This window comes from Tinamus guttatus, unplaced genomic scaffold (assembly GCF_059628265.1).
Source record: "Tinamus guttatus ecotype Peru unplaced genomic scaffold, ASM5962826v1 Tinamus_guttatus_pri_ptg000753l, whole genome shotgun sequence".
NCBI classification, from domain to species: Eukaryota; Metazoa; Chordata; class Aves; order Tinamiformes; family Tinamidae; genus Tinamus; species Tinamus guttatus.
In genome coordinates this window covers 29,746-101,834 of record NW_028289287.1, presented here as the reverse complement: position 1 = coordinate 101,834, position 72,089 = coordinate 29,746, and positions in this window count along the sequence as shown.

Genomic DNA, 72,089 nt, shown 5'->3' with positions numbered 1-72,089 from the left:
TGCTGAGATAGATAAATACATTTTGAAGCAGTGTAGGTGAACCAGATAATTTTTCTTACCATTTCCAGCATGTTATCACACCAAATAACATTTTGTAAAGATTTTAACAGTCTTCACATTCCAATCTCGTTTACTTAATATGAAAATGGCAGTACATAGGTCATTTTGTGGCAGGTAGTACATGTATATATATATAATACATGAAGTATTGAAGAAATAAAATGATTGGTCCTTCCCTGTATATGCCTCTCCCATGAAGATCTCCAGGAACTGTATAGGACAAAATGTAATGTTAAAAGCTTATCTACACACTTAAATAGATTAAAAAAGGCTTGAGATGAAGAGCCATTAGAATTTTATTTAGAATTTTATTCAGCAACTGAAATCAGAGCCAAACTTTGTTTTGTAGTTAAAACAAACAAATAAAAAAACTATGGAAGCCTCAGTTTGAACACGATAGTGAAAAACTGCAAGTCTTACTCTTTCAAAAGCTGGCTTATTAGTCATACCATTCTTTTGCAGACAAGTTACAACATATATGTTAGAATCTATGTATTTAAGTGTAGAGCAACAAAGATGATTAAAGGACAGGAACATCTATCTTATAAGGAAAGACTAAGTAAGTGAGCTGGGTCTGTTTAGTCTGGAGAAGAGAAGAGGAGGAGATTTGGTCAACATGTACAAGTACCTGAGGGGTAAATGTAGGGAGGATGGGGCCAGGCTCTTCTCTGTGGTGGCCAGTGACAGGACAAGGGGTAACAAGTGCAAGTTGAAACACAGGAAATTTAGTCTCTATATGAGGAAAAACTTCTTTACTGTGAAGGTGGCAGAGCCCTGGAACAGGCTGCCCAGAGAGGTCGTGGAGTCTCCTTCTTTGGAGATCTACAAAACCCATCTGGATGCCACCCTGTGCCTCATGCTCTAGGTGTCCCTGCTTATGCAGGGGGGTTGGACTAGATGATCTCTAGAGGTCCCTTCCAACCTTAACCATTCTGTGATTCTGTGATTCTGTGTAAGCATATTACTACCGTCATATGGTTCTTTGTTAGAATGGTAGAATGAGAACAGTTCTCTATTTTAAAAGAGGCATTGTTATGTAAGAAAATATTAAGTTCACAATAAAGAAGTAATGAGTGATAAGGATTCTGATCCTATTTCATGTTCAAACTGAACCAACTGACTGTCTAACTACAAAATACTTTCTCTAAATTCTAAATGATGTGCAATCCATATAAAACAACATAAAGATAATATATTTAAGCATTAATCAGAAGAAACACCATGGGAGAAAATTCATTGGGAATTTTACCTAAGGAAGAAATGAATATAAACCAACAAAAGCTATCAGAACATATCCCAGCTAGTTATAGAAGTAATTATATTACTTCATGACAGTATGCATAGCCAAACTCAGTTTTTCTCCTTTTCTCTCTGATTTTCTAGTTTTTGAGCTTCTCATGCAACCTTTATCAGTTAATATTCTGGCCTTCCTTAACTGATTTTTAAAGTAAGCGTAAATTGCCTTTTCAATATCAGACCTATATGTGTGCTGGGAGGAATAAGTCATGTTGAAGTAAATGCTCTAGATCACAAACCTAGGCAATCTTACCAACACACAGTCACAATTTGGCCAGGAAGAAAAATAAATAAATAAATAATAGGATAAGAAATGAGAACACACCCAAGTGTTATTATTTAAAAGCTTTCACTGATACAAAAAACATAGTTCTAAATTGGATGTATTTCTGAATATTTTATGAACCATCAGTATGCAACCATCAGAATAATGAGAACTCTGATTATTTGAAGACAAGATGTTCTTTTTTTCTTAACTTTCAGTTGCATAAAAGCTCACATGATGAGACCTGTTTAGTTTACCTCACATAATCCAGAGTGCATTAATTTCTACAACGTACTATTTACTTTGAAATAATTCTACAGGAAATGACAAATCTGTGCTTACATCTTTGCACCAGGTTAACCTAGGGTTAGAAGAACTGATTCATAGTTATATGAAGCATAGCTTCAGAGAGATTATTCAGACACAAAAAATAATAGAAAGAGAGGACAATTTTAACACTTCAGTCACTGAGCTCATTTTACCAAATTCAGAAGATGTTTATCTTCCTCAGCTATAAAATAGGGAAGAACATTCCTAGGTAAGCTTCATTACAGTAGTCCACAGTTTGAGAGCATAGCATCAAAAATATGTATTCAGTAAGGATTTTCATCCTACACTGTCAGACTGAACTAAACAAGAAGGATAAATCTAGTTGTCGTATATATTGGAAACAGGCATTGAAGGGATGTAAGAATGTTTTATAACCATGAGTTTGGAATTGCTACATTGCTCATAAGCAATGAAATCACAAGTGCAAGTTCTCATAGCTGTGCAGGGCTTTTATGGATCCGAAGGAAGCAATGACAGAATAAAAAATCTTCTACAGAGATGTTTTCTCCCTATTGAAGGATTCCTTTCACTGTTTTTTTTTGTTTTGTTTTGTTTTGTTTTTGTAAGGTAACAATGTGAAACAGCTTTTGCATCTTCTGTTGCTCTGGCATGCTCATGTAATGGCATGTCAGAAGCCTTTTCTTTCTTTCTTTCTTCTTTTTTTTTTTTTAATTCATTTGTGTTTAGTAAGCAGAAAGAGAAAAAAAATCTCTGGGATGTTCCAGTCATATACTATACCAGCAGAGGAATGAAAGTCAAGTCTCAAATCTCCCTCAATTCGCAGCCTTGGCAGCCAGCTGCATAATACTCAGGGCATACAATGAAGGTCACTAAAAGAGGAAAATAAAGTTATTCCTAAACTAAAGAATCCTTACAGCTTACAGAAGATATTCTGTGGTTAGCCTTTTGTATTTTCAGTCAAGAAGGGCTTAATGTGAGGATTTTCACTAACACTGTCTTTGGTGTTTTGACACAAAGAGAGAACTGGTTTTGTGAAGCCCAGTCATGAAGGAATCATAGAGCAAAACGCAATTTCTTATATTCCAGTTACAAATCAGTTCACAGCAGAGGCATATACTGCTGCTAACAATAACCACTTTTCTTTGAGTATGCTGTGTTTTGTAGGATTTTGGATTACACTGCATGTAACTATACTTTAAAGTGAGCCAGTCCTGAAGTATGAAAAACAAGCAAGGATCATAGCAGCAATTTCCACAGTCAACGGAAAAGTTTTACTCTTCTAAACACAAACAATACAGCACTTTTGGTAACTATATGGACAAAAATGCACTGCTATTAAGCAAAACTGAAATTTTGTAAACATAAGTAAGAAAGATTGGGAAAATGAAGGATATAGTGGTTTTATGACTGAGTTACTATCTCCGATCATGCCATCAATTTAATTCCAGATGCACTGGACAAATAAGTGAGATTTCATCCTTCTCTATTTTCCCGAACTTTTGGCAAGACATTTGCACTGATTGTAAGAGGAGTGATAAAATAATGATAAATAACATTCTGGAAAAAATACCTAGATCCTATTGCTCTCACTCACCAACATTCTCAAATACATTGAACAGGAAAGATGATGAGACAGATCTCCACTGTAGTCTCCATTGTAATGCATTAGAGAAGGCAAAGGGAATTTCGCATTGGACATTTTGGGAGAAGCAAATTAGGTAACAGAATAACAATTTTAAAACAGTGATCAATATTCTTGAGGAATATGAAAACTAATGAAACTTGGAGGAATAATCTGCTAGTATGGGTATTCAGTCTTGATGGATTCTCAGGTCAGTAGAGACAGTACCATTTCTGTCCTATATCCCAGCAAATAATGTGACTGAGAAGGATCAGGCTGCTCAGAGGCAACAAGATCCCTGGGAATTACCTTTCCCACAAGCTTTGCTGCAATTGTGCTGAAAAATACAATGGAAATAATAGGGTGATTGTTCTTTGTTGCAAAACTAGTCATTCCATATATTTCACAAATATAACGTTGTGTTACAGGATTGCAGGCTCATCAAGTACTCAAACTAATGGACTGTCATAATATTGGGTCACCTTTTGTATATCCATCAAGATCATATGTCTAAGGTCCATAGTGTCTTTTTATTTTCCGCAGGGAAATCTCTGCCTCATCTCATCTCACAGGCTGGGCAGTTCAGTTAATGAACAGGTATGGAATATTTTGTCCAGATACACATTTACACATTTCTCTTTTATACACTTACACAGATGTAACACATCTGTACACAGATTTACCCATTTCTCTTTGGGTTTTTCTTTGATAAAATCATTGATATTTGTAAAGCTTTCAGAAGGTGTAGACACTTTCACATGTCAAAAAACCATGTATTTCAAAAGACAGTCTCAGGGAACCTGGTATTATAGGTAAAGAAAAGCAGTACAAAGATGATAAGGTCAAAAGTTTTCAGTGATCATAGAGGCCAGATCTCACACACCTAGGAGTATATCTTTTCAGAACCTACAGAATTATATACTGCTACATGTGCAGAAAAGCACAGTTCCCATTGGTGTCAAATGGAGTTCTGAGCATTTGCCATTTCTATAAATCAGTCTCAGAGGCCTAAGGCAGGCATATAGAAAATATGGGAGACACTTAATTGCCTGGGAACAGACTGATAATAAGCTACCTGTTACATGGGAAGTAGCAAAGTTCAGGACAGAGCTCTCCAGGGCAACATTTGTTAGCCATGAAGGCACTCTTTATCTTTACCTCATGTTCCCTGCCTTAGACCTCTCTATGCTGTGATCACTTGGACTGCTATTACATCCGGTTTCCTTCATTATACTGAATAAATCTGGGATCTTGTGCATAAATAACATTGTGACCATGTAATTAAAAATGATATGCAAGTGCCCAAAGTAAGGTTGCACAAGTAATTCTACTTTTGGCTTTTCATAGTTTTCAGTATTTGACATTATGATTGCAATACATAATTCTAGTGTAATGTTTTATTTCTTAACCTTTTAAGAAAGAAACTGGGAAAAAGAGCTCTATTCTGGCAGTATATGAAATGTCAGCGGTGTTGGACTCCAGATCCACTGAGCTGCTATGCCCTGCATAAGCTTGCAGAGTAACTGGTGACAGGATAACACATCATTTTCTAGGTGAACTCCACACAACCAGAAATTATGTGTTTTCCTGGAAAAAGAACATGCGAAGCCTAGTAATTTTGGATTCCATTCAGAACTGCACTCTGCACTTTCCTCTTTCCAATCTACCTTTCTTTGCCTTCTTTCGGAGTGTTTTTATCCTAGACTTATTTTCCCTTTACAGCAGCTGAAAGACTCGACCAGTATTCAGTGAATAGTTGCACTGCTCTCTACTGCACTCCAGCCTCCCTATCAGGCTAGAAACATCTAGTCCAGCTGTCCTGCTAAGCCCTTGACTTGTAGTTTGAATGTTTTCAGTTGTGAGTTGATGAGAAGAGCTGCTTATTAATTTCTTTTTCCCCTACCAAGTCATATGCTCAGACCAATGTCTCCCAGTGTCACCTTCTTGTCAAAGGCCTATGCTCCAGCCTGTTCCCACAAGTATTAAAACATCCTCCATTCTCTTCCCTGCCTGTCCTTAAACGGAGAAAATGTGTTTTAGAGTTTTTTTGAAAAGGTGTTCTCTGTCTATCTCTTCAGACACACAAACCTGATCTGTATGGCTAATACAAAGCAACCCCAGCAAATTAAAGAATCTTGCCACTGGTTTTCTTTCCCATGCATCTCTGCTTCCCACCAGATTCATAAATAGAGACTCTTATTTTTATTTTTCTACTCATTTGGATGAGTTGTTTCCTTGTTTTAAAGCACTTCAGCATTATTTTGGATTATCTGTTTCAGATATGGACAGAGCACCTACCATACTTTGAAGCAGAGTTTTACAATGGAATGACAATACATTCTCAATTAGATGTAATCAAAATTTGATTTCTGCCTCATCCTGTAAGTTTGAGCAAGGCTGGTTCTATCTGTCGTTTTAGTCCCCACCCTGTATCACTTTACAGCAAGGAGAATAAGATTTTACATGCTGAATAATAGTGTGTTAAATTAGAGGCAATGGAATGTTCTACCATTATGAGATTATGTTTATATAGAGGTGCAAAGAACTCCCACACACAAAACTTGGTGATTAATAGGGTATTGTGGATCCTTAATGTTTTTAATTCCAACTTCTATTGACTAGGAAGCCTTGCCGCCCTACGGCAAATTATCTTTTTTCATCACAAAACAGGAAGTTTTCCTAGTTCTTGAGCCTAAATAGTGCTTAATTATAGTTTCAGTTGAGAATTAGAACAAAAGAAATGTTGAACCCTGCATAACTAGGAGTATTAACTATTTTATTGTGGCCAAATTTCAACATAATTAAACTGAACAATCCTTCCTATCTGAATTCTCTTTGACTTTTACGTGAGTATAGTCTTATATAGTCTTATTCTTTTCTTTTTCTTTTTTTTTTGTAAATGCTGTGAATTATTGAACTACTACCTTTCAGTGGGCCTCCACTAGGAGCCTCAATTTTCTTTCCAAGCCTGAGCAGCAGGTTCTCAGGACCAGGAAGGCCTAGTGAAAACTGAGGACAGAGAAAGGGAAGCAGTGTCAAAGGTGCTCAAAACTCCCCACATCCCAGGTATTAGTCAACTCATCCTAGAAATGGCACAGCTGGGGGAGAAAGTGCTCTAATTCACTGTACATCCTGGGCAGGCCTGGCCAGAGCAGGTTCTGCACAACTCCACCCCTTGCTTTATTCAACTGAGCCTTTAATTTGCCTTTGATTGCCTTTCCACATTAAGCAGATGTTTTTATTAAGCTCTCCAGAGTGACACACAGGTCATTTTCTTGGGTGGTTACTGTTAATTTAAAACCCAACAATGCGTATTAGTAATATCCTTCCAGCACAGCTTATTTTGAACTTTCCATCATGAACTTCCTCTGTCATTGTGCTGCCTAATTGCCTAGGCAGTTGTCTTGACTAATGTAAATAATGGCTCAGTTGAATAGTTATTAATTGTTAAAAAAATATGGCGGATCTTGCTGCCATGTGGATTAAGCCCTTTTCCAGAACACCTACTAAGGTTCTTCTGGTCTTAGCGTTTTCTGCTGCTAACCTCTGCCATATTGAAAACTGACCATTTTATTCTATTCTCTTTTAGCCATTTTGTAATCTATGACATAACTTTCCCTCTCACTTTATATTTACTTAGTTTCCTTACTAGCCTCTCATGAGGTATTCTGTCAAAAGGACTTTAAGAATCCAAATAAATTATGTCAACTAAATAATTCTTGTTTATAGCCCCACTGAGTTCCCACTCTCAAAATGCACTCATCTAACTCAGTAAAAAAAAAAATAGAAACACCAGTAAATTGTATTTGATTTGTTCATTTTTAGTAGTCTGGCAACAACTGTATTGATGCTATGTCTGGCATTTAGCCATTTATATTCCTACAGAAAAATTAGTAGTGTTAATTGTTGCTCTGGGAGTCCATAGAATACTGAACATTTTCCAGGACCTGATGCATTTAAGGAAGGCAAAAAGTCCTCTTTGAGCACCTGGACTGTCTGGGAACTGTATGTTCAAAAGTCCTGGGTAGTAGGAGAAATAGAAGTGCTGGGCTGGAGGGCAAAGAGCATTTTAGCAACTGGAAGAGATCAAAACTCTGTGTGAAGTGAGTCCCATCCCGCAGCTTCTACCTTTTTACTGCCAGAAATTCTTAATTGATTCCATGAAAATCCTCTCACAGCTGACCTAACCTCTTTGCTGCCAGCTCTGTATGTTTGGGGGACAGGAAGTGTATCTGGTAGGGAGAAGACAGAGAACATGCTGAAGGTAGTATAGAGAAAACAAGAACACAAAAGAATGAAACTATATTGTTGGGTTTTGTAAACAAACTGGGGGCAAAGTGGGTAACCTGATTATGGAAAAGATAGGATCCTAGATAAAGAAGATGGTAGGAACTTTAGTGTTAAAAAGTACAGTAATTATTACGGGGAGTGAATTTTACATTCTAAAGAAGAAAGTTCCATTCAGCATTTCAGCTTTTAAATTTGGTATTGCACATCTCACCTCAAGAACTGAAAAATTCCTCGAATGTAAAATGTCCTGGAATAGCAACATTGTATCAAACTGATCTGAAGAAACCATCACATTGCCTTTTTTTTCTTTTATTTTAATTTCATTGTCACTCACCAGAATGCACATTTGTTTAATAACTTTCCTCTCCACACCAAATACATGTATTCTAAGTAAATGCCAAAATGGAATAACTTTATGTCTTGGAAGTAATTGTGAGCAAGTAACATTATGTTTCCTGCCAGTTCATAGGAATCTTTTTTTCCAAAATATAAATGTTATATTCCTGCTTAAGAAAATCTTAAACTTCAAAGAATACATCAAAAAGATCTCTTTATTTTGGCAGAGCAGTGCAGCAACACTGCCATACTCTCAAGTTACGATCTAGGAAAGGTTTAAAATGTATGATTCAAACCCTGGTAAGGAACATAAGGTAAAAATCTGCTACATTGGATACTGTTTTCAATGATCAGGACAATATCAGGACAAACTTGTTTCTAACATTTTATGTGTTTGAGGTTCATAATAAATAAATTTCCCTATAAAGGGAAAAATCACTTTTTACTTAATGGAAACTTGGATGACACACCAGTCAACTTTCATCTTTGGTTTCATCTTATCACACCTTTAAGTGACTCATGGAATCAGTTTAGTACATGTGGGTTAAAGACTGGCCCTTGTTGTGCTGCAGGGAGCTGCACCATCAGTCATATGAAACAGTATTTAGCAAAGGATCAGACTTAGAGAGATTCTTCTGCAATTATATGAAGCAGGAGTAATTCCACTGAAGGCCTTAGCATAATGCCAAAGCAAAAGTCAAGGAAATCAGAAGGAGAGTAATACCCACTGTACGACTGTTGCAAAGTGCAGCTGTTCAGTAGGAGGCATTTCATTTTTTGACTGAGGTATCTGGAGCTTTGTCAGTGACAAGCAGGATAAATTAGTGTTTAAGAAAATCTTTGAAATCTTACGTTAAGTACTGCTGGTCCCAAAACTACCGCAGTAGTTCAGCCACTAGGTCTTTCAGAAAGTTTAAAACATCTTGGAAACGTCTTTGTCACGTTGCAAGTAGTGACTAGGATTGATTAATGACTGTCCTTTATCTCTTTTATTCTTGTGTTAATATTGACTTGCTTCATACAACGCATGGCCTACAGATGGCACCTGAAAGTACAGTACGTGTTCCAAAAAAAAATTCCAGGCTCACTTCTTTTTCCTCATCTTCTTCCAAGAGAAGAAAGCACACATACTTTGTGTGTGTTATGGCCCTATGCAGAACACCACCCACAACCTCACCCTTTTTTCCCCTTCCATGGATAATCTTTTCACAGGGTGGAGAGGAGATGGGATGGGATGGGAAAAAAGAGTTGCTTTCATGTTTTCTAGCAATAATTTTGTCTACAACTATTTCCTTCTCAATTTCTTACTCACTGTTTATGAAATTTCCCTGTGCTTTAACAATAGCATTGTTGCTACAGCTGCACTGATTATATTTCCCTAACTTCTCTCATTTTGGAGCTTGAAGTCAGTGTGGTTTGTTTTCATACATGGTAACTTGGAACAGCGTATGATAACATTACAGAAAGTCTTGATAATATAATTGTAACGTGCACACACACTACTTTGCTTTTTGTCTCCCTGTTCAAATGGCTAAGTTGTATTTATTTATTTTTAATATTCTGCCTGTAACAAAAAGTAAAGTGATGACTCCAGATGGGAACACTGCAAAATTTAAATATTTAATTAGCATATTCATATAAGGTCAGTGAGTGCTTGAGTATCTCATTGCACAGCCATGAAACTCTATACTTTTTTTCAAATATGCCATATCCAGACTCCTATTTAAAATAAAGCATAAATACCAAGAAAAACATTCAAAATGCCTAAGGAATATGATTGTTTTTACATTAGATTATCAAAATCATTGTACCCTTCTCAGCCAAAATTCAAAACAAACATTTGTTTCTTATTTATGGCCAAACCTGCACAACCACTATTGTGAGGCAAAGGGTCCTGACAGTGCAAGATTCGTCCCAAGTCTGCAGACTCTTTGGACTTTGAAGCAAGACTCCCAATTGCTGGAATATCGTTCAACATCCAAGAAAATAATCTTAGTGTTTTTAAATAAAAATGATGTTATGTATTAAATGTGCCAGTCTGAAGAGGTATGCATTTGCTGGGGTATTACCTGGAGACAAATACATGTGTGCCATCAGCATTTCCCAGTATAAAAATCCTGGTTATGGGACATTCATGTAGAAGTATGAGGTAATGCAACCGGACTCTCTTACATTTAGATTGCATCAGATACCTGTACAAGTCTTAACACACTATATACTTTCCATTGTTTCCAAGGTTGATTAGTGCTGGCAAAAGATGGGTCACTGACAGTCTGGGACACAAAAATTCCCTTACCCTGCATAACCCCAACAGGATGAACTGAGGAAGTCAGGACATCACCCTCCTGTCCTGCTCAGCTGCATAGATACTCTCAATCAGTTTTAAGCGCTTGGGGCAGAGTCTGGATGATAGTGCATGTTTTGTGAGTTGTCTAGTTATGAGTCAGTCCCTGAGAACTACCCTCCATGAGAAAATCTTGAGCAGATTTGGTTAGCCCCAAAATGGTATATTACAGTATCATCCTCCGTTAAAAAGTTCTCGTAAAGGTCTATATACTAATGTCACACAGAAAAGTGAAAAGAATCTGATCCTCATGTTATTCCATTATTACCACTGATTCAAGTAGACTCAGACAAATATCTTAGAAACAAAGACTCTGCATATTCCTACTTCCATTAGCTGGGCCATTCCTCGGGGTTTTTTTTTTTTTTTTCATAACCTATCACGATTACAATCTTTTTCCTAGCATGTGGGTTATAAATAAGGTGGTTATTAAATCTAGAGTAGATGAACAGCCTTGGCACTGTTACTTCTATATATGTTTCATATATGATGAATTGTAATGAATAAGAATTGCAGCATTCTTACTCTGGTACTTCTTTCTCTGGTATCACTGCATATATTTAAGTGATAAGATGCAGGAGGCAGCATGCTCAGATTCCTAACACATTAAAGAAGAAAGAGAATTTAAAATCCAAAAGGTGAGGTTTCTTGAAGTTCCATAGTAATTGCTTTTTGGCAAATTAGGTTTGAAAGGAGAGCCAAAAACCCTTTAGAATCAATTAGATTATGTGTCTCAAGATTAATCAATGCTCTCATCATTGAATGCTCTCATGCATTCTCTAACAGATGCAGAAAAATCTTAGCACAATTAAAGAACAGAATTGTCAGTACAAGCCACAAAAAAATTGTCTCTCAAATAAGTGTATGGTTAAAAAATTCAGTGTCTGATGTTGAAAGAAAATGTTTGCACCAAACAAATTAAAGAGAGCATCAGTCAAGACTGTTTAATACTAGTCAAAATAGAATCCCTGCAATAAACTGGCAAATTAAGCATCACTTTAAGTTGTCTTTTATTCTAGGCATACAAGTTATCTACCTACATACAAGTAGCCTGCCTAAGGGACTCTGTTGTAACTTGCAAATACTTAAACCTGTTTCAGATGAAGCTTTCATTATATTTTGTGAGTAATTTTCTATTTCTCTTCCTTTTGTCTTCAAAAATTAGCTTGTGCCTTTCTTACTGGACATGCCTGTAAATTACTGGATGCATGTATGAAAAAAAGAGTCATGGTGGTAACTGCAAGCTGAACCCAAAAAGTAAACCGAAAGGTAAACATCAGTGAAGTGTTTATTTTCACCTTATAGAATGTTACTTAATTTTTATTAAGATCAAAATCTTTCTTTTAATATGGCATAAAATTTTGTAGTTGTTCTTTGAACATGCTACTACTGTTATTCCAGTGGAAAAATATCCTCAGAGCTATATGTCTGTTACACTTAGTTTTGCAATTAGAGTATCAATTGATCTTTATGAGATTTGAGCATAATCTCAGGTTTTATGAACTCTGAGTAATTCATTTCCATATTTCTCTTATTGATTCTATTTTTGAAGCCTCTATGCTTCCTGGTTCAATTTAATATGAGAAGCAGAAATGCTGAAACATCTGGAAGACAATGGACTATTGTCGAATATGGTACCATATATTGTGAATAAAAGGACATTAAAACCACTTTACCGCTAAATTTTTAAAATGTATTCTGGCCTTTTGAGTCAGTGGAAGTAACGCATCTTGGTGCCTCACAGGAGCCTTTATTTCCCACCATCAAATAATATTTAAAGGATTAGGAATGTTTTTAGTGCTTAATTTTCCACCTTCCTAAAGTATGATGTGATCCACGCCACAGAGACACTATCATTTAATATAGCTTTTATGGACAGGTTTAAAATGTGAATTCAAGGTTTCTACATATACAAACAGTAATTACTAATATTCTGTGTTTCTCTTCAATGTTAAGCAATTAATTGTACTATTTTTCTGTGTAAAAATCAGGTCACTGGATAAGGAATATCCTGCTTGCTAGTTAATCTAAAAGGAATATTGTCCATATTTATCTCTTTTGATAATTGAATGCATTAAAAATAGTAACATTATAATGAAAGTCACTACAACAGGGAGAGGAAGGAATGTCATCTATTCACATTAATGCTGAGTCAGGCTAATCTACAGTACAAGATGGCTCTTATGCTCATACGTGTAACTCGTCAAAAGAAATACCGTCCTCCTTACATTACAAGCATTTCTCAACAAGAAAAAAAGCTGATTGCCTAATATGTTATTTGAAGATCAAGTCAAGATCTTCCAAGCATATGGGGTTTACTGAAAATGGATTTTGAGTTGCTAGATCTTTAACTCTTGCTGCATTAAATTGGTACTCTATCCACAGTTAAATTATTATTCTGCCTTTTTTTCCAGAAAACATATTGATAATTCTTAAAACTCTTTTCCTAATAGGTGAAGAATTGAACAGCAAAGCAGTGCTCTGCATCTTTTAGTACCACTGTACCTGAAAATATCCTTACGAAATAGAATTGTGCGGTCTACATTGCTGTAATTACTGTATATTATATTTAATTTGAAATAAGCAGTTTAGTACTTATTTCAAACAGACAAAACTTCAATTTCTGTGCTTCAATTTTTTTGAAGCACAGAAACAGAGGTTACAATTAATTTTGTTAACTGCTCATAAATATAGATAATGCGCTTTTATTAAAAGAAAGTTTTTGATTTCTCAGAAAGACTGTGGAATGTGGAATTTCTCAGCACAAACTTTAGCCTGAAGAAATATGCATAACCAGTAACTTACATGTACCTAATATGCATACTGTAACTTATGCAGTCTTTTTGCTTTGCAAAACATCAGAAAGATAATGACATGTCCTTGTAAATATGAATTAAAACAGAACATGCCTCTATTAGAGGCATTTTAGAGAAGTTCATGCAGAGAAAAGAAAGATCTCAACTGACTTCATTGTATGATTTGTGGAGGGTACACTAATGACTGCTGGAAACCTGTTGGAAACTTGACATTCACCCTAAGCAACGTTCTTCTGTGGTTCACTGTACAGGTATTCAAGCTTCATCATGAGAATGTTATGACACCTTTGCTCCATCATTAATGCTTACCTTTGCCAGATTTTCTTATATCAATCTATCTGTGTTCTTTTTTACACTGAAGGAAGACAAAAGCCAGAGATGAGTCTACTCACTAGAAATCTATCTTATTCATCTCTAGCCTGTTTGAACAGGAATATGCTTTCCAATAATGTTACCACTGGGTCTGTTTTTTTCATGCCACATATCTCCCAGGTTGCAAAGAACATACGAGAATTTAGACGTACCACAGAGATAGTTCTCTTAGAGCAGCTTGCAATACACTAAGTAACAACAACAACAAAAAAACAGAGTGTCTAGTTTAGAAGAACTTTAGGGCCTGGCAATATCCTTATGAGTTATATCATAAGTACATTTTTTTCCATTTTTTGTCTGAAACAACATGATTAAAGTTACCACATTTCTGCCATCTTTCCTTTACTGAGACCTGAAAGCTAGTGAGGGAACTAAGGCAGTGTATATTTTAATATGCCACCCATAGGCCTTAGTGCTTTTTCTAGAAAATAAATTGAAAGAAAATTGAAGACGTTCCACGAAAAATTAACTGCTTTTTTTCTAGCATTGGAAGTCTCCTCAGACATATCCCAAAATAGGTCCAAGAAGCATATGAAGAGAAGACATGACTTAGCCTAAAGACTGCCAAAATATTTTCTGCTTTGCAGAGGGCTAACTCATTATCAATAAGTAAATATAAGTAAAAAAGTAAAACAAATAAATGTTAGCTTTCTTCTCATGTCACCAGTTGCCATTATACATGCACATGAGTATAACTTAGTAAATAGGATAAATATAATTATCTTTTTTTGCCTGAAGAAATATAGATTAAGAAGAATAAATCTCTTTGTTTGAAAATTTACAGAATATATCCTAAGGGAACGGGCAACTAGGACTTTTCCAAACCATTACCTTCTTTTTTCATTTCCAGATTTGAGCAGCCACTTTTGCCCCTTATCTGCTAAGGATTTCTCCTTCGCCACGTAAGGCAGATAATATCAAAAAGATGTCTATTTCCCCATCACTAATTGTGTCTATGTTTACTGGCTATCCCAGTGACAGAATGACTCCCAAAACATCCATAAAATGCAAGCCTTCTCTAGGCTCTGGCTGTTTTGCATCCACATGACTACCTTATTGACAGACCATGACTGCTGGAAAATAAGCTTTGTGTATTTGCACATGGAATCAAGATAGGGGTTCCTTACGAGGTCTCTTCAGAGAAAATCTCTGAAGGATTTACCTTGGCCATGCTTTCTCATGCAAAATGCTACATAAGTGATGTTAGTTTGAGGAAGGCCTTGAGATTGCCCTTAAAAATCAATGTAAGCAATGCAATGCAATGATTTCAGAGGTCTTTGTTTGTTTGTTTTTAACTTCAGGTCTAGTTCAGACATGTTTATAATGGCAATATAGGTGGATGATATCCAGGTAAGAAACTTGTCTTTGTTTCCAAATCTCCTGTCATGGATCAAGTTTTGAAGAGTTCCTATTTGAACATAGTCAACGATGGCGTCATCTTCAAGTTTCTCTAGTCCTTGTTTTCCCTTCATGATGACCATGGTATGTGCTACCATGCTCTACTCAAGCTCTGTGAGGGAAAGAGAGAAATCAGAACAGTAAATATTGAAGGGAAGTAGAGCAGTAAAGTTAGGACAGAGCAAGGAGAAAAAGAAGCAGAATACTAGATGCAAGACAACATCAGATTAGAATGGACAGGTCTCTAGGATAACAAGAACATTCCTGAAAATAAATTAACTTAGAAAGGTTAAAAAAAAAAACTTTCAATTTAATGGAAGGAAAATAAGCCCAATTAGGAAAAAAAAAAAAGAAAAAAAGTGGACTAGATTATTTATAAGTGCCATGATATGTAAGTCATACCTTAATTTGCATTTAATATTTTAAAAAGTAGTTCAAAAACCCACAATAATTTCTTCTTTGGTTTTGGGGGTAGTGGTACTGTTGCTGTTTGGCTATCCATCACCAAAAATCACCAAAGATCTAAATACTTTCCAAACAGAATAGAAAGCAATTGTGAAGTACTTTACAAAATTTAGAGAATTTCTGTAATTTTCCTAGCCCTGAAGTAACCTAAAACTCTTCTTTGGGTTTAGATTGTACTGTTTGCATACGACTTTTGAACCAAAGGGAGAAGAATCAACATCCATTTCCAGACCTTGCCTCCTTTTTAGGCTGCAAATCCCTCAAAGTTCAGAGAACTCCAGTGATGCAGAAATTCATAATAAATTATTATTATACATTAGTAATTCTATTAAAGCAGCTCTCTGATGGCCTGTTCCATGAGGCTCTGCATGAACATATAGCCCTTATTCCAAAAAGCTTCCAACCAAATGCAGCTAGACATTTATATTAACCCCAAGTAACAAGGAAATAAAACCACCACTTAGAGCACATGCTGATTTCAACAAAATTCAGGGTGAAAACATTGGGATAGACTCATTATCAGATTTTGCTCCTAAGCCTGCACACTTGTCCATATTTGTATTTAGATATTATCAAATGAGATAAACTACAAAAATAAAATCAAAACCATTTTTTAAAAATAAAATTAGAAAACATCCAGTACTGAAACTTCTAGCGTGCCTCTTGACAAAGCCTTTCTTGACTGGCATAAAAAAAAAAAGAAGTTTAATGTTATTCATAGCTTCTTAAACAAGAGGACATCAGAAATTAATAAATAATAGGTTTGTTCAGTATTAGGGCAGAATATATAAACCACAGTATCTCTGTGAGGAAATAGACTTCCTGTCTGCTGTTTTTTTGTGTGTCTAATTAGGTACAGATTCTTTGGCTATTCAAGCATTTTTCCAGAACTACCAAGAAATAAAAACTAAACAAGTCGAATAAATCCATAAAAACATAAGTACTGTGGTACTCTTTCCAATAAACTTGGAAACCTTCATATGCAGCTACACCCAGCTCTTCTAACATGCCCATTGTTCAGGCACCCCTTTACTAGCAAGCTGCTAACAACTCTGGGAAGACCAGCTCTAAACAAGGGTCATCTTTCTTTGTTTGTGTGTTTAAAGAAATCACTTTATTTCATCTTCTGATCTTGTTACTGACTCTATATAAGAAAAAAAAAAAAAGTTTTCTATTAAGTGGACCTACCATCCAATGTCTCCCAATCCATGCAGTTCTTAAAAGAGATAGGAGAGGACAGGGGCAGACTGAATGAAGGAAGCAGAGAATGAGGATCCGCAGACTCCCCACACTTTATGAATTCCTAGTCAAGGTTCCATGAGAGCATACACTCAAATGTCTTCCCTTGATTAACTGATATCATCTAATAGGCTGTACTCCATGACTCATAAAAAAAAGCCATCAAGGGTGCAGTGCAGACCTGATAGATCCACACAGGATCCTGTATACTTTTGACATGGAGGCTTACATTGTGCACCACGTCTGTGCATCTTCACATATGGTTTGATCTATAAGAAAGAATATCTTAGAGAAGAACTTAGAGATGCATTTTGTGCAATTCATATCCTTCCCGGAACTTTGCTATGTTTCTTTATCTGAATCTGACTTACTGGATGCACAGGTTTTCAGTGCAGAAGAAATGGTCACTGCTCTGTACGTAGGTTCTGGATGTTCTGGATGTAAGTGGGGTACTATAAAACTTGGAATCTCCACTACAGTTTTTAACCATCATGTATTGACAGACAGCTTATCTATTAAATTTGTTTAGATATAGAACACTCATGCAACCCACAAAGACTCCCTTTTCTGGCCAACAAGTAATCACCTCCACTCCCTTCATACTGTTTGAAATGTTATTTGCACTGTTTTCTTCATTACTCTTAGCATGCAACAGAGATAGAGTAAGGTAAATAAAAATTTAGTGAATAGGTCTCCAGAAGCTGATTACAACCATTGTTTGATGGGTGTATTTCTTACGGAAGGGAATGAAAGAGCAAAATGGCTCAGGAAATGTTAGCTGACCAGGACGTTTTCCAGGAATTCACGTGGAACTCAAAGCAAAAAAAATCAAAATACTGAAATGTCAGGAGTCTTGTGAGGTTCTCATTGAGTTTTCCACAAGGAAGAGACTTACCAAAGGGGCTGGGTTTGGTTTTGCCGAGAGATATGTAAAGAAAAGCACGCAGTACCTCAGACAGGATAGAGTTTTCTTTAATCCACATGAAAAAATGACTGTTATGCATAATGACATAGCATATGAGAGTTTCTTCAAACAGCATGTAAGGGAGGTGCTTAGTGCTTATGTTGAGAAGCAGATAAAGTATGCTGTCACAAATTAAGAAGTGATAGTAATAACTTACCCAATTGTGAAGATCCTGCTTGCTAGCTAATCACCTCAAAATGTGGGATGTCCTTACAAACCATTAGGCATGAGTTAGCCACAGTGGCATACAACATTATCCTGTTTGTTACACAGTTTCACAAGGCAGTAGTCAGCCTTGCTCCTTAATGAAATATAATAACAAATAGTTTCTTAAATCTTCAATTTCCAAAGAAAATGCTATTTAATTGGAATTGTTCTACATGAGGCAATTTCTGACCTTTACAAGATTTTCACAACTGGTTGCAGCAAGTGCTTAGATGAAAGCTTGAAAGCTTGTCTTGCTTGCTCTGTTGGTGGACTAAAAATTTCATCACGCCCCTAGCTCTCAATTTTTACAGATAGGAAAACTATAAACCATCAGATTCCAAACCATGGAATCTGATATTAGCTGTGTTGCATCCAGAGGACATCTGCAGCATAACAACCAAATAATCATGCTAAAAATTTAATTTTCAGGTACAAGTAAAAAGATGAGATACTAGATACAAACAGAGAATTTTGAATATGTGCGGTTAGTACAGGAGTGCAACTAGATGAAAGATTCATCCTAATAAAAGCCACAAATACTTTTCTCATATTCTTTTGCTTTTGAGGCAAGGGCCAAAAGGATATTTTTATAGCATAGGAACTAAATTAGGCTTTCCAAATACATTTTCCATCAATTTAGAAATTCATATCACTGTGCACATTTACATGTATTGAATCTTTCTGCAAAATCAAAGATATGTATCTTTTTGACTGATAGACAATGAGGTTTATGGAATGTGTGAAATGCTGGAGAAACTGTGTAGGCTGAATGTCTAAAACAAAAGCTGAAAGCAGGGTGGTCCTCTGGAATTGAATTTTCGCTTAAACTACTGAGTCATTTGGTGACCTTGGACAAATAATCTGACACCTGGCACTTCGATGGGGCCGACTGTAAAGCTGTGTGTAACACTGTCATAGAATATCGGGAAAAAAAAAAAAAAAAAGAGAGAGAGAAAAAAATGGAGTCAGCTGTGTAACATAATACAGTCCCCTCAAGATCTACACTCCGAAAATATCCTAGATAAAGCAATATGCTAGTATGTGTTTGTTTGTGCCCGTAGTGATCAAACTTGTTAGAATAATTATTCTATGAAGGTATTTGCCAAGCCTTACAGAGCTACCTTATCTCCCCTCTCTGCAGTGTTTCTTTTGTGGACTTCTCCACTGCCAGACTGAGTTATAGGCTCAATGAAAAAAAGAAAAACACGATAGATATATATCTGCCACTAAATGTTTGGATGGTTCCGATTTTTTTAAACTCGGAAATCAGAAATGCTCTTTCAGAGGAAGGTAATCACTAGGTTCTGAGCCTGTTCTGAAAGCAAAATTTTGAGGTTTGAAGGGTCTCTTTGGTTTTACTTTTTTTTTGTTTTTGTTTTTTAATATCTGTGAGGTGAGCCCAAGGCCAGACTGATGATTGCATCAGGAAAATGGAAAGATGAAGAGAAGAGAAAAAGAATGGCTTCTGCCCTAAAATAGCACTGTAAAGGGTGTTTTACTTGGAACTTTCTTTCAGCTGACATCAGTCAGGATAAGTGAAAGATTGTAGTTCAAAAGGATAAAGCTAAAACAGAGCATTTACAGCCGGATATAACACTCTGATATATTTGGTCTTTTGAAAAGAAAAAAAAATAAATAAAGAAAAGTCTCCATCTGGACCAAAAGCCTAATAATTTTTCAACTTCAGAAACATTGGGCTCATTTTAGTGTCTCTGAGCCTGGATAAGAAGAAGGCAGGCAATTGAAGACATGCCGAAAAATAAAAAGAACTTATCAGAAACAATAGATATTTAGTACTTTTATTCTTGTTGGGTTTCAGGTTTTATTTTGGATAGATTTCATGAAAAACAGTCTGGAAAAGTAGATATCAAAAGCTAAGCTTCTGACAATATCCTATGTTCAATGTCAGTGCCACAGGGAATTGCCCATGGAAACATATTTACACCAGGAAAAGACCAAAGCCAACAATGCTGAAATTTATTTGTATAGGTAAGACACCAGTCCATTTGTGTCCAGAAGCTACAGTTTGCTCCATGGACCTCCTTCAACAAAACTAGGTTTTTACGTATCCTTTCATGGAACAAGAAAACAAACCAAGCCTGGGAGCTAAGTAGTTATGACTTATGACTGTTGCTCCTCAGTAAGAAGTGTTTTTTTTTTTCTCAGTTGATGCTTCCAACCACGTATCTTATCCCATACTCATAAAATTCAGTAGAATTTTTATGTTACCCAGACCAAATAAAACCACCTTTCCACCAGATTATCTGTCACAGATTTAGACTGTAGTGCATAAAAATGACAACAAGCAATTTGCATGTGAAATTTCATCTAAATATCTAGAGTGAATATTCTTCATCCAGGAGCAAAAAGAGGCAGGAAAGACAATGACAGTATAGGGTACATAATGGGTAGAATACCAAGAGGAGCTTGTGCCAGTGATGAGACCACAGATTGATGAAGAATAGGAGAATTTGTAATTTATTCATTCCGGTTGCCCTTACCCCTTTTATGCAACTGGAGATGGCTTTCAACCCTAACTGCTTCTCCCTTGGTTATCACCAGTAAAGGGATGCTGAAACACATTCTCAACACAATATCAGACAGATGCCAGAGCTCCTTATTATAATAATTAATACTATCTCCAAGTGACTAGCTTCTTTAATTAAGCAGTTGAAGTGTTCCTGTGAAAAATGAATAAAATGATGATCTGTTGACCACTTTCTGCAGTTTACAACTGTAACCAGCACTGTAACTGTAACTTAACACTACATAAACTGTGTTTCATCTTTGTACTAACATTAAGTGGAAAAGAAGGTATGAGGGAAAAGGAAAAACAAGTCTTTCCATCAGGCAGGTTTATACATGCTTAGCCAGCTCTTCTGTTCTGGTTTTAAGGCAGAAGAAGAAGAAGAAAAAAACTTGAACTATAAAGCAGTGTGGATTGTATGGAAAATTTGACTCAGATCAAGTGCCTAGCCAACACCACAAAATGGACTGGAGACAAATCTGATAATTAGAAAAAGCAGTGAATAACAAAATGTTTTTGGCTCATGCCATATCAGGCAGGCTCAGAGAATGCTCAGAGGCAACACAACAGTTTTTCATTCCCCACAGTTTATTACAGCGATGCCACTCACTTCAGTGGCATTATACTAGTGTAATACTAGAGCAACACAGTGGGGACTTAAGCCCAAATGCACCTAATTCTTCAACAAGCATCCATTTTCACAGCTCTTTACTCAACTTGTACAATCAACCATGTAAATCAAGAGTGACCACACTTATGCCAATGTTGTACAATTGGCATTTAAAAACACCAGAAACACTCCTATTGTATTAATCTGATTTACAGTGCCTGGATTTTGTTTTTGTTTCCTTTTTAGACCGACTGGCCAAGGTAGACTATATATGCTGTCAATTTCACAGCAAGGGTGGGATAAACATCATGACTATCACAGGATGGATTCCATATAGAGGTAAGTGTGTCTGCTATCTGTTTTTCACCTACTGGTGCCATTGCCAAGTAGAGCAGGCAGTGGAAGAGCCTGGAAGGCACAGTGATGAAGGCTGGAATAGAAAAAAAAAGATATCAGAAAGAAGTCAAATAAGAGGACAGGAAAGGGGAAAATAATGCCTGTGAAGGAGGTAGAGCATACAACAGTGACAATGACAGGGAAGGGAACCCAGGATATAGTTGAACCAAGCAGTAAAGTGGAGAGACTAGGAAAGCTTTGAGAGGATGGAGCAGGAGTAGTCAGGAAAGGGGCAAACAAGCACACGAATCTGAAGGGAGGTAAGAAGATGCACAGGAAACCTTGCCACAGATGTTGCATGATATATTTGACTTCATTCAGAGAAGCGAGATGACAGTAACCCTAACAAGCACAATACCTTCACTGTTCCTATAATGAAGGTTCCATCCATCCATCTGATGCTTTATATGGCCACAGAAAATTAAAGTCAGTCCTTTGGAAGCTATCCATTAATACCTGTTTATACCTAAAGGGACTCTTTATTTATTCAGTGTGGTTTTACATGGCCTACATCTTTTGTTTGGAGGCATATAAGAAAAGCAAGGCGAGCAGAAAATCAGCGAGAGCCCTCCTTCTCCTCATGATGCTTGACTCAGGATTTCCCTCTAGATTTTCTCATTTTCCTCAAAATTAATGAAGATCAAGGAGATGCTTCATGTCCTTTTTTTATCTGGAGGTTTCACGGGCTGTGGCATGTGTGACACTCCTCCAAACCTCCCGAAGTGCCTGTTGACTTATGCCTTTCTGCCTCCCTCCTTCCCATTTCCAGAGGAAATGGGAAGCATATTGTAGGACAAACTTCTAACCTCCACCTTGTAAGAAAGGTTCCCATGTATAATTCTCAAAGAGAAAATATCTGGTGCTGCTAGGAACTTTACCTTTCCTAAACCACACAGAGCTTCACTTGTCTTTACAATATATATTTTTATTTTGCCACCTCTTTCTTCATCGCATTTCCTCTAACACTCTCCCTCTCTAGCAATATTGATAAATGGAGGCATCGCATGATGTTTTCATCTGTGACTCTATCCTAAGCAACAGGGTAGCTAAACCTAATAGCCCAAGTACATACAATCTACGAGAAAGAGTAAAGAAAATGAACACTATCAAAAAGAAAATATAAAGCAGAATAATGAAAAACACCAAATATTTTCCCACCCCACTTTGTGGTTTGTTTATGAACCATAACCAGTTACCTCCAAAGAGCTAAATACTTACTACTCAAATGTATGCTCCATTGCATAACAAATTAAGCAGATATATCCATGGTATCAGGTTTCTCATTCTGTCATCTGTGTAATATCTAGAAGAAACAATATGGAATTTGAATAGAGTTTTGGTTCAGAAGAAAAAGAATGAGAAAAATTGTGTGGAATTCACTATCATGAAATCATGTCCTTTCAAAGTCCACCTTAGCGGCCAGTGCAGAAATTTCTACGAAGAATCTTGAAAGCCTCAGTAATGCTGGAAGGGAGCAAATGGCAATCATAAAATTCACTCCTTTTAAATTCTTTGGTTGCTTAGTTTCTCCTGTTGTTGGAAGACCGGTCTACTAACGGCATTTAGAGGCTGAATCTAATTTCAAACTTGTAGCAGGTTCGAACCATCCTCATTTGTCCTACAGGTTTTGATTCAGATTCATGACTCTGTCAGTGTTTAAGTTCAGAGTATCATATACCTAGAGCTATGTCAGGTTTTTGTACCTGAACTACCCTGTAGTCTCTAATGACGGAACAGTTACCATAGGAAAAAAAAAATTTTTTGCCATCAGCTGACATTAGAAATATCTTCCTATTTTTATTTTCCATTATTCTCTTTGTATGACAATGCCATTTCTACCAAATTGCCAATGTTGGAACTCTGCTAGAGTTTTAAGTAATGGCTACAGAATACTGAATCGTGAATCTAAAGAATGAATATCCATTTATGAAAATAATTCCCATTTCTTAGTGATACGATTTTCAGCTAACTTTTCAAAATTGTTAAAGTCTTAATGGCTGAAATATGATCACCAAAGAATGCTCCCATGGTTCCCCATGAGGTTATTCTCAAATGTAGTAAACATTTTCTGAAATCTTTAAATTCACTGTCTAGAAGCTATTCTAATGTAGGCACATTTCAAATAATATTTTTATGTCAGTTGACTGGCTAGACTGACTAGCTGAACATGTTAGAAGGATCTGCAAAAGACATATTATATTAGTTAGAATAAATTTGAAAATTAAAATATTTTGAAAACAGTTTTGCGAAGAACTATTCCAACTGCATAGAATCAGTCAACTCCAAAATCAATGTGGCATCTTTCCTCATTGTGCCCCTGCCCTTTTTTGAATCTCTTTCAACTCCAATACAGCAGAGAAAGAGAAGCTGAGCAAATTTAAGGGAACGTGAATAAGTTATGTGATCATATACTTAGACACTGTGTTGAATAAGTATGGGCCTAATGGTGTGCTTCAAAATTCAGGTCCTTAGGTAAATATTTCTCTATATGAGTAGAGCTAAAAAAAAATCACACATTTTTCTACTTAAAACTTGTCAATGTTTCAAAATCAAAAAATGTCGTGGGAACAATTAGATCTTGATTTAATGTTCTGTCAGAAACTTGTTTTGTTTACTGTCAATGTGACTGCATTTTGCAGTCACTGGAGAAAGAAGAGAACCTCAGGGAGTAACCAGGGACTGTTTTAATAATGAACAGGTCCAATGTTCTCCAGATTAATTATTTAACTATTTTGATGTATTCATTATATGTATACTTATATACCCACTTTCTATAGAAAAAGATATACAAGCATCTGACCTTCCTCTGTGTGTAAAATACAAAGTCTTTGAGAAAATAGGAAACTATGGATTCATGCTTTTAATTACTGCCATTTGTAGTGTGTAGTACTACTGCTGCTATAAAATTCTTAAACAGAGTTGAGAAGAGCAGTAAATTAAGAAAAATATAATCAGCATTAGTGACCCAAATTCTAGTATGATAGAGACAAGACTTTCCAGAAACATTACTCTTGGAGAGGTTTTATGTTTGTGCTTTTTACAGATAGTAATTAAATGGATCAGGAATATTTTGGTATGTTTAATATAGGGAAGCTGATGAATTCTGACCTGTGACACCTCTGCTATTTTAATCTTTAATTGTCAAATGACTTTGCTAGAGCATTATAATTTTAACTGGCAGTTACATTAGCTGCTATTAAAAAGTTAGTTAGCCTCCTGTCTTCACAGATTGGTCACTCTTACATTATAAAGCAAAACCATGCACAAACTGTATAGAGAAGATACCAGTGTTACTACTACTAGTAATTTGGTGTTCTTTTTTTCTACACTTCATTTTGCTGCTTTCTCTCACTTTATTCCTGGTTCTGTGAACTATGTTATGTGAATGGTTCCAAGTAGCAAAATGAAGTTTAACTAATCTCAGCAGAGCTTTGTGTTTCCATGAAGACCTGCGCATTTAGATCATCTCTAAATGGGGCTGAAAATATATAAGAATAAGGCCTATCTTTTCCAATAAGTTTTCAAAACACATAGCAAGTTAACAAACTGATGCTATGGGGCCTCTCTGGAAACTACAGCAGTACAAAATACAAGAATTATGGAAATGGTACCACACCTCTATGTGAATACTTCAGACTGATTAGGCAGAAAATATTTTTTTGCATGCCAGATGTTTTCCCCTGTTTATTTTTTCTCAAAATACTCACAATTGATAACTTTTTTAAAGTTTCCAGAAGATGTAGAGAATAAAAAAATACTCAAATATCTTTGTCTCTTAATATTCGGATTTTATGATACTGAGATAATAGAGTCAAACTCTTCCTGGTTCACCTCCTTCCTCATTTCTTTAACTACCATCCAATATCACTAAAGCTCAACATCAACTGAACATGTTATACATTGATCTATTTAAACAACATACAAACCTAACACCCATCACTTGCAGACGATAATTTGACTAGAAAAGACAGTTATGATGGTGTGCGAATTCGAGCTGATGAAGTGAGCAAGTGAACTGCTGAAAGCTTTTAATATATATTTGCACAGTCTTCCCACCATCTTTTTCCAAGTTCCGGTTAAAGATCCTATTTTTAGTCTGGCTTAAGCCTGGCCTTTTTCTGTACATAGATTGCCAAATGTGACAAACTGTAAACTGTTTGTCAGTAGTTTAGAGCATGGTGAACACAATGCCTCATGCTGAGTTTATGAATGAGTTCTGCTGACTACTCTATTAAAGAAGTCTGTACTCAACCATTTAATCAATTGAAAAGAGGAACACTTTCAATTTTCATGTGATCAAGCCCACAGTTATGTCAGACTGACAGCAATTTTTGGCAAGCAACTTTTCCCTCCCCTTTGAGAACTCTAAAGGGAAAATGCAGTAATTTATAAAGCAGGTCTTTGTTGATGAATGATGAAAAAACAAGGCTGAATTCTACTACGAAGACTACATGAGTTCTAGATGCAGATACTCTGCTTGTCTCAACCAAGAATGAAAATGTGTTCTTAAATGATAAATGAAAAAATATTTTTGGCATAGAGTATAGAACAATCATAAAAGATACTATCCTTAAAGTATCACTCTTCATTTATACAGAAAGTGTTGGGAAAGGTCTCTAGTTGCTGCTTGTGACCATTTAGCACAAAGGTGATCAGCAGCATTTAGAGCTGAAACTCAAGTCCTTGTGTGCTGGTTTAAGCAAGCTCTCACAACTTCTGAACCCTGTGAACTATCTAAGTTCATTTTCTGATACAACGCTGCTAGATTACTTAAGTAAGTACAGCTGTTTTGATGTAAGAGGCAAAAAAGTCTGGAAGTCTTGGAATAAAACACCCTGAAGCTGAAAAATTTTCATTGGTTAGCAGTAATATTTTATACTGATTATTTTTTAAGTACTTTTGTTTACCTATCCATTTCTTTACATTGTTCCAGAATATCCTTATAATTTATTTTCATTTTATGTTTCCAGTTATACTTCAAGGTCAGAGCCTGATTTATTAGCTTGTCCCAAATATAAATTGAAAACGTTTGGCGGTTGGAGCCTTTCAAATTTATGCACCATGATTATGGAATCAGCTTCTTACTCATATTCAGAAATCAGAATCTGCTTTACTTTTTGAATCAAAACTGAAAAGGCATATGTTTGATGCTGGTTTTAATTAGGTTAGACATGTAAAGTTTACCAGAATTTTTTTTTCTGAATGGTACTGTAGAACCAGAATATTATCAAAACTTTGAAAATATAAACCAGCTCAGAAATCTCAAGCATTTATTTGCATAAAGCTATTTTTATGTGGGAGGAGGCAGTGAAATCAGATACAAGAACTCTAACGCACGAAAAAAACAGCATAAAATATAGTCCTGTAGATGGAAAAATCTCTGCTACTCTAGGTCATACTGACACAAAATTATCCTGTCTTTACAAATAAAGGCAATATATCAAACATTAGCAAAACCTTGTCCAAGATTCTTATCTTCTCATTTGCTACCTCAACACTTACAGACTTTTCTGGCCAGAAGATTTCCTGGCCTCTTATTTTTCTCCTGTTTTTCTCTTGGTGTAGCAATTATGTTGTATTATTGAACTGACTTTTCAAGCACTGACTTGCAATTTCAGCATAAAACCTTCGTCTTAGAATTTAGTACATATATCATTGGGTTAACCTTTTTTGGAGAATTATTCCATCCTTACGAGAAGATGATCCTCTGTGTAGGAGTAGGTGGTCTTTCAGACAAAAATGCAAGAAAAGCAGCACTTGACCCTACCACTACTTCATCGCATTGGAGAGAGACTTAGTTATAAACTAAACATTCAAAAGTTAATTAAAAAGAATCAGTAATGATAGCTAATATTAGCACTTGGAAGGGAAACCCCACACAGCTTTGCTGCTGCCAGTGACTTGCCTAAAGCTTTCTCTCTTCCTGTAAGCAAGGAAGTGGAAAGGCTGATGACTAATTCCAATATGGTACTTACTTCCATTTCTGCAACCCCAATTCATTAAAGTCAAAACAAAATATGCTTTCAGGGTAAAATCCTTCTACCTAGCTCTTTTTCAATATGGACTTCTTGGCCCCAGAGAATAAATATGTTAGTGCCTTTCAGAAAGAAATTCCTCAAAATAAAAGCGTGATTAGCCCTGACAGAGAGCACTGTAAGATAGAAATGCAACATAAAACAAAACAGATGATGAAAGAAACAGCTGCCATTGTCTAGACCAGCTAAATCCTTTCAAAATGGCCCCAGGCAGGTCAGATTAGGAGTTGGTCAGACTATAAAACTGAGCTCACCAGATTCCCCAAATTGACTTCTTCTTCTTTTTTTTTTTTTTTTCTCCTGCACAAGAAGCTGTGTGTCTGCCCTTGGTGGTCACACTGCTGTGGTGGCAAGTGTGTGGGGGGGGAAGAAGCAGAACTGGAATAAGCTCCTTCAGAGTGTCATGTACTTTTGCTAAGATCATGATCTCAGCTTTTCACCACAGTGCTTTTTATCAGGTAAAGCTGCTTTTTAATCAGGTAAAGTCACTATGTTCCCAGCCTCTCATTTAGCTATAGTACGGCTAAAGGCAGCCCAAAGACTCTGGAGTTCATATTTTCAGAAGAATATTTGAAGTTCTGTAGTTTGTGAGAGAAGAATGAGAGTCTTGAGCACCAAGCAAGCCCTGTGCTTAGGCAGGAGGCAGCCTAAGCTTTTTCTGGTCCCTGTCTCAAATTTTCTGCTGCAGGCAGACATCAGCTGCAGAGGTATGACAGCAAAACTCCTCTCAGCTTGTTTGATGCTTGAAATTTTTGCTGGAAAAAGGCAAAAATGAATTATGAGATTCCCTACTGTGGATATTTTTGTGCTAAGAAACATCAAGGCCACCTGCTCATTTTACACAAACAATCTTCCTCTGACAAAATGAGGCAAAGCTGAAAACAGGGAAGAAGAGGAAAAAAAAGTCTCACATCACACTATGAATTTCTGAGACATCCATTCACCCACTAGAAGTGTGTTTATCTTTATCCTCCTGTCTCGACAGGACTTACAGGAAAAAGCTGAATGAGACTCAAGGAATGCTGAAAACATTTACTCATGGAAGAACATCGTCAGGAACAATTCATAAGGAGAAAAAAAGTAAAGAGCATAAGAAAAGCACTAGATCAAACAAGGTTTGTTCTTTTTAGCTAAGGTCTACGTACAGCTGGATCACACTGATAAGGTCAGAAATGCAAATGGTATATAGTATTGTTTCAAGATGCCTGTAGTTAAGGCAAAAGCACATTTGCCTCCTGATCCATGATAGGCACTTGTGACAGGTGTTTATGAAAGGTTTTTGGGTGCAACGTCCACGCCTTGTTTCCTAATGGCTTAGTGCTGCTAGTCACCCAAGTGAAGCAGAGGGGTCAGCCGAAGGGCAGCAATACAAGCCTGCTAGGATTTATCTTCCTTGCTATCATTTTGTGATACAAGTTGCTGAGGAAGGAAAGGGACAGCTTTCATCATCTACTTACCTGCAGCAATGGCAACTCATTTCCTTTCAGTCATATGGCAATGTTTCATCTAACACTAATCACAAACCTGATATATGCAAACAGTATTAGTTAGTGGGTATATATATTATGCAAATATATACATATATACATATTCATATATGTAAAGAGATAGAAACAGATAGCTATGGATAGGTATAAACATACACATGGATGTAGGTATAGTTGTTAAATGTAATAAATATACGTGTATATTTGTGTGTGGACAGAGAATTTTCAATCTGCAGGAAGCTGTGTCAAAGAGCAGAGAGATGAAAAGTCTTTGGTTTGACTTCCTAATGGAGAATGAGAAAGCAGAGTGCTTGATCCCTTTGCCCTTTCTTGCCCTGAGCTCACTCTATTCCAAAGGGTGTGCAGACTCAGGCATGTTATGATTCATTCGCGAAGTGTCATCTGGTAGAACTTAGCTGTAAATGCAACAGTTGCAGTCCAAATTACCACATAGTCTAACATGGCCTAAAGTGCAGATATATACTATTCTTTCTCCCTTTCATTCCTTCTTGCAGCATGCTATAGATGTTTCCCCTAGTCCGAGCAATCACTAAGTCTACTGGGAGTAAGTAAGCAACTTACTTAAGGTACAGGTATTATTCCACTCGTGATTACCTGGCAAAGATTCAGTTTCTCTGTTTGTTTCCCATCAAAGACAGCTAAGATGTAAAACCAGATCAAAGATTTCTGAAAAGAATGACTGAAGGCCCAGCCCTAATTCATCACAGGCAAATTACCCTGTCTAATGCTTACTTCCTTCCATTCAGTTTCTCAAGATCTTTGGAAAACAGAAGCCTTTAGTCTGCCAAAGCAGAGGATGTACCTATTGGATAAAGAAGAAACTGGTTCCTCCCAAATCCATCCAGTCTTATGACTGCCTTTCTTTCTAACACACTGTAACTAGCATACATCATGACTCAGTACTCGCAGCCACCCAAGATACTGAGCCCTCAAAGGCCTCGTGAACATTAATCTAAACTTCCTGAAAAGGAAAAAAATCCTCTTCATGACTTCAGGGCTGGATGGGGAATATGGATTTGGTATTTCAGATTCCAATCAGTATCTGGTTTTTACTGAGGAAACAAATTAGCAAAATATGTGAATGCAATTCTCTGCCAGAGAACAGTGCAACTCGCGAGCCTTTACGCTAGCCTTTAAAATTCATCAGCCTACCTCAAATGCTGAATTAAGCCATGTCCTTAAGCTAGGAGCCTGCTCTACTGTGGCTTTCTTTCAGGTATCTGAGTTTGGCCTCAATTCCCACTAGTTGAGGCTCATTAGCCAGGATCAAAGAACTACTCTTTTCAGCTTGAGCGCTAGTAACCACAGCCTAACCACAGGTAACCTTTAGAGGAGCCCACATTGTTTGCTAGCTAGTTGATGATTTGAGCCTGCAGACTCCATCCTTTGGCACCGGACTTATGTGCATGATGATTCCTTCTTCACTTGGTCTATTTGCTATTCCCATCTTGAGTCTGACTCTAGATTTCGTGAATTAACAAAATTATTTTATTCTCCTTTCTTTTTTTAGTTTGTGCCCCTTTTCTTTCAGCTGATGTGAAGGTTTTAATATTTCAAATCGGTCCTTCAGTGTTTGCCACAATTTTCAGAAAAGCACTCCTTTTCCAGTGACAGAAGTAGTTCCATTATGAACGGGCTGAAGCTCTCTGGCGCAGTAGTGGCTCAAGGCTCAAGATACATTTTTATAGAATGTCACAAGCCCCTTGAGCAGGAAAACTGCAGAACTGTGCCTCAGAGTGACTTAGAAAGGATCTTTCAACTCTACTGTCCTCTTCAGGGAGCAAAGATTAGCAAAATAAGCACTGATATTTCTGTTGTTTTCTCTAAAGTAAATGAAGCTCAGTCCTAGTGAAAGGAGGCAATCTGAGAAATGCCATCAGTGCATACACCTATTTGTTCCCAAGGGGTGTGTGACGCACAAAGTAGAAGCATACACTCCATCACTGTTATGTTGCCTGTTGCCTCACTGTTATGCACCTGAAACTTGCTATGAAAGACCACACTCAAAGAGAGAAAGAATCATTTATTTCCAGAGCTCATTAAATCCTTGTTTCCTGTGAGGCTATCGGTGAAGAAATGAGATTATTTCAATAGGGATCTTTTGATTTCTAGTGCAGACAACTTTGTGCAACAACTTGACTATCTTCTTGCAGACTTTCAAATACCTGTAAAGCAATGTTTGATATGAGAAATGAAGTATTGAGAAAGAGGTGAAAGCTCTCTGGTCTTTGACAACTGTAATAATCTGTCATTTTGGAATAGATATGTTTATATGCTTATTTTAGATTCCTCATTTCCTCTTTATATCCATGCTGGTTTCTAAATTAGATGTCCAGATTTAAAACTCTTCAGTTATCTTCTTTGAGTGTGCATTACTTACTGTCTTTTCAATGGGTTCATTAACTTTTAGAAAAAGGATTTGAATTGGATGTCTGCCTTGGAAATCGGAAAAAGTTGGAAATTTGGAAGTTGGAAAAGCCTACTTGTTATGTCTTGAAATGTGACCTTCTAATCACATGGACTTAGAAAAAAGTGGGGCACACACATTACTGAAAATTTTTGCTTATATTCATCATAAAAGGCAGGAGCTAGAGGTGAGATATAGTATCTCCAGAAACTATGGTAAAACTTTGACTAATAGAGCTAACTAAAACTTTGTAAACAGAATGTGTTCTTTCTTCTCTCATAAATAACTAATATTCTTCCATTCCCTGTGAAACCCTGTTTGTATAGCAATACAGAGAATACTTTCCTGATATTTCTGTTTCACACATTAATTTGCCCTTCCATACTAAAACTTTCTATTGATTTTCTGCACTGATTTTTATGGCAGTATTTATTATGGTCTCTACATAAAATATATGTATATTTTTTAGTATTTTTAACTTTAACCTCAAATGATTCTATAATGAAATTGTATGTTAACATAAATAAGCAAGTCTGATTATAATTGTTTCTACTGTTGACAATAACTTGTAGTTTATACATCCTGAAATAAAATGGTATATATTGCTTCAAGGACTCATGCCAAGCACAAAAGTAAATCGTGTCACCCCTTTAGCAGCGGTGGTTTCAAGAATGCACTTTTATGGATTTACCTTATGTGTCTAGTTACCAAAAAGAACCCTGAAGCCTTGTGTATTTCACAGTCCTTTACCATTCTGTTTTAAAATTAAGAGTACCATAAATATAGAACAATAGTCAATATCTGGCATAGGCTGTAATGAAAGAATGATTTTATTAACATTTATTTCATCTTAGGTATCTATCTTATGTAAAATTATTTCAAAAATATTACAGATATTTCTTTCAAAATAAAAGTATTTAAATGTCTATTCAGTTTCATATATGATAAAGGTTTATTCCCATGTCCCGTTCCTGAAAATCTCCAAGCAAGGATGGTGCTAATACAACCACAGAGTTTCGCTAAGGTCAAAGAGTTTAGCCAAGCAAATCCAATAGCACAGTTAAACCATTAACTTCCACATTATGAGCACATAATTCCTGGAGTTCATGCAATAGATTAAAAGGATGGCACAGTGCAATGTGGATGATAGCAAAAACAACAAAAACTGTTTATTCTATAATATGACGATTTCCTTAGACACTGTCTTACCAGTTTGGGAAGAGTATTGTTTCTCAAGTTCACAGGTACATTGGAATTATAAGTTCAGTGCTCTAACTAACTGTCCTGGGTCAAACTGCCAATCTTTAATGGGACTAGTTCTGCAAGCTAATTCAAAAGATGAGCAGTATCAGAGCTACCTCTCTGCTTTCCCCCAGAGATGAGTGTCTCACAAAGCAGTGCTGCGTTGATCATACTCTTCCCAGTAAGCTTCCTCCTTCCCTCCAAACAGCTAAACACAATTTAGTCCAAATTCCTACATGTTTGGAGGAATTATTGATCAAAAAATAAAAGTATAGTTTATAAAGCTAGCTGAAATATTTACACATTAAGAGTTTATGAGTAGCTAGAAACTTTCAAATAAAGAAGTCATGGGAAATCATATCTCCTATTTCTAGGGTCTAAATAGTGCATGAAATATGAGATCTGTAGTCTCCACCTGGATCACAACTGATGTCTGCAGTGTCCAAATGTGAGGTTATTGTAATTGGAGGAGTGTGAAGAGGGGGAGATTCCAAGATAGGGAAGTGGAGGAGGTAAAGTTCTCTAAGAACTATGCATAGACACTTTTATAGAATCATTTAGGAAAAATTTCTTGACAGTGAGGGTGATAAAGCACTGGAATAGGTTGCCAAGAGAGGCTATGGAATCTGCTTCTCTGGAGATCTTCAAAACCCACTTGGATGCAGTCCTGTGCCACAAGCTCTGGGTGACCCTGCATGTGTGGGGAGGTTGGGCTAGATCTCTAAAGGTCCTTTCCAACCTTAAGGATTCTGTGATTCAACGATTGAACAATTAAGGCTGGAAGGGACCTCTGGAAGTCTCTGGTCTAACCTGCTCAAAGCAGGGCCTTGTTGGAAGACAGGTGCAGTTACTCTAGGTCTTGTCCAATTAACTTTTGAAAATATCCAAGGAGATCCAACAGCCTGCTTGGGCACCTGTTCCAGTGTTGTGTCCCTCTCATGTGAGGACATTTCCCTTATGTCTAATCTGAATGCGCCTTGCTGGAATTTGCGTCTTTTGCCTGTTTTCAGCATGCAAATCTGAAAAGGGTCTAGCTGCATTTTCTGCATACCCTCTCTTTGGTGTAGCCGAAGACAGCAATGAAATTCTCTTAGCCTTTTCTTCCCCAAGGTGGACAAATCCACCACTTTGGTCCCATTTCATACATTGTGTACTCCTGCCCCTAACTTCTTCCAATTACTTTTGGAACTCGAATTCAATGTTTTGAATTCAAGGGAAACCAAGTCAATGTTTTTCTTGCAAGGGAAACCTCCAACACAGCACATTACTTCAGGAGGAGCTTCTCGTAATAGGTAGAAGAGTAATCACTTCTGTTAACTTACTGGCTACAATCTTGCTATTATAGCCCAGCATGTTGTAGATCTTTTTAATCACAAGGACACACTGCTGACTTAGGTGCAACTTACTGACCTCCAGGATACCCCCAGTTCTTTTCTGCAGAGCTAGGGATCCCCAGCCTATATTGATGCATGGAATTATTCTGTCCCATGTCCAAGTATTTGCATTTGCCTTTGTTGAGCATCATGCGGTTACTGTCAACCAATTTCTCCAGCCTCTTGAGGTCATTCTGAATGGCACCTTCTAGCATATAACCCACTCTTCCCAACTTGGTGACATCTATGAACTTTATGAGGGTGCACTCCATCTTAATAGCCTGGTTGTTGATGATGTCAAGAAATACTAGTTGCAAAAAAATAGTCACCAGTTGGTCTTCAAGTCTTCAACCACTTCATTTTAATCCTGGCAGTCTAGGCAGTTTTTTCATTCACCTTGTAGTCCATATACCCAGTCACTATCCTCCCAGTTTGTTAACAAAACTGCTATGGCAGACCACGTCAAACTTGAACAAGTTAAATTCCAGTTTTCGCCTCTGTTGTCTCCTCTCAATGTTCTTGAATTCCCTATGTGAACTTGGTCGCAATGAGTTCACTCCATACGGGGTATGGGGATGACATTGCTAGCAGTGTTTAATGAGAAAGAAACATTTGAGCTATTCTATTACTTAAGGAATACCTAGGGTATTCTATCACATAACTAATGCTAGGCATTGTCACAGGCCTGGCAGTAGACCTTTCTTATGCATGGCAGAAATATAGACCTGGATTTCTCCAGTTGAGCCAAACTGTATAAAAATAAAGACAGATGATTTATTTGAAGAAATATGTAGCAACATCTTTCTTGTGAGCCTGAGATTTGCTTTAAAAAAGAGATCCCTCTCCAGCCTCAGGAGGTAACAGTTAAATTCATTAGCTCTCTGCATGAGTTGCCTTTACCCCACCCAGCTGCATATAAATTATTTGTGCCGACTCTGGTTATTCCACCCAAGTGTAAACCTTAAATTAGAATAACTGAAGCTCAAGAAGCATGATTATATCAGAGCACAAAAATAAACATTTCCAGCTTTTTATTTTCAAACTCAAAGCTTTTCAGATACAAGCACAATAGCCCTGAGAGGTCATGTCTGACCTGTAAACTAAAGGCTGTAGTGAATTAAATGTATTTTCTTTGTTCTGCAGATGTTAAAATAGTTGTCCATCAAATATGACGGGTTCGATTAATTTTTTCTTAGACAAGTGTGATAAGCATCTGTTTTGATTTTCCAAGACATTGATACGATTTCCTTTTAAACTTGATACCAGCTGGCTTATACAGGTGTGCAAAAGCTGTAAATAGACACCAATGAAGCTACTACAGTATTATTTATTCCTCTGTATATTTATACTACTAGTAATGAAGAAAGTCAAGAGTTTTTCAATACACATGGGGCTATTCATATATAAATACGGTCCCATTTGCAGAAATATTCTGTATGTCCAAATTAACATTATATACAGCATATGCACAAATATATGAATGGTGTTATTCTCATGATAAGCTTGGAATGATAGGATGAATTGCAGAGCCATATGCTAAGTAATATTTATTACATGTCTCCACAATTTATGATGTGCTTCTGATCACCTCATTTGGCCTTTCCCTATCATCCTCCTTTTCTGGGATTACTTCTACCATTCTATAATTCTCAGCACCTTCAAACAGCTGTTCTTTTCTCTCTGGGCAATGTATCATGACAATAAATTATATTCTGCAAAGATACATCTGTCAGATACTTGTTCTTGTCTCTTAGCTCATTGAGGTGAGATAGGCAGCACCACTAAAGTCTTAGCAGATTTTTGAACCCAAGTGCCAGTATAGCTTCCTTCTCTCTTTACTTTTCCAGTCATATATCAAGATGGAAACTCAGTGTCACCTCTGCCTCTGAGTACTTTTCAGCATTTTGTATGTAGTCCATATACCCAGAAGAAAATGAAAAAGCCATTCTTCCTGTAGGCACAAATTTTGGACTCTGTTAACATGTGATCTGAAACATCGCAATAGGGCTTGCTTGGTGACACTCAATGTAAAGGATTTTGGCATGTTTCTCTCCTCTGAAAAGAGAACAAACCTCTTATACTATGCAAACTGTGGGCTCAAAAATGCCTATTCCACAATTATAAATGATCCAAATATGAACTTACATTTCTGGAACACCATAAAAGGCACCTCCTAAAGTCCAGGAAATTTTCAATCATACTGTGAATGATAGAAATCTTAAGATAACAAAAAAGATGGTGTGTGTGCTTGTGTCATAGGTGTGCTTGCATGCATGAAGAGCAACAGTCCACTCTTCTAATGACAAATAAAATGGATGTAACAAATAGTTTCTCCAGTGTATTTTGATGCAACATTCAGATCAAGCATTAGATATTATATTTGCTGTCATAGTATTTCAGAAACTTCTGGCTAGAAATCCTGAACACATGGCCATTTTAAGTTCTACATCTTTGGGGTAAGGAAGATTCATTCGTCTTGCTTGAAACTGACTGAAGAAGTAACTTTTTTTTTTTTTTCCAAAATTGCAGTGGATCTTAAGTATAGCTCAGATAAAATAAGAGATAAAAGACAGGCAGACAGACAGAAGATAGGAAGAGATGGAGAAAGCTCAAGGTAGCTAAATTCATAATTGTGCTGTGTTGCCTATCAGGTTGCTGTATGTTATAGAAGACACATATACCAAAATACCCTCACTCAGCATTGGTGGAAGTACAATGCTAATGTTTTTCACAAAATATATCCACATCTATAATATTCTCTTTTATTATTACTTTAATAAAGCCAAAGAAGACCCTCAGAGCGTTAAGAGCCACTCTGCTTGATTTGTGTTTTATAAAACAATAGAATTTGACCCAAATTGCATTGCAGCACAAAATTTTAAATATATTATCCACTGCCTCAAGAAGATATTATAAATTGTTTCTTATATCCAGTGGTACACTACATCTCTTAGCTTTATCCTCTTTGTAAATGTGCTGCTTGGTTTCCTTGCCTAAATAACAAAATATTGTAATGTAAAAATAGATTATTTTTAAAAATGTGCAGTGATTTGCTTTCTCTTTTGATGCTAATAGACATAATTGAAACATTATTTACTCAGTGAGATAGCTGTCAACATACTCTCAGTTTCCTTCAGTTGAGTTTGGGATTTTTTCTATGTATTTATTGCATATGGCAAGGATTTTGTTTATTTGGAACAAGTACAGTCTCGCATCAGAATGCCATCTGAATGAGAATTGGGTCAGAGGGGAAAGATTGTGTAGTTCTTATTTGTTTATTTCTTAGTTCAGGTGAATGAAGTCACTTCTCATCTGCATGTTTTTTCTTTATATTAAAGTAAGTTTGTAAAGCTGCCACCTATATAAGCCACAATTCACCGCAGTAAATATGTTTATTGTTTTGGAATAAGATATACATAAGCTGAGTCATCAACATATTGAATGGTACAGTTTAACTGCCTGGAAAGGCTGTTTTTTCTTCTACTTTAAGCACACAGGGGACAACTGTAATATACAATATAATCCAATTTAATATATAATATGCACTACATATTGCATAATATGTAATATATCTAATATATCATACTTAATCCTCTTCATTTGGTGTAATGCAAGCTATAACAATCACTACACTTGATTGCATGTGTCAATATAACCAGTTTAGGTTCTTAGAAAGAAAAATAGTATTTGTGCTTATGTTCCAAGTGATAACTTAGAAGAAGTTTTAAATAAATGATAAATATATTTCCTTGCTCTGTACCTATTTTAATTAGCTTTTTATAGCAGGGAAAGCTTTTTAACTAACTGATCTGAACTTATTACAGGCCGATATACCCATTTCCTTTTTTTATAGCCAAGGAAAATTTGAGAACTTTGAAATGTGAGAAAAACAAACTCTTATGCTATTTAAAAAGCTGAACCAAGATGACAGTCCTGTAATCAGATCTACATAGGTAGCCATATGCTGCTAATATTCTTTCACTAGGTTAGAAAGTAAAAAAAAAAAAAAAAGTGATCTTGCCATTCAAGATAACAAGGCTATCTAGGTGAAGGAAGCACTGATAAAGAATGTAATTAGATCTTTACTTGAACAGAGCAAGACAGTTTTAAAATATATGTTTCATATATCATCTCACTAGTCTCTGGATTAAAAAATGGTGCATAGAATATATCTTAATTCCATTTGGACTAATCTTAACACTAATAAATGTTACTTTCATAGAAAAATCTATCATATGTCACCCAGAAGCATAATCTTTTACTGTTACAGGATGAAAGCATTTTGAAATAATTCTGACTAATGAAAAACTTCAAGTTAACTATCAGATTAGTGAAAGTGATGGCGTCATAAAAATCCCTCCATTTTAATCACTGGCTAATGTTATCTATACATTGTAAAACTTAAGAGCTGTTGAAACAGACCAGTGTTACTATTTTTTTTTAATGACTTGTAACTGTAATGGTCCCATTCCCAAGACAACCAACTTGTTCTAATGAAATATAGCTTTCAGTTGCATGCTATAAAGCAATCAGCCAAACTGAACCTCTTCTATAAATTATAAATTTCTGGAGTAGAGTTAAATTTCCTGTAGGGGTTGTACTGTAAATCTTTGGACAACTTTAGTAAGCAGATTCCATTTATTTGTATTGTACTTTGTGTTGTCTTTGGTAAGGACAGAAATGCTATGATCTTTTTATTTAGAATAGTCACCTGAAATGAAGAAGAACTCTCTCTCTCTTTTTTTTTAATATCTTTTAGCTGGTTATCTGAATTACATGATTTTATCCATGGAAGTCTTTGACATTCTGTTTCAAAAATTCATCCTCCTTCTGTACTGAACTCATATTCGACTTCTTTGTCAAATTTAAGTGCTGTCTCCCAGAGCAAGGTCCCTCCATTAGCAAATTGCTGTCCTCCATGTAGATACTCTTTTAACAAGTCTCTCTATGTCATTCTTTTTGTACAGCTAAACACATGAGATCCTTTCTAATCATTCATCATTCTTATGGATGCTCTTCTGATTTTTCACAATAATTTTTGACTTATGTTCTGGGCACAGTGGCTGTGTTTAGCCTCCTTTGCTAGAATCACCTTAGTGAGTGTGTCCAGTGTGCCTCTGATTCTCAGTGAGAATCAGTGTGTGTCTGATTCTCAGTGAGCCTCTGGCATGACCATGTTGCGTCAAAGCTGAGCTGCCTTTGGGAATACACACTGCCCTGTAAATCCTTGCAATATGCTGAACACAGTATTTCTGACATTCATACTTAGTAGTCTGCTTTGTGTTCAACTACTAGGCCTACTACACAGCCCTTCATAAGAAGTACCATTTAGTGTTCCCTTTCAGCACTCACAATGCTCTTGCATTCTCAATTTATTGCAGCAGAATGATATTTGCAGGTGCCAAGAAACCTTATTGAAGAAGTGATAGTGTGCACAGGAGGCCAGAACAAGATTGATGTTTAGTGTATCCCAGGAATTGTGGCTAGGTATCTAACACATATGGAAAGAACAGCATAGATTGTTTGTTTGTATAGATTGGTGCCATAGCACCTGGGCATTGGCAGTCCCATGTCATTCTAGTTATTATGAAATCTTCTTTGATCATATGCAGGTAGCACATGCTGTTCTTGACTGCTACTCAAAGAAGCATCTTGTCATTCAGTATGCTCCATTTTTTGTTGACCTTAAGCAACTCCTATTTGGTACATATCAGAAGGAATCCCAATTATTCTAACTGTCACAGGCATCATGCTCCATCTTACTTCAGAGTATCAGTCTATATATCCTAAATATCTGTGCGTCTCAACATCAGCAAGCTGACTTATTTGATATGTGACTTACACTGTTTTAAAAATCTAGTATCTACTTCCCAACAAAATCAAGCCCCTGCTGTTCCTGTCATGTGTTTTCATCTCTATGGTAAGAGGCAACTACCCGCACCTCTACCAATCCCTTGCTGCCTTTTGTTTATGGATTTACTGTGACAACTCTGACAACAACAGGCAGTTCATCTTTGTCCCCAGATTCTATCTATTGACTGCCAAGTATAACCATGAAGTCTTCAGGAATGGCTTTGCTTCCTATTCAGTCAGCTGGACATCAGCATGGAAAGCACTGGTAGAATCACAGTGACCTGGTAGGATCACAGATCTTTTTCTCTCTTCAAAATCCATGTAGAGAGCATCAAACCTGTCCAACTTGAGCAAATAGTGGAAGTCTGAGTACTCTGGAGACTTACTGGCTAACTGACAGTACTCTTGGATGTGTTGTTCTCAGTGAATTCGACTCTCTCTCAAGAAAGAGTTTTGCAATGTGTTCTGTACATACTAGATGTACTCACTAGTGGTACTAGAGGTACTCACCTCTGCCTTCCTGTCATGGCAGCATAACTTTCAGCCCTACCTCACCTTTAGAGTTGCTTCTCTCTTCTCTCTCCTTCTCCCAATAAAAATTCCTTAGTCCTGCGCATACCCTCTTAATGTCCTTTGCACCGCCCCCAGACTCCCTCCTTCATTGCTGTGATGATACGAAGTAGGTTAGTTGTTACACAGGGCTACTCAAGCCACGGTTCCAAACTACCTCCCTCAAAATTCTTGCTCTGAAAAACTTTTGCTTTCTTCTAGACTCTTTACTATTTGACTAAAACTGGAAAAAAAAAAAAAAAAAAAAAAAAAAGATTTGCTTCTCACTGCCATTCCCAGCAGAGAAAACATGCCTGACAGTCCGTTACACTGACACACCATTGCTATGATTCTTTTGAACATTCTTTCTTGCAATCATGTATCATGTATAAAGGAAGGAGGAACAAAGGTTCTGCTCCGTGTCCAACATATGAAGTGTGTAGCATCTTACATATCTGTCAAGTATATCTCTCTCAATTCTCCAACTCTCACATGCAAATATGAAAGGCAGTCTCCCTTACCTCAGTGCTAATATCACAGGGTAAAGGGGAGACTGCATCAGACCTTGTACTCACCAGTGTGGCTGCCCACTGCTTCAATGATGCGGAAAACAAAGTATTCTAAGACTTCTAGAACATCTTAATTCACAACAGAGCTAGCATCTAGGATTAAGTGAAAAAGATTTGATCTGTGACCTCAGAAATCCAGATTACCGTTTCTTAACAGCAACATCTCATTGGAGTGCGTAAAGAAATCTGTGATTTTGAATTCAGTTAAGTTAGCAACTTTCCCTACATAACACTTGCAGCCTCAGGGATTCACATTTTTGTCTCACTCAGCAGTTGCTAAATTCTTTAATGAGTTAAGTAAGTAATTCCATAAATAAATGAACTTCTGTATATGGTCTGATGAATATACCACTATGGCAAGGTCAAGTGTTCCATGAAGTCTCTTTTATGAAAACTACTTTTCTAACTGCTGCTAATTCTGCTTCAGTAATTAGACAGATTAGTGCTTTGCTGGTAGGACAATCTCATACTCTGTTTAATATAAATGAAGTCTTACTCTCTCTCTTCATATGGTAGGTCAAGGTACTGGGATTCCTTTTATTTATACAGCCTTTGTAGAGTATAAAGAGTTCAGTTTCAACAATTTCCACTGTAAATATATGCTTTGTTTAGAGTAAACATCATGTGTTTAATGTTATTTTACCTCTATTTCATATTTCAGGAGAGATGTAATAAAAATGATACATTATATGCATTTTCTATCAGTGTGCTTTTTGTTTATAATTGATGTGTACATTTACAATGACTGTGTATGTTATTTTTGTGAAGCATATTGTTAAGCTCTGTCTTATATGCTGCTGCTGCACAGTGAAGTTCTACTAAGCCTAAGAAGCTTTATCAATTGTGGGACAGATTCTTGCTGCAAGCCCCTTTCTGGATAACAATATAAACATCTCCAAAGAAAAACACATTTTGTAAGAGTAAATACTATTCTGCTGCCATTAAGGAAAACAATAATTATTTTAATAAAAAGTGTCTTACACTAAGTGATCCTGTGGTTCTTAAATGTCTTGGTCTTGCTTTAGTAGTTAAGGCCAAATTCTGCTTCCACTCAAATCAATGGGGAATTCTTCAAATTTCAAAGAAGAGGAAGAGATTAGATCCTTCATGAGTTGCAAAAGCCATCTCTTTCTTCATGTATGACAGCTCTCCAACTTCCATCCTTTTCAATTATATACTCAGGCAAACTTTAGTTTTCCTAACCTTAGTCAAGAATGATGTGTAACAGTTATTGATGCTGTATTTTTACTGCTATAGTATATTTTAACCCCTTTCTGGCACATAATGCAGCCTTGGAGCCTTTTACTATGGGTCAGTGAAAGGCAGCAATATCTAACACTTAGATCTTATATGCTACACTTCACTGATCTTGTTTCTAGCATTCTATTATTCACTGAAAAAAAAAACTTTTATGATTTACCTCTTATAAAGCAGAGGAGACTTTATGTCTGGAGAGATGGCCTGAATTCAACTATCTCAATAGCAGCTCATCTTTGCCGCCTTCCCTAAGAAATGGTGATGAAACACACTTTTACTCATCAGTGTTGAGTTACAGAACAGAAGCCTGGTAAACCTTTCTATGTTCCATGATTTTCATACATTAATGAGAGGGTGATGATAAGGTGTTACAACATAAGTGCACATGACTGGGCACTATTTGTTACGACAGGAGGGCTGACTTGATTCATTAGTAGTGATTTAACCTCTCCCTGCAAGCTAACACTTAATTAGCACAGTGTGCCCAGGTATCAGTCACCGCCTTGTAGATTTACAGAGCTTGATGCTTGTGCGGCTACAGTAGGAATTAAAGAGCTAGACTTGCTAGCTGGGTGATGTGATAAAGCTATACCACCTGCATATGACCAAAAAAGGAAATATCTAATATGAAATTATGATAATTACTTAGACATCCACTTTGTTCATTGGAACTGGAAGTAAAGTCTATGTGCCCAATGGCCCATGCCTTTGAGATCAGCAGGAGATGAAAAGTGAACTAAAATGCTCTTCAGATGGACTAAGATATGTGAACAGACTAGCGAACTTTATTCTTCCCTCCTCTTCACACATGTAAAGATTAAACAGACAGTAGCACCTGTACAACTGTACTATTGTCCTCAGTAGAACGCCTGAGAACTGGCTTTTCAAAAGCCAGCGTTTACTAATAGGTGCCACGTCGGAGATAGTTTAGGCCTGTAACACTGTTTTGTCACTGTTATTAGTGTGGCTAAATGTCTTACGCCTTAACGCAAATCATCATATTTTTACTGATTTCGAGGAGCTGATCAGCCCCTTTATGGTTGTGAAACATGCTTCAAAAGCTGCTGCAGAGCATTAGTATTTAGCCTAAAGTACCTCAAAGGCTCTTCACGGGTGGAGATGCCCTTGTACCACAAGGTCAACTCAGTAAACTTGTCATCTGCTCCTTCCGCTGGTGTTCATGGCATACAAATGAAGAGAAATGGAAGCTAACTCTAGAATGAAAGATCTCTTGAAGAATGGGGACTAGACTCATTGCTGAGCCAAAGAACTTTTGTGTGAAGGAGGAAGTAGGGAACACCAGAGGGGAGGACTACCAAACCCAGACATTACCTCAGGCATTAATTCCCTAAGGGTTAAGAAAAGATATATTAGTATGATTATAGAGACAGATTGAGATCAGATTTCACACATAGATATCTTGCACACCAAAGGTTATGAAAATCTTCCTTGACAGGTGAAAGCACAGTAGCGTAGACGTTTGTTGCCCAGCAAATCTGAGGAAGCTTGACTGATTGATGCCAGCAGACAAGAAAGAAACTACACAATGAGCAATTACTTTCATATCGAACTCAGACCTTTTCCACTTTGAGGAAATCTTCTCAAGTGAAGGAGGATATGGTCAAAAGGATGAGCTTGCTTGTAGTTACACAAATTCTCCCTATCTTTTAGGTACGCCTCTGTACACTAGTATTGAGACTGTGAAGCTATCCACTTTCTGCACTTTTTTACAGAAAGTATTAGATATAGTTAACCATAGCTTTAAGATTTTGAGCAATCATTCTTTCCTGATACCCTAGCCTGACATGATGGGAATGCCGACATAACATTTAGTAAGCAGAGGAGAGCCAGGATTGCATGTGCCTTGACCAACTGCCAGCTCAGTCTGCTGGCGCTCTGAGCTGCCCAGACCAGAAGCAGTCAGTGACCAGAATGTGGTCAGCCCTGAGCTGGTGTTAAGTGTTGCTGTGCCAAAGCTAATACCGCTTGTCTCCCAGCTGAGCTAATGGAAGCTTCATGGTGGCTCACAAATGGCTCATGCAGGCACTCATCAGCCTGGAAAATACCACGTAGATTAATCCAGTATAGCTTTCAAATAAGGCAAGAAATTAATGTTCTTGTAGGTGGAAGAACTGGGCCTTTGCATGCTGCCTATACCACTGAAGAATTTAGCTAATGTGAAGCAAACAAAGTAGTTCCGACTATCTGAACAGCAGCCATGCATTTCCTATATTCGCTGGGCTTAAAATATTGTAACCTGGTCTCTCTCAGTGAAACAGTGACTTTTTGGCTGTCTGCATATAAGTAATATAGACTGCCTATGCTCATAACTTCTACTGTGAAAAATTAACGTGGGACATCATTGTTAAGATATGATACCATGTTGAGGCATGATACCAGCACATTCACCCATGGGAAAAATAGGAAAGAAATTAGGAAAGAAAGAGATCTAAAATAAAGAGAATGTCCTCTTGTTGCTACAGGAGTGGAACACATATACCTTTTATTTTTCAAACCTAGAAATTCAACCATCATTAACTATTTCAATGCATCTCCAAATGGAACATATTTGGATATTTTCCATTAAAGAAAATGAAAAGCTAATGTTTGCCATTTATATTTTATGTCAGTTCAGATCAGGGAAACACATAATCTTGAGACTCATTGAGGCTAAAGTACAGGCATAACAATGTCTCAAATTGGTAAAGTACAGTATATATGTCCCATAGGCAAGGAAAAATAGCACATTACATCAAATTACAAATTATGAACAAAACCAAACATACATGCACCATGGTTTAGAGACAGTCATATCATGAAGTTTTGCTCAACTGAAATTCAGGGAAAGCACCTGTGAAATCCATAGAACAATTTATGGTAGATGCACAAAGATTGTTGTGTTGAAACTATAAAGGATGTGACTAAAATTTAGCTAAAAATTTGCCACTAAGACTGCATCTGCAGATGATTTTCCCTCCTCCTTTTGTGCTGTATATGTAGAAGTGATTATGGATATTTATTAAACTCACTCTAGACCATCCTAAAACACAAAGAATCTTCTTTAAAGAAAATAATATGAGGCAATAATAGGCCTATCCATGAAAACCTAAATAACTTATTAAAATTAAATGATAAATGAGTAACTCTCTTCCGATAGGCTTCATGCATTATGTGGGACTATTCACTGCAAAACGCTCTGTAAAGATTTCCTATCAAAACAATTCATACCATATAATCCTTGAAAATGTTTCAAGGTATTATAGTCTATCCTGCTGCCCAAGACAAAATCAACTAACTTACTTTACATGTTGTTGACTAAGATCTGTCCAGTCTGTAACCTGCACAAGCAATTTCTTCATGGCATGGAAAGATTCTTACTCTTGTCCAAATTAAACCTTCCTCCCTTCCCACTGGGCTAATACTTTTACTTCTATCACTCATAGATTTAAAAGAACATATTATTCCCTTTGTCTTTGCAGAAGCCGTTTGTGTATTTACATGAGCTGCTTCAGTCTTTTCTGCAGATTAATCACACTCAATTAATTCATTTTTTCCTTATTTGACATGTTTTCTAGGCCTCCGGAGATTGTTGCCACTCTCTATTGACTTTCCCTGACTATGCAGAGCCGGAGAACAGATGTAATACACCTGTTTGTACAGCCTAATAGGACTTTTGCCTGTGTTGTGGCTAGATTATTACCGGCTCCTTTTCAGTCTGTAACCTATGATCTATAACTCCTCTATGACCCATTCAAAGGACAGCTTTATTTCATTCTTCAGAAAAGAGAACATTATCCAGTATGCTGAATGGTGTTGTAGTCTGAACTTGTGTGAATAACTCATGCACCTGAACACATACAAAGGCATACACTTCTGTGAACATTATATCTGTCTAATAAACAGCTATATATTTAATTTCAAGCACACAGTTTACTCCCAACATAGGACCTAGAAATTCAAACAAGTTCTGATATTCTTGCGGGAGTCCCAGTCCAGGCCACAGCTTTTACATATATATATATATAATGTGTGTATATATGTATATGTATAAACATTTCATTATTTTTGATTTTGATAAATGTAATCCCTGCAGGGTTAGATAAGGGAACTCTATATATTTTGGAAAAGGGAAATTCCCAGCATCCCAGCAAAACACGCAACTGTTGCTTCTAGCTATGTAAGGGCCCAAAATAAAACTAATTAAAGACTAAAATTAATATAGGTAAAATTCCTCAAAAATAACCAAAAATAGCCTACACTTAAAGAGTTGTGATATTTTATTCTGCTTCTGAATTTTACATGTATTTTCAGTTGCTAGGGTCTTATATACTCAAAATAGAAGAAGGAATTTTTTCAAAGCTTTTAAATTCATTTGCATAGTTTATGCACATATTTATACATTACTGTAAGTTCACAGTGCAGTTATTTATAATCATACTGTTGTTCATCATGCTGATATTAAATTTGACCTACCCGTAGAGGCATGTACTTGGGCATACCATATGTACAAATACAATGTCTACATATTCATAATACTGTCGATTTACAGGAAACTAATTTGCTATGGGTGAAATTTTTTCAAAGTGCTGAAATGTGAAACTTTGAGTATATTTTGAAAACATAATCCATTAATTTTTTACATGTGCAAACCCAAATAACACCTCTCTCAGAACTGATTCTTCTGGAAACTGTACGAAAGATTTAATCTGCCTCTTACATAAAATGTAACCCATTTCTTTTGCATGTCACCTTCATGATGGTCATTTGCAAGGTTGCAGTTTAGTATGGCCTGATTGCTTTTGCATAAGTACTTCTTATACATCAACATTCAAAAATAATAGTTTCATTTCAGCTTAGCACTGACATATCTTGTCTTCTGAGACATTCTAGGTCTTCTTCTTCTGTTAACTTCTATTTTAACTTCTTCTATATAGGTTCTATTTTGTTTTCCTTCCAGGATATTTTTTACAACTCAGATAGATAGTAGAATTAAGGATTTCCTTAACTGCATCATATTAGAATGAGTTATTAAATTATACTAGGGAATGTTTATTTTAAAATCCAAAGGGTTGAATAATGCATCTCCACCTTTAGGGAGCACAGACTGTATCGAAGTATCAGGAGTCACAAAATTCAGTATTGAAGTGAATATATTTCACAATCCTAAAAGAAATATTCATGAGCTGTAATTCAATTTAGACAACAGGTTGTTCTATTTGCTTCTCTCTCTCTCTCTTTTTTTTTTTGGGGGGGTGGGCTTAGACATAAGAAAGAAAGGATGTGAGGAGAAAGCAGGACCATTGAGAGTCCCGAAATTAGACCTTATACATGAGGGGAATGTACCGAATCACTTGCAACTGTTAGTGACCAAATAAAGAAAAAAACATAAAACAAAAAAGGGAATTTAGCAAATATTCTTTAAGCCACTTTCTGTGTTCGAGGAGCTTATTTTGATATTATTTGAGATGATACAATGCACCAGAAGGTAAAAATAGGAAAAAAAAAAACATTAGAACAATTTTTATGAACCCTGGCAAATACTAATGATTCTAATTAGCTACGGATTCTAACATGGTTTGCTCCTTTCAGTACAAAGAAAGGACATTTAGAGACAAAGATAATCGATCAAGTTTAGCAGGAAGTTGCAAAAAAGGTGTCTCCAGAAACTTCCAGTGAGAAAAGAAGTGCACAACAGAAATGTACTACCTTACTTTTGTCTGTCTTAAAATATATTGCATTTGGGATTATGGCTTCATTAACTGCTAGAAAATAGACCTGACCTCAGACAGTAAGAAAAGTGAGAAGACTGGCATTCAAGAAAACTGGGCAGAAATCTGTCACTCACACATGTTATGGCTCTAAGTATAACCCCTGCTGAGAGATACTTGCGTATAAAGCAAGATGCTCGTCTGTCCTGCAGATTAATCAGTCTTCCTTTTTGCCTCCCTCCCTTCCTCCTACTCCTTGCCTTCCTCTGATGTTTTGTGAAGAGGAAGCACAAAATTTCTCAAATATATTTAAAAACAAACAAACAAACAACAACAACAAAACAGTGAAAATCTCCTCTGCACAGGGATCACTGATCCAGGAACAGGCCCATTCTCTGCCTGATACAGACCAAACTCTTTAGCCTGGATTAGCCAAGTTGCTGGTAAGAGCTCTATTAAGGATGTCGTCCTTGGAATCGCTTCCTGCCTCCCACCACACACTTTTTCCTTTCCTCTTTCAGTTCCCAAGAAATCTTTTCTGATATAGATTCCCTCACACTTTCTTGGGAAGATTAACTTCAGCAGGCCAGAATTTTCAAAAGAGAAAAACAAACAAATAAACTAAATCAAAGTAGTGCCATATCATTCTCCATTAGCTATGTATCTGTTTTTCCGGATATCTCTTCTTGGGCACAAGATATTATCCTTGTGATGCCACATTGAGAGGCTTTATGTACAGCTCATATATTTAGCTGGAGTATAATGACAGAATTTGATCCTTGCAGCTGAGTGGAAATGAAGTCTGTAGCAAAGTACGTTCTTGCCGGGAATAATACAGTGCTTACTCAGAATTAGGAGTGCATTCATTAATCAACAGGTTAAGCCCCACATATTTCTTCATAATCTTCAGACTTGAACACTAGTTCAAACCCCTCCTATTTGGTTCTGCCTGTAACCTGTTGCAGAAAAAGGTGAGGTAGTAACAAATGGTAATGATACCAGTAACGAGAGGAGAGGTAGAGATATGGCAGGGTTTTTTTTTTTTTTTTTTTTTTTTTTTTAAGAGAGGCTAATATGCCAGGAGACTGGCAATGTCTGAGGAGGAAGGGTAGGATGTCTGGGAAGAACACCAAATCCTAGGGAGTGTATTCATCTTATTCTAGGTATGACTTGCCTGGTAATACAGGAAATCCCTTTTATTACACATAGCTAAGTGAAATTGCATCAGTTATGAAATTTCCCCCGTACTATCCTTTACTCATTCAGAATAGGAGTGACTTTACACATGTCTTTAGAAATAGCCATCATGATGCTTAAAAACCAATGAGAACTTTTTGAATAAGCAAATTTAAAGGGAAACTAGATTATTTCTGAACTTTCTAGCCTTTTAATATATATTAAAGCCAACTGAAGGCTGAGGAAACTGTAGAACAAGAAGTGTTCAACTTTTTTATTTTAATGGCTGACCATATTCCTCCAGTTTCTATATTCCTTCAGCTATCAAGTCCTAGCAAATGCCCATACACATTGCTACTCAGTACTGTCTCCATCTCAGTTACTTAGCCTACTAAAACATTTTCTATAGAAAAATGTGCTCTAAGTTTCAGTTCCTACAACCGTTTTCTTACTTGATACTGTGAAGGGTATGTTTCATGAGTTAGTGAGATTTTATTCAGTCAAAGAATTTGACAATTCCATCTGTTCTGATGGATGTCGAGTGATAGAAATGATTAATAACTGCAAACCCAGACTGCTAGTCTTCATATATATACGTGTGTATACATATATATATATACACACGTATATATATGTGCTGGGAAATGGAAAACAAAACACACAAAGGATAACATGCCATTATAACACTTCTGAATCCTACCTAATATCAGCATTCCTTATGTCTTTTGTTTCTTTCAGTCTTTTTCGTTCACCATATACCAAGTTAATGAAGCCTGCACATTTACTTTTATTTTACCCACACATTCTGACAGAGTAAAAACAAAAAGACAGCAGGCATGAAAAAACAGTTAAGTTTGCTACTGTGTTTGTTTCTATTATATAGTGCAATTAGGATTTTTTTTTAAGTAATTCAAAGGTTAAACAATGTACTTAATGCATGAGGAAATAACTTATTCGATTGAGCTACCTTGAAATATGATAGACAGCAATTAGATATATTCTAGCCTACAGGATGACGTGTTTTATTAATTCCCTACCAAACAAACTGCACAGTTAAAAAGATATAAAAGAATACATTTCTCAAAGCAAGCACAATCCTAGGTACCTAATCTTTTCTAACAACCTAACAATGCCAAATTGCCTACGGTAGAGGAATGAATATAGGAGTAGAATGCACATTAGGTTTCACTAAAGAGAATAAATGTTAATTTAATTAAATAGAAAGGCTTCCTAATGTTTTCAAAGTAACCACAAATGTAAACACTTTTAATCCCTGAGAGAGTGTCTATAACAGTACATTTCAGCTAGTGAATTTGCAGTGGAAACAAGACTGGGGCATTCAGATGGAAGCAATACTGATCCATATCCCTCTCTGCAAAGTGAGGAGAGACTCTGATCAGTCACCTCTTAAATGAGGCTTTGTTTTTGCCGCAATTTCTGGAGTTTAAAATGATAACAATTGTAACTCTGCCATGGCTTTTGAGCACTGTAATGCTTGACAAGAACAAAGTTTTAAAAGTTATTTTGAAGTTACCCATTTTTGTCTGAGAGCAAAATTTGATGGTATAGCTGTAATGTCTAGTTCTAGCCTGTCTCACAGAACCAAAATAATACCCACCAGTCTAGAAATCTGAAAAAAGGTCTTTCAAATTATATTCCTCTTCAGCAAAAATCACACAACAAAACTTGGGTGAAATTCACGCCTATGCGTTCCTTGTTAGTAATTTAAACACAAATTTCTATGGCAAACCACTTATTTAAGGAAAATAAACTTGACTTGGACAATCATCCACACCTTTTACTTAGGTATTTCCTTTCCTTCTTTTTTCCAAAGCATTTTAAGGAAAATGAGGAGAGACCAGATGCCATTGACTTTATTACCATTTTCTGTAACTTGGTGGATCTTACTGTTTATTATAACTTCAGAAAATAAATATTTGACAATATTTCACCAGGTGATCCATACAGCCCTAGAGTCACAGTTGCAATTTTATACCTGTCTCCAGCCTTACAGACATCTCTCAGAGCATAGGGTGGAAATCCTTGCATAAACATGTTTGTGTATGAACAGACATACAGACATATGCATCACTGAAACTTTTCTTTTCCTGTCTTCTTTGTTATAGTAGGTTATGAAAAAAGACTCATTTTTTCCTTTTTTCTCCCAATTAAATCAGTAATGTCACATATGTCTACAGTATTTTAAGAACAGATATATGGTGTATGAAGGAAAACTAATTTCAGAGCTTTGAGAATTAAACGAGGAAAACTGGTCAGCTGGCACCTAGTAACACTTTTTAACAACGGGAAAAATCCACTAAGAGTTAATTAAAATTAGCAATAACAACCGTATTGAAATTTCAAGGGTCTCCTAAATTGCAAAAAGTGAAATTCATTGCAAATACTTTTTTTTTTCTTTGTACCTCAAGAGGTGCATACACACACATATTCTCCCTTATTCTTTATCATTAAAGGACAACAGTTACCAGAATGGATGCAAACCTGATCTGATGGGTAACCCTACATTAGTAACTTCTGTGTTGCACAGTTTACAGTGGATGATTTATGTATAAGGACATTGAGGGGTAGTGGACAGCCTGCTTGCTTAGTACACTCAAAAAGTATGCTGCTGGTTATGCACCACTTTGAAATATCAAATATACTTTCTTAAAGTATTATAGCTTCCTTCCTTCCTTCCTTAACTACTTCAATGTTTTGGACTCCTACCTTGTCATAGGTTGTGTGATCTACTAAGGAACTTTTTCACTACTATATATAAACAGTAGTGAAAAGTATGTCATTATGAAAATTTCATTACTACATCTTCTAGACTCAAAATAGATAATTTTTCATGGAAGATATCTGCAAGTAATTCTGTTTCATGCTTTTCAGCAGTGCTGCATGTTTACTGAAGTAGGTAAACTCAGCAGCTGTGGAGATTTTCTAGGAACAAAGGTAACTGAGCAGGGCATCTTTCCAGCATGTTAAAATCTTGCATTTGATAATGCTCTGACCTAAAATGCTTTTGCTCCACCCTTCTCCTGGGGCAGGGAATTAAACTTTTCTTTTTTTAAAGTTAGTTAATGAAGACTATAAATCACGCTGGATCTCAGCACCATGAGGAAAACATACACTGTCCAGTACAGCGTCTTTGAATTCTGACATTTTATGCTCTACTATTGAAGCTCTACTGTAAAGCTTTGTAACAGTGATGGTAACATGGCACACCCTCCTGAGGACTTCAGAGTCAAATCTATGTGAAGCTATGCTGGACTTTCAAAACTATGAAAAAAGTAAAGGAAAAATGGGAATAAAAAGGAAAAATAAATGAAAGGAGGAGGAATAAGAGGAAGAAAGATGGAAAAGGAGAAAAAAAAAGAACAAAAAAAAAAGAAAGGAAGGGTGAGAAAAGAATGAAAAAAAAAAGAGAGGAATGGAGGGAAAGCAGAAAATGCTGTAAGGAAGAAAAGTTGGACCAAAGAATGAAGGAAAAGAAGTAAATGAGAAAGACAAGAAATACTGCAGAAAGTGGGGAGGGCGGGGAAGAAGTAAAAGCATGACCAGAGCTCCAATTGAGAGGTGATGTAAATCTGCACAGCTTCAGGTCTCATCTCTTCTATACTCTGACTGTGCCTTATGCATATCTGGCTGTAGATACTAGCTCTTATTTTATTTAGCAAAACACTTTCTTGTCCTTTGAAATCAGTGTACAAACTAAGGCACTGCATTCTTTAAGAATCAAAATGAAACAAAAAGCCCTTACAGCCAGCAAGGAAAGGTGATTTTTCTTGCTGTAAAACAAACAAACACACAAACAAACAAAAAAGTCCATTTTGATAGCATATAGTATGTAGCAAATAGCATGTAGCAGTCTTCTTCCTTTTGCCTTAAGTATCATATATAGCTTTACTGATAAAAGATTATCATAGGGAGGAGTCTGCATTTATCCACTGTATAATAAAAAAATTCTTTCACTATGTTGTTTTACAAACAAAACATTGACTTAGAATAGAGCCTGCAAGAAAATCTAGAATGAGTTCTGATTAGCTCCATACCACTAATTACAAATAAGAAAATTTTACTGTATTTTTATTATATACTCACATTGTTAAATTTTAAATTGCACTTATTACTTAGGTGCTTCCTGGGCCTCATTTTGAATTCATAACATGAAATCCTTTACTTTTAACCTTGCCAAGTGCTTTACATTAATGTTCATTGAATGGCAACAAAGAAGAGTTTTAAGGGCAATGGTAATGCAAAGATTAGCACTTGAGAGGATGATAGCAGAATTTGGAAGATGTGTGGCAAAAGGGAATAATAAAATAATTCTCCTGGGCTTTCATGTGGGTGGATCATGGCTGAAAGCAGCCCAATTCCACCTCCTCCAGAACAGAAGTAATAATTTATCCTGAAAACGAATAAATGCCTTAACAGAAATCAGGACTCATAATACATACATTAACTTAGACATGAAAAAATCAACAAGTTTTTTAATAATTTAACATTAATAGTTTAATACTATTTAGTTTAACAAGACTATCACATTTTGTGAATGTTAAAAGAAATAATATTTGAAATTTCAATGTGATTCTTCATAAATTAAGAAACGAGAAGATGGGATAGAACTGGGGAAGTGAGGTGAACTATACAGGTAAGATGATTGCATAATTGTTATCACTTATTCCTATTAATTTTCTTTTGTTCAATACATGGGAGAGGCAGTCCTACAAAAAGTAAACGAAGCTAGCAGTTGGCATATACTTCTGTGCCGAAGCAGTTATGGCCACCTTCACTGAAATCTTACAATTCAGCATTGTGCTGAGAAGAAATAAAATCATTTTGCAGACTTGACATTATGATGACAATGGTGTCTTTTCAGCTAAGCAGCATTTCTGAGGACTTCCACAAAATTTCTTACCCTCTTTCCCTCTCCTCTCTTCCCCGATGGCTGCTTACCTACCCTGCACTCTCCCTTCCTTCTCCCCTTCTCCCCTTCCCCTCTTCCCTCTCTCCCCATTCTCCCTTCCTTCTTCCCCTTCATCTTCCCTTCCCCTTCCCTTTCCCTTACTTTTCCCTACCTCTGCTTTTTCTTTGCCTCTTCCCTTCTCTTTCAATTTTCTAAAGAATGAGTAATGTCCCAGAACACACACACCTGTTATCGCTTCAGATCAGAATTTCTATTAGGACACAGGTTATATTTAGCAATAATGATGTATGTATTCATAAGTATCCTTGAATTAATGTGGGCTGACAAAGCTTTCCCCAACATTCATGCTTGCCTGTGCAGAGCACCTGGATATAATACAGTCATGCAGAATTATTGAGCTACATGTTGCCTGAATGTCTACTTCTTCTTCTTCTTCTTCTTTTTTTTTTTTAATAAAGAGGAGTTAGCCCGTATGCTGGGTAGGTATTTTCAAACACTCCCTCATCAGGGTAGGATGAGTGTTGGTTTGAAATGCTTTCCCTCCTCTTACTCACAGTCTGTTATCATAGCATTTCCATAATGTAAAGCCAGGTGACTGACTGCTGGAAAATTCCCCTCCCCATGAAGGTGTAGATTTCACTGCTTGCAAACAAAATAACAACAGCACCAAAAAAAAAAAAAAAAAAAAAAAAGGCAACTACTTCAGATCTCACTTTGTGCATCTGGACTGAGAGTACCAGTTGATACTTCACAGGGATACAGAGCACCAGTATCCTCATGTATTACATGCAGAATAGCTGAATTTGCAGGCACTAATTTGGAGTAATAACGCAACACCTATAGAAGCAAATGCTTTAGAAAAGGAGATTGATTACATCGCTTCAGCTTTTACAATATCTGATGCTATCCACGCAGAGGGACTTTCACCTTACAAAAATGGGGGTAAGCCCTACTACCTGTATAATTGTATGTATGACATTGTTTATGTCTCTTACGCAGTCGCATGGCTTTCACTTCCAGTTAGCGTTCTGGCAATTGTCTTGCTAGGCTAAGCCCCTGCCTGCTCCAAGTTGACTCTATCTTCATTAATTTACCTGTCAGATGTCTTCTTAGATTATCCCCCTTCTTCGCAGGACAGTTCCCTTCCTTTATGCCATGCCCTCTCTATTGGTTCCAAACCTCTACCATCATTTTGCTTTGCTGTGGTCCATTATGGCTTACTCTGCTTCAATACAAACTCCTTCCATGGCAATACCAGAGCAGCTTGGTCCTCAATTGTGGAAACCATGTTTAAAATGGCAAAGAAATCATTCTGATCTCATCATCACTTTCTTAACAAGGATCCCTTTTGCACTTGAAAACGCTCTGATATTAAAAACAAACAAATATCTTCCTTGAGATTTTAATAGCTCACTTTATTGCTGGTGTCAGGTGTCAGAATGACACCCTTTGAAAAGACAGTCTTCAGGGAAGAAGGTTAGGCACTGACAGCCCATTCTGCCTGCTGCTATCCCAGCACCAGACCTCCCCTCATGAATACAACGTGGTGCTGAAGCCGTCACCTGGAGAGACCACCTTGAAGAACAGTGTAATCCTCATGCCAAATTAGTGCTTATGTTCCTAGCTGACACTGCCAAGGGAGGTGCCAGTCATGATGGTCTTTGTAATGTAGATACCTGCCACCCACTGAGAGCCAGACTGAGAGACCATCAATTCATAAATTTATTCTATTTATTTTATGACATCACATCAATTAAACATCTATTCCAAAACCTCGTGTTGTAGCTGAAAATACCCCCAGGCAATACCCTTCACATTTAAATTAAAAAAAAAAAAAAATCTCACTCCATCTGTTTTTTCTGTTCCTCTTTTCCCCCCTTTCCCTGCCCTTCTCCCAGCTCCTCCCCCACACACACGCCCCTGCATTGTAACTCATTGTAACTCAGAAATGACACAACAGAAAAAAGGAACGGAAACAAACTTAGAATCACTGTTTTCAAAGGTATCTCAGCAGGTGTGTGTGTTTTACTTGGAGTTTATGAGGAGCAAGAAATATTTCTAAGTCAGCCCATCTTGCAACAGACTCGGCTAACTTCTATGCGGCATTCAGTCACTTCTGACAGCAGTGCATGTTGCTGTCAGATTTAGCTACAGCAGACTCTAAAAGGCTAAAGCTTTCTGGTATTGCCACCCAGTAATGCTCTAGAATTGTTTTAAGTGCTTTTATATTTCTATCAGTTTGGACATGTATCAGCAACAACCAGAAAAAATCCCTTAGTAAAGTAGTGGACTGAGTCCTTTCCTGTTCAGATGCAAATCACTTGGCCTAAATAAGCAAACTGTCACTGCTGAACTTCATTATTCATTTCCTGTCATTAAATTAGATGATATTACACAAGTGAAAATTGACAGACAGCCAAATTTTGCTCTCCTATGGAACGCATCCCCAAAGGAAACTCTTAAGAGAGTCTGGTCAGTCACCATGGAACTGTTTTCCTAATCCCTTTTCTTGACAGACAGGCATCCCAGTCTCAAAGCTAGTAGGAAGCACTCCTAGAGAGCAGCCAGGTTTTGAAATAAATGAGAAGATAATCCAGCAAAAGCAAGAAAAAGTAATGACATTTCAATGAAACACAATATTCATCCTCTACTAAGGAGAACAAAAAGGAGAAAACATTCACAGAGAAAAGTCCGGGAAGCTTACACTGTCTTTAAAGCAGTTTCCTTTACAAAGGTATCCTATTCTACATGTTCCAGTTGTAGCCTGTTCTTGTGAGGTGGTGACCTAGAAATGTTTCCCACCTCTCCTCATCTTCTTCTCCCAAAATTAGACCCCTGGTGAAAAAAAATAAGAGCATAAGAAAAGATGAAAGAAAAATAGAAATCATACTTGAAGCTCTCACTTTGCCCTAAATCTGATCCTATGTAGCCTTGACGGGTGATAGAGAAGAGTCTACTGTAGTGAGAGCCGGCACCAACCACTATGTTTAAGTTACCTATTTTTTTCCATTATAAGATTATTGCAATCAATTTTCAAATAATGTTAACACCTCCATTGTTCATCTTTGAAATCTGGCAGAAGAGGGGATTGCCTCAGGGCCAGAGACATGCCTTTAGTTGGTACTATGCTAATAGGTTCAAATTTGGCCAAGTAATAGAGGTATTGAAAATGACTTTTTTTTATTGTATTTTCCAGGGCCCAAGGCCATTTTGGCAACTAGCTAATGCCCCCGCAGTTTTCACATGTCTGCCTTTGTGTTGCACCTATAGCATCTCCATGAAAAACCATGTCTATATACAGCATGGCAGTAGCTACATCAGAAAACAAGGCAAGGAAGAGAAAGCCACCGGGGTGAGATATATAGAGCATAGGAGCAGCTAGCAAAGAAAAAAACTATTGGGATGCAACCTCAGAGAAAATGGAGACTTATGGAAGAAGATGCCATGGAGACATCACTTTCAAGGAAAATTGACTTAAGGAAATAGAACTCACAATATATGTGCTTCAAATGTCCAGTTCACACATAGAACAACGTTTTAAAAAAGAAAAAAAAAAAAAAGGAAAGAAAAAAAGAGAAAAAAAGAAAAAAAGAAACAGAAATGAAACAGCCTGCTTCTATTTGGTGTAGCTCAACTAGAAATTGCTTGTGGTGTTGTACTGAGAGATTAAATGTTTTCAGTGGGGAAAGATAAATGGCTGTTGAGGTAAAAGTTTTTATTTTATTTAAAAATTCCCTACTTAGAGGAAATCGCATGCACGGTATTAGAAGATGATTATTTCACTAGCCATCTGAAGGCTTCCGTAGGTAAAGAAATAACTTTAAATTGCCTTATCTAACCTTGCCTTGATGTTCTGTGCATATAGCACAATCTTAATGGCATGATCATACTTACTCAATGTTTTTCACAGAAATCTTATGCCAATCTGGAAAACAAGTTATCCAGCTCCTAGTCACCATGAGAAGGTGACAACTTTAGTTGGACTTGGTGATACACCAAATGATGACAGAAAAAAAAGCAAATGGGTTAAGGAAATACAATATCATCTCCTTAGGTTGCACATATGGTAATATTTCTCTTCATTGATTTAAATTTTTGTTTTTAAAATAAAACCCTAGACCAGGAAGAGACAGTGCTGGGAAGGAAGAGAGCAGCACAAGGTTTTTCAAATGCTGTGAACTGTGAGGTAGTCATATCACTACGGGAAGGTGGAAGCAGCCGCAAGCCCTCAAGTGATCACGAACCAGGCACAACGCCGATGCTTAGGAAGATGGAAAGTAAGATTGAAATATGGCCTGTGCTGACCTGTGCACAATCGTAGCTTTTAAGTGCAATTAGCCATGTAGTTAAGCATCACAGCACAGCCCTAGGGACTCACACCCACTGTTAGCCTCCACACAATTTTCCAGCCTTACTCTTTCTAACATCCAGACAACATCGCTGTTTTTTTTAGACTGATCCCAGGCCCAGCAATCTGGCACATGCTGTTTGTCTGCTACTGTCTTCAACATTTGGGAGCTCCAGGATTTCATCGTATGTCTCCAACTGTGGAATCAGTTATGGAATTATTATAACAGAAGTTATAACAATTGAGTGCTACATCTGGCTTAGCTGAGATTTCTAGATACAATGACAGCCTGCAGGAAGATTTTGCAGTTGTTCAGCAGAGGTTGAACATAGAGAATTCCAACAGCTCACAAGTAACTGCAGCCTAATTATTCAAGGGAAAAAAAATACCCCATTCCTATGTTTTTTGTGCAGATCTTCAAGGTACCTCTAGACTCATTTTTACAAAAATTTCAAACTCATTGTCTGCTTGGGTACAGGTTCAAACAAAATTTGTTAAGCCTTCTGAACTGTCTCAGCCTGTCTACAAAAAAAAACAGGAAAAAAGATTGTAAATGAAATAATATTGCAAATGGAGTGTGGTAACTAGGAATTCCAGTTCCAGCTGAGACTATTAGGATTACCTCTAGGATTACAGTTTACTCATTTCCAAGCAGTGCTTATATATTAATTATTTCAAGGCAGTATTACAATTTTTCTTCCCAAGGGGCCATGTTAATATAACCTTGCTGAACTACTCTTTAAGAAAGTATACATTGAACAAAAGCTGCACAAAGATTTGGAAGTGTAGAGGTAAGCTTTTTGCCATGTAAAATCCATGACATTACACTGTCCCACTCAATCTTCACTTGAGTTATTGCATCTCTGCAGTTTTTGGTGGATACAAAGTTCTTTTCTCTGTGTTCTCTGGAAATATTGCCTAGTACAGCTGTGCAGTGTTAAAATATTTTTCTGTTTCATCCCATTATATCAATAAATGAAGATATAGTAACTGAGAAAAAGCCAATGGAAGTCATTCCTGGGCTTTAAATCAAGGTCACACTAAGATTTGCAAGTTATTTGCACAGTATTTTGAATTTTTATGTGAAAAAATGTGTGCTCTGGGAAGAAGAAATATCATTTTAAGGTGGAGCTGTACTTAAAGAACTTTATAATAGTATGAAGTTTACAAAGTAATTCCCATAGTAATTGTTAGAAAAAAAATCAAGATCAAGAATGGCAAAAGACAAAATTGAAAGAAGCAATTTCTTAAAATATACATTAACTCCATTTCCATAGCAGGACATAACAAAACAGTCATTTTCAAAACTGGAAATGCATTCTTTCCATTTAGCAGTCAAAAAATGTGTGGGGCAACTGAATCAGTTATGACATGGAAATAGTGGTCAATAAAAATATCTAATTTTAAGGAAAAGGCTTGGTCATGTCTACACTAAACTTAGAATGATTAATCCTTCAGCTATTGTTTTAATACCTAAATGGCAACAACTACTGTTTTCCCATTAAACATTAGAACTGACTCAGCGTGTAGTAATACGAGGTGTTCCTTTCACACAGTCAGAACTAGATGATGATGATAAAAATACTATTTTTTTTCAGTGTGAGTCTACCTACCCACTGCTTGTCAGTTTTTGTTTTAATATCTTCTTCTTTAATCATACATTATAGTCATATCTGTTAATCTTCTAACTCACCACTATGATATACTGCTACGTATGCGGCACACTGCGACAAACCAAAAAACCTCAGGATACATGTTTTCTAAGTATAGACGTGCAGTTTAGCATTAGACAGTGAAAACTAAAGTTTATTCACACATGGATTTGCTGAGAGGAAGGAGAGCAGGAGAAAAGGGGAAAAGGCTTTCTGTTCCCTTTCAGTACACTTTGGTTGGTGTGGTAAATGCTTCTCCACCACAAGATGCAGTCCCAGACATGAGGTTTCATAACCCCTTTCCAACCCTTTCTCCCTAACCAGAACAGTCCCAAATCTGTTCTTGTATACACATCTTTTTATCTTAGACTTTTAGTTGCTTACAATTTTCCCAAACCAGTTCATTTTGGATTGAAAGACCCTATGCTTGCATTCAACCAGAAGGTGATTTACTTTTTAACCTTGTTTTAGTCTAAACAAATTTCATTTACATGCATTTGAACTCTCCACTTGCATGCTTCCCATATATTCCAGGTTTTGCACTCATTAGAACTTAAAAATCACAACCAGCATTGCAACTTTTATATGTAGACACTTGTAAACTCTTTCTTCTTCTACCGACATGACTAATGCTATCAAATGCTATCAAATTTCATGGGACAACCCAAGTAAATAAAATAACCAATAACCAGAAGTAGCAAATGAAAAAATATCCTAAATTAGGGTAGTTCAGGACTGTAATAGACCCAATCCCAAACCACAGCTCTATAGAGAAATATAGGCATTTTTCTCAAGTTATCAGGCATGAGTTTTTGAATGACTATTTATGCTGCAGCTCATTTGTTTGTCTCAGAGAGAGTCTTTCCACGCAGAAGAATTTCCTGTTACTTCTCAGCCTAATTGTTGTATGCAATTAGATATGTCTATGTACAAATATAAAGTAAATGTATACATATACACATATATTTCCTATATGAATGTACAAGAAATACACCAAAAATATTATTGTATATAAACATGACCTATCTAAACATGTGTGCTTGCATATATGAATAAATGCATAGTCTTTTATTATGCATTGGTCTCATAGATTCAGAGGATTGGGACTGAGCAACCTGCAGGTTTCCACATCCAGAAATCCCTGTGAAAAGTGGACTCCTTAGAAAAGCTGAGCTTTTGCCCAGCAAGAGACAGCATAAAAATGCTGAAAATGGCTTTTTTTTTTCCTAGCCAGACCACAAAACCCTTCTTGAGAAAGAATGACCTCATATCTTATTAACCCAAGCACAAAGTTAATGAGCTCACATACACACACACACACACAGACTCACAACCCAACAGCCAAGCAAGAGCTAAGACACAAACTTTTAGGAACAGAACTTCGAAATAAAGGCATCTAAATACGGATTCTGAAATCTAAATTATTTTGTAACGACCATGACTGCTGATGGTTCTTCAAATTCTTTCAAAACTAGACTGTTAATTACACAAAGGATTTTCGAGCTTATTTTAGATTTTTTCTTTTTCTTAAATTCAAGTGAACCTTACAGACAAACAAAGAAAAAAAAATCCATCTTTGCCATCTCTTTCAGTTGGTTAGAAGGAAAAGATAACTTGATATTTTCTTTGCAAATACTCCAGTAGAACAGCATATATATCAGTCATTCAGAACAAGCTGTGTACAGAAGCTATGGAACAACAGTGAGTAACTGGACATTAGCACAGAAAAAAGAATGGAAATGTGTGAGTGAAAAGAAACCTGAATTCTACACATTCTTGCAATAAAGGTTCAAGTATGGTGTGTTTTCACCCCTTTGAATAATTATGCAATTCTGGTTGTCCTATGTCAAAAAAAACAAGTAGAAAAAAAACTAGAAAAGATACAGAGCATGACTGTAATGAAAAGCTTGCACAGGAAGAAAAATGAAACTGACTGTAACTGCCTTGCTGGGAAAAAAAGATGACAGAGGGGAAATATAATAGAGGTCTACAAAGTTATGAATGGCAAAGAGAGAATGAGCAGAAAATTACTATTCACTAGTTCTCATAACACAGAAAAAGAAAGGAGAATTCTGCTCACATTAAAAAAAATAATTGAAAGGAAACACTTTTTCACACAAAGTAATAATTAAACTATGGAAATCTGCCACAGGATGATGTGGAGGCCAGCATTGTAACTGGGATCAGAAAAGACTTAGCTAAAATTCATGAAGAATAAATCAATTAGTAGCTGTTAAAAATGATGGCACAAATGCAACCTCTAGTCATCTTCTACATCTATGATTGCTGAGAGATGACGGAATTTAACTGGAGATGATTCACTTTGTATTGGTCTGTGTATCTGCTACTGGCCACTGCCAGTACATGTGCCGTTGGACATGTTAGTCCAATGGACTAGCTGCATCTTGTTTCTGACCTAATTTGCTATTCTTATGCTCTCTAAAACCTTTAGATATCGATGCCTGTTTAAAGGTAGGTTCTATGAAACAATATATGTGAACAGAGTACTATGATGCTTTTTCTTTCATTGCTATTATATTATTGATAAAGCTGTGTATAAGTCAAGAAATTAGTTCCTAGTACCTATGTTGACAAGGGTTCCCAGCCTATGATTTGGAGTCATTTTTCCCTTTAAGCTCCATATAATTTTATAGTTTCCTTACTTTTGATACATGAGCATATTGATGAGTTGATGAATTTCGCTTTCAAAAGTACTGCTTGCAGGCTTAAAGTAGTGCTTTAAGTATGCTTAGGCTGTTCCATATCATTGATTTCCTAGCCATATCATTGTGAAATAGTCAAGGGGGAAAGGTTATAGATATTACATAGAAATTAACAATTATCACTTAGTGGATATATTGAAATAAATTGAAATGAGGCACTGTGTGATCTTAGTGTTCATTGAGGAGGCCAATACTGCCTAAAGCCAGACATGCAGCAGCAAACTTTCCATGTAGCTTTGAAAAGCCTTTTAATCCTGACATATTTCCAGCACCCTTGGTATTTTAGTCCCTGTTATCCTTGGTTCTGAACCAAAAAAACACAGCAGCCTGTGCTTAACTCTAAGCACTGAAATAGTCCTGTGAAGTCAGTTTAGCTATTTGTACTTCCTACACTCTTTGTTTTGACATGGCTCTAATGCACCAGTCTGGCTTTCAGCACACCTTCTGATCCACTTCTCTGGATGACTTCAAAGGGTGGATTTTGTAGCAGCTATATCTTTATTATTCATTAGGTATCAAGATGAAGAAATCAAACTCATGTCAACTTATTTAGCCCAAGTCTCATGAGATGAAAAGTCCATCAGAGCATAACTAAAAGGGCACTGTCCCAAATTCATAATTTATTCCTAACAAATTCTACTGCAGTTCTGCAGTTTCTTAGGACTGCTATAAATTTTCGAGGATCAACATTACTTTTGGAGTGCAGACTACCTAAGCAAGAGTCTTATATGAAAACCAGGAGGAATAAATAGTAACTTGGCTTCTTTTGAACTTCTGAAAGCACATTCTTCTGTTTACATTCTTCCCATTTGTATTGTTGTTTTGAAATGTTTGGTGAGTTTTCTGCCAGCCTCTAATCCATAGTAGGTGCTTAAATTTAAAACATGTCACACCTTTGGCATGTTGGGAAGTATCAGCCCAGTATAATATTTAGCTTTCAAATTTTTGTTTTGCAACAAGAGGACCAACAGTATAGATTAGCAAAGGCAACTTTGGTTATTAGAGTTTGGACATGAACTTGGCTTGTGAATGCCGGAGAAATACAAGTGTGTCCTTTCATGCTTTTAATGAAATCATTAATTATGTCAGCAGCTCCAGTGATAGATCTCCAAACACTTTACATTGCTGTGTAAAAGAGTAGTCACATAGAAGTCGGAAAATGTATTCTCAAATTCTGAATTCATAAATTCTAATCATAAATAGACTTCTGGTTGCAGGGGCTTGTCCATTTCCTCTTATCTCATTCTGTCATAACAGAAAATTCAAACATTCTGTCATGACAGAAAATTCTGTTACTGCCTGTGGGGGAAAAAGGTAAATTGAATCATATATCTATATACTGTTGCCTTCTACAATCTAGATCAACTTCCTGAATCTGAATATTTGCCATGCTATTGATTAGCAAGGAAACTATCTCAATGGGCTGCTTTCTTTATACCTGAGCATTTACAGTACTTGTGATTCTTACTTTATTTCATGTAATTACTACATCGTTTACTTTGATTAAATAATGAATCTGTAGATAATGACACAAATAATAATTTAATCTTGATTTAAGCATGTTCAGCTTCATCCTCTAACACAGCCTTCACTGCAGAAATGAACTTTTATATACAATAAATAAAAACAGATTTCTGCCTTTAAGAGCAAAAGGTATCATTGTGGAAACCTGATTCTATTCACAGAGCTAGAATAATGCTGTATGTGCTTTACACTCTGCTCCACACTTAGGAAGACAAAGAACTTGTAAAGCAAAGCAAGAGTTCACCATAGGACTGACTGTGTTTATCTTCTACATAACATATTTGATCTAATCCATTATTCCAAGAAGGCTTATTCCATCTTTGTTTCAGTAAAGAGCCATTCATTGTCTTTTCCATATCACTGAAGGACAAGTTTGTCCATTCTGTGATGGAGTAAAAGAACAAAAAAATGATAGCAGTATGACAGAATAAAGCAAAATAAGTAAGACTTGGTGTACATAAAAAGACATTTTGTTACAAAGTCCATCATTCCATTTATGCTTGAGCATTGTATTCATATGTCTTATCACAACATAATGAAACTTCTGTGAAAGAGACTGGAAAAACACTAATCATCATTTCTTATCACAGAACTGCTTTTGTGGAACTCTGTACATGGACTTTTTGGACCTAACGGTGTGATTATATAAGTTATAAAATGCTTTCAACAAAACTCTGGAAATAATGATAAAAACACAGAAAAACTTCAGATATCATCCGCCACAACGTTCTGAGGGAACCATCCAGGATAGAGTATAAATTAAACAAGCAGTTTCAACTGATATTTGAGAGAATGGTCAATGTTGAGAGAATGGTCAATGAACCCGTTGGCTTTGTTTGTTTCTTCGGAGCAATTTTAAAGTAACTTCCATACCAATTTCTAGGGAATTAATATAAAACTCAAGATGTCTCTGAAATAGATAGGAAAGCAAAGGTGTATAATCAAACTGTACACAAAAAATAAATAGACCAGAAAAAGCATAAAACGGCTTGAGTATCCAGGCGCATATGGAGTATAGGAGACAAACTCATTACAGAAGTGAGATATCCACAAAGAACATTGATGAGTCTAAGGATTAAAAAAAAAAAAAAAAAAAGAGAGAGAGAGAAGAAACACGCTTTTCATACCACAGGTAACAATCTGAGGAATAGGGAAGCTGGAATACACAAAGTTCTGCTCTTGCTGGCATGGTTTTAACACCAGCAAAACTGATCTAAGTTCCTTACAAGAACTGTGTTATACAGACAGAACTACATACCTGTGATCTTTGCACTCGACAAAATATTTCTGTTCCAGGCTAAAAAGGGTAAAAATGATAGAAAGACCCACAGCAGTTTTAAGCATGCTGTAGTTCTTCCTGTCTTCAAATAATCCATACTTGACATCTCTTTATCTTTCTTACCCCAAAGAGGGGGCAACCCTTTCATAACAAAGAAACCAAACTACTTCTCACAGATTCTGTCCACAGGTATCTGTAGTTTAACTTTTAGCTTCTTCTTTCAACTAAAACAGTTCTCATAAATTTCCAAACTCTTTCTCATGGCTAAATTTCATGGTTCCTCCTCTACGCACATCCTCATTAAACTGTTCCTGAAGTCCTTCCTTTCAGCACCACCGTAAGTACCACATTACACAGAGCTTTTTTTTTCATCACATTACTTAGGAATTTAGAGCTTTATACAGACTATCTTTCTTGTTTTCCTTTTTTCTCTTTCACTGGGCTTTATCCTGCACTCTGTCACCAAACCCTGCCTTGATGATTGATTTTTTGTGTGTTTTCACTACCATAACATCTACTAGTATGATTTGGTTCAAGACCTACTGGCCCTCCTAAACCCAGTACCTATAACTGCTCTCAAACAATCTTCTTAAGGACACATGAAATTTCTTCTATCTAGTCTCATTTTTTGTTCCATCTCTTACTTGAATAGTCTTAAACTGAGAGCAGCTTAAGCCAAACCCAGTTATCCATTTAAGATATCAGTTCAGCTCTGCTCCAGTCCCACTCTGTTCTTTTATTATCATTGCTTGAACCCAAGTGACTCTCAGTCACTTGTGTCTGTAAGAATGGGTTTTGATTTTCTTTTTTTGAAGGATGTTGATATTTTCAACATTTCTACTATGCTCAAATATTTTCCTCTCACAACAGCTTCAGAACACGTTGAATAAAAACATTTTTCACCTAGGCACTTTACTCTTGCATCTTAACTCTCAGCCATTGCAAGATGTTTGCTACTCAATCTGCTCAAAAAAATGCCTCAGTCATTTTCCTTGATAGTTATTTCAGTCATACTATGTATATTACCCATGACCTAAAATAAACAAGCAAAAAAACAAACAAGCCAAAAAAAAAAAAAATCACCCTTTCTTTAATTCCTTTCACAATTTCACTATGGCTTCCCTGATTATTCAGTTCTTGCTTCACCACCATCTCTACTAGCACTAGTGTTCTACTAGCACTGCCAGCTTTCTCTGTCTGTCACCCAATTTACCTCCTATTCCTTTGTGCTTTTTCTCCTGTGCCCCTTCGGCCATCAAGCTGCTTGCTCACATACCTTTAAATTCCACCTGAAACTTCACTGCTGTCTTGTTGTCTAATAGTTACTACCTGGTAGATGGTGAACTGAGCTGATACAAGGCTAACTGAAGCATATTTGTTGTCCCTTTGTCATCTTTCTACTTTCTTGCCTCACTGCTCTGTTGCTGCTTGTAAGTAAACTGGATGGTGAGGCAGAAGCTGTCTCTGAACCACAGAGCAGAACATTGTGCTCATTTCCAGCCTATAGAAATTGCCCTTTGTGCAAAAACTACAGCATATATGTGGGACTTCTGTTGCAAGAATGCTTGGCAGAATGGTAGAACTTTTGTATGTTTATGAAAAAAAAAAAAGTCCTTACATTTAACAAAGATGCTATTGCCTGAATTCTTGTATGTACATGTTACTTTTTTTGGTAAATGCATCTTGAGACATAACAAGTAAACAGCCTACGCAAGCCCAGACCTGAAGCTGAGCACCTGCAACTCAAAAAAGATCATCATTGTTTGAGTAGAGTTTAAATAATTTAGTACAAATTGGCTTCCCTATAGGTGTTGACAAGCCCATCATCACTACTTACTAATAAATACAGAATTCCACAGCACTATACAGATATTACACGCCTCCTTATACTGCACATGTATCCCTTGAAACAAGGTATTTCATAAACAAGCACCTGGAGACCTTGATTAAAAACACCTGCTCTGAAATCTGCTTGGAGGACAGATTGCACAGTATGCAGATGGCCTTTGCAGCATGGCTTGATGATCTTTGTGATATATGTAGCCATTGAAATAAAATGTTTCCTTTCCTCCCCAGCAATGACCCAACCTTTTATGCCATCCGCATAGCGGTTGGTTTCATAAAAGGACTTTATGGATATATCATCAAAGAGAGAGCCTGACATGATCTTACAATGACCACAGCCATATAAAAATGAGGTCTAACAAACCCTGCCTTTGTGACAGGACACGCTGTTGTAATCACTGATTATTTCATGAGATGCCTTTATCCTGTTTTCACCAGCTATCACTATTTTTGCAATGTTAGGACAAAAGGTAATTAGTGATAAGCACCATCTGTCTCACCACATATTACACCATTTCTTTTTCTCTCTTCATGCCTGTGTGGACTCATGGATTGTTAATGAAAGCAATTTAGATTAAATCAGATCTGACATCTCCTCTTCCCCAAGCCCTACAAGCTTTCTTTTCATACAAGTAGGATTCCTAGAATTTGAAAGGCAGATTTTATATTCTATCAGTTGTGGTGCAAGTTTTCTCTAAGAGCTTCACTGCTGTGTTTTCGAAGATGGAAAGGAATGGAATGAAGAAGAGTTCTGTCAGGTTTGAGCATATATGAAGAGCATTTGCAATGAGTGGAGTCTGAGAGGGTCTTGGTGAGAAAAAGGCTGGAGTGTCCACACTCCCTGCATGACTTAAATATTCATGGTAAGTCCAAGAGGCCTTTATGTAAGGTGTGTAAACATGACTTCAAAACTGAAGCATCACTCAAGGCTGGAAGTGAGAAGCTCATCACATCTAAAGGCTCAGCTCCTGGCCCTTTCCAGAATGGAACCTCAAGTAAGTTGGAGACCTGTAAATGTGCCTGTTGTATTGCAAGGGCAAGTCAAGAAGGTTCAATGAGCACAAAACTCTGATAGCAGCAAAATGGAAAAGAGATTCACCTTACCGAAGAATTTTGTTCCCAACCTGGTAATCTTGAAAAAAAAAGAAAAAAGTTTTTTTTTTCTTAGAAAACAGAAACCAGCCCTGGCTGCTACTATGATCTATAGACTGGAATAATGACTACAATCTCCTTTTATCAGAGATGTGTATTACAGCCTTGAACTTTAGCCTTGACAGCATAACAACCTGCAGATTTTTCAGAGGGCTGTCCTCAGCCTGCACTAAGTAGAGCTTGCTTTGTTGTTACATGTGCTATGACTACAGAGGCCACTCCTGAATCATATGGGCTGCTCTCAGAAAACTCTCTCATGTGTCATTCCCTTATTTGCCAGCTCAAGAACCTGGATTAAGGCTGAAGTAATCTCAAGGTCTTAGAAAACAATTATTTCAAGGAGGGTAGCAGGGACGAGGAGGTCTGACCATCAAAGTCCAATCCTGATCAGAACCAAAATCCTTACTACTTCTCTATTTTTAGCAGAAAATTAGGCACCATACAAACTTGGCTTGGCTAAAGCCAGTTGTGGCTTTACCATTTTTTTTGGCCTGCTTCAACTTCTGTTTCCCACAGTCATTGAAACAACTGCTTCAAGTATTTGGCAGAAATAACTCCTAAGTAACAAAAAACAGCTTTTAGACTGATTAGGACAGCACAAGGAATAGGTCATTCCAAACAAACAGAGTAGTGTTTATGTTTAAAGAGATGAAAACTGGAGATCAATGGAGCAATTAACTTAATCTCAGTGTCAGACAAAGTGTTAAAATGATGTAAGAAACAGTTTAATCATCCTGGGGTAAACAAGCAAGAACTAATATATAAATTTAGTAGTCGATCTTTATTTATTTCTTTGGGTTAATTGAATTGCATGTTTGATTGATAAGGTATTAAATTTAGAACCTTAACTTGCAAGAGATCATTGAAACTCCTTAAAAAATGTGCTTGCTTACATCTCCTACTGTTCAAGCTGATTATGCAGAGTGTCATTGACAGCTCTACAGCCTATATTATACTAGGCACAGCCTGTTTAAAGCTAGTCAGGTGGTCATTCAGCTTTGTTTAGTACACCTTAGTTAGCTAGTACACCTTAGGTTTCACAGCCTATGGAATATCATGTCAAACCAAACACTGCAAGATCAAAGAACACTCAAAATTCGGATATTAGCCATGTAAGAACCTGACCTCTGTCCAAATAAAGTGAATGAAGAGAATCAGTTTGGCTTTCCTGGGGGCTGGACCAGATCCCATGACTTCTGGGAAAAAGTTTAAGGATTCAGTTTGTTCCAATGGCAATTAGGGATACAAAAATGGATAATTAATGCAATATGAAAGGAGTGGATGTGGCATCATCTTACATGTCCAGGGAAGAAGAAAACACATTCGAGTCAAAACAGGAAGGACCTAACACTTCTAGTCATTGTATGTTTTTGAAAGAACTGCAGGAGGAAAAAGTGCTTCCTGTAAGGCAGATTGGAGAACAACAACAATAAGGAATTTGTAACAAAGATATATGCTTAAGAAATCTTAACCAATAAGAGCTATGCTTCTGGTAGAGCCATGTGCTACCTTGCTGCCCAGATCTATACGCACAACTTTACATAAACAACTCACTTCCATTGGTATGGTCTACTGGGAAGTCAAATGAGGCAAAATCTTTTCTTGTGCTCCATAAATAAATAAAAACTAAAAAAAAAAAAACCCATGATTTAGCCACGGTAGTGCTGCAATCTTATGGGGAAGGACGAAGTCCTGACTTTTTCATAGCACACTCCTTTCTTTTCATGTCTTGCAATTCCTTTCCATTGTTGTCTGATGGCAGCACTGAGATTAACCAAAAATCCTAGGCTGCTCTTCATAACTAACTGTTAGATGGGAAAATTTCCTTGGTTAAATGCTTGTTTTTCTCCTTTTGGAAAATATCAATTCATCACTAATGTCATCAGGAAAATTTTTTCAGGCCAGGGTGGAACTGAGAGAAGTCAACAGTCCAGGGATTAGGGGTCTGAATCAGAGAAGATTTGAATTTTGTTGTCCCACATCCCAGATGAGTAGAATAACCACTAAGCTATTCCAGGGCAAGAGGTGAGTCTGTCTCTTTTCTCTCACGCTTAAAAAAAAAAAAAAAAAAAAAAAAGGTCTGAAAGGCTGGATTTTGATTCCGTGGAGAGAGAGGAAAAAAAAAACCCACACTCAAATCTTCTCTTCCTACTCCTCCTTTCCTTTAAATTGAATTCTTGTTTTCCAGCCAGCCCAGCTTGGTAATAGGTTTGTGCAAGTTAAACAGACCAGACACATTTGTTCCTGTTGTTGTTTAATAGATATTCAGACAGAAAATGGAACAAATAAAACAGACCAATATATGTTAAGATACATTTAAAATTCTAAAGTCAAGAACAGACCAAGAGAGGTACCTCTTAAGGTTTGAAGGCGCTAAATGAAAATGCATACATCACTTTGTATGGCTGCAGTCAGCAGCTCAAGTGTCATGAATATTTGGTGTGGGGATGTTTGTAAGCCTTTCTTCAATAACGTTTAAAATACCTTCCTGTTATTTTCCAATTACTTACCTGGAGTTTACGGTATAACATTATAAAGACATTATAAATAAAAATGGAAAAGATCTATTAGATCTCTGTAAACACCATACCCTTATAAGAAATCAGGATTAAAGAGCCATTAATGCAGGATGTGGTAATATCTTTAAAATGGCCTGTGGATACATTGTTCAGTGAGCAGAAATGCCTTTTGTACTCCAAAACCACCAGAGAGGCACCCCTCTGATGATATTTGCAGAAGGGCACCTCAGGGAAGGTGGTCTGTGACTTGCTGTGACAGGAGGAAAACTAAATCAAAAGTCCTTAACCACCATGGACAGCTCACTGGGGCTAACCATTCCCAGGCACTCGCAAACTCCATCTGACTCGTAATCTGATTTTCTTCTTTATTTTCTGGAGTTTTTCCATATTCCACAGTCTACATCACCACGGGATGCCAGTTACATTCACCATAGAACTATATATAGTAAGAACAGGCTTTATGAATTAATAACTGACTCTTTGCCCTCAAATTTGAAAATTATTCCTTTCGGTGTCTACTGGATTCTAGGAACCAGACAGAAGATTTGGCAAAACTGTATACAGTTCCACACCACTTTTTTTCTTCTTCTTTTTTTTTCTCTCTCTTGAATTCATTAAATTAAATGCACATTGTCTAAATAAACTGTGCATTGTGTCAATAGCTAAACTGCAGAGCTCCAGACGTCTCTTGGGTGGGAGAGGCAGCTCTGCTCAGTTAGTCTATCATTGTTTAATAAAGGAGATTAGTGTGCACAAACTCAGTGCCACAAAATGTCTGGGTCTTGCTGATGGAAGTGAGGAAAAAATAATAATAATAATTTCTCCCAAAGCAATCTCTTCACCTAGTGACAAGAATACACCACACCGCATAAGAGTTTCTCTTACCTGACTGCCATAGAAGGAAGACAACTGTTATGTCGAGCAAGACAACTGTTATGAGAGC